Genomic DNA, 72089 nt, shown 5'->3' with positions numbered 1-72089 from the left:
GGACAGTTGGAAATGTAGAACCTGTTTAAATAAGAGACAAAAAGGAGTTAGCAAATCATCGGTTCAAGCAAATATCATGTCAGATGAAACAAATAATAAAACATGTCGGAATAAAGAATTAAAAAATACTGATAAAAGAAGTCCATCTGAAAGTACTATTACAGAAGAAGCGATGCAAGACATAAAACTATTCCGCGAAGAGCTAAAAAACGTTCGTAGTAAAATGTCCGAACTCCTTGAAGCGATTTCTTCCCTTTCGGGGATTATTGAAGCTCAAAATTCTAGAATTAATCACTTAGAAAATAATATAGAGGTTATCGAAAAGAAAATAGAGTCTAATACGAGTGAAACAGAGAAACTTAAAGCTATAATAGCTGAACTTAAGGCAGACATTCGAAATCGTGATCAGGATATGCTTTGCAATGATATCGAAATTACACACTTACCCGAAACCCAAAATGAGAACACCGTCCATGTCGTTCTTGCGATAGCGAAGAAAATTAATGTTCGTCTTGACGAAAGAGATGTAGTTTTTGCAGAACGGGTGGGCTATTATCGCCCGACAGCAGACAAACTAGCGCCAGAGAAGCCTCGTCCGCTGATGTTACGACTTTCAAGACGTGCTACCAGAGATGACATTATAAAAGCCGCCAGAGTCTGTCGCAGCATAACCACAGAAGGCATGTCCCTTCCTGGACCTGCTGTTTACTTCTACATCAACGAACGACTTACAAATTACAAACGCCGACTATTTCACACAACGAGGAAAATAGCAAAGGAAGAAAAATGGAAGTATGTGTGGACACGTAACGGAAAAATCTTCATTAGAAGAGAGCAAGGCAAGGCCCGACACGAGGTTCATGCAGAGAATTGTCTGACAAAAATTTTTGGATATGACCCGTTGGCATCTACTTATGATAAATCTAATGTTATTAACGCTTAAATTGTGTGTATTAGCTCTAATATTACACAAACAATTACTCCGCATACACTCGAACACAACTACATGTCTACAGATACACAGATACACCGTTCATTTAAACATAACAGAAAGAACAATTAACGTAATGTACTACATAACATACACAAAAATATACTATAAATACCTTTTAAATATACTTATTTACAATACTTATTTACAATATCTACGATACATTACTTACCCTTATTCCTTATATAGTATACCTTATATCTTATCTTTATTTTATTTATTACAACATGGCTAGGCTAAACAAAAAATGTTTGAGGTTAGGACTGTTGAATGTAAGATCACTGAACACAGGAGAAGATGAATTAATAATGTCTGTTTTAAAATATGACCTTGATATTCTGGCTCTCAATGAAACATGGCTTCGAGAAGGCCAACAATCACTTGCACTCGTCATACCAAATTATAAATTCTTCCATAAAGCCCGTAAAACAAGCAGAGGCGGTGGCGTAGGCTTTTATGTAAAGATAGGTATTAAGGCACGGAAAAAACAGCACAGTATCTCGAACATAGAACAATTATGGATTGAAGTCCAGCTGCCAGGAGCTACAATGGCCTTGGGCACCGCCTATCGGCCAGAAGATATTGCGCCCCATATAGCTCTTGAAGCAATTAGTGAGTCAATATGTTGCTTTTCAGGTTGTGACTATATGTGTATACTGGGTGACATTAATATTGATATGAACAAATTAGACTCGTCACGTGCGCAAGAACTCGTGAACTTCTGTCGTCAGCATAATCTGGAGCAGGTGGTTCAGGAGCCAACTAGAATAACTAGCGATACTGCGACACTAATCGATGTTATTATGACAAACGCTGCTAATCTGTGTAAAAAAAATTACTTGTGTAATTAATTAAAAGTCCACAATAGTTGTATTAGTGACCATGGAATGGTATTAGCTGAATTCAATATCAAAAAGCCAAAACCCGTAAAAACAATAAAACTAACGCGCTCTTTAAAATATATAAATCAAAAGCTGTTTAAACAACATTTAGTGGACTCTAATTTCAATGAAATTTTAGAATCAGAAGATGTCAATGAGATGGTTGAATGCCTAAATAATAAAATTCAAACCTTATTTGATCATCACGCTCCGTTAAAAAAGAGAATTCTAAAAGAAAAACCCAAACCATGGATCACAGATAATATTATGTTTATGATGAGCTTGCGAGACAAAGCTTTAAAAAGGGCTCAAAAAACAAAGACAGAATCCGCTATTAAATACTACCGCTCCTTTAAAAATCTGGTAACAGCATCCGTGGCACGAGAAAAGAGAGCATACTTTAATAACTTCATAAATAATAATCTAAGAGATCCTCAAAAATTGTGGACAAACATAAAAATGACAACCTTAAATAATAAGCGACCAAATGCAATTCCTGATCATTTAAATGACCCTAACGCATTAAATAACCCTTTCTTGGACTCACCTGTTAACGTAAATATAGATGTAAATGTAATTAAGTTCTACGAAAACGCAATCAGACCCATTGACGTACAGTTCAGCTTACAAAGAACAAATGAAACTGAAGTTCAAAAAATTTTAGACGGAATCAAGACTCGAGCCTCTGGTCACGAAGACATAAATATAGACATGCTTACTCTGACACTAGACGCAACAATACCGGTCATCACGGAAATTATTAATAGATCGATTGAAACAAACACATTCCCAACAAGTTGGAAGAGAGCACTTGTTAAGCCACTACCTAAAAGTATTACGATCAATAGTCTGAGCGAGCTACGACCCATTTCATTGCTACCAATCTTATCTAAAGTAGTAGAAAAGGTTGTTTTACAGCAGATAGAAAGTTATCTTCAAACAAAAAATATAATTCCTAAATTTCAATCTGGTTTTCGTAAGGGTCACAGCACAGAAACTGCTTTGCTATATGTGACAAATGAAATCACCGAGGCATCAGATCGAGGTCAAAGCACTATCTTGATCCTCCTCGATTACTCCCGGGCTTTTGATTGCTTAGATTCAGATTTACTGATAGCAAAATTAAAATATCACGGCTATGGGAGATAACACTTGCAAGTGGTTTCAGTCGTACTTTCCAGACAGAGAGCAAGTTGTGGTGACGGAGAATGTTAATGGCCAGAAAAACTACTCTAAAGCAGAAAAACTTAAACGAGGGACACCGCAAGGTTCAACACTTAGTCCCGTTATTTTCTCTCTCTTTACCGCCGACCTTCCGGAACAGATAAAGACCTGCAAATATCATCTCTATGCAGATGACACTCAAATATACCATAGTTTTGACAGCAACATGACATCAGAAGCAGTAAAAAATATTAATCATGATTTACAAAATATATACGACTGGTCACAACGAAACGGCTTAGTTATAAACCCAGGTAAATCAAAAATGTTAATTTTAGGTACCAAAAAACAAATTCGAGACGTACTAGACTCCGGCGAAACAGTCCATATGAATAATATTCCTTTACCTGTGGTAACCGAGGCAAGTAATCTAGGTCTTGTAATGGATGGTGAACAAAAGTATAACGAACACATTAACAGGAAAATCTATGAGCGTCGGTGGCTCAGGGGTTAAGCACTTGACTTGCAAATTGCAGGTCCTGGGTTCGAATCCCGCCATGTACCAATGTGTTTTTCGATTTTCGATTTACATATGTACATTTATCCGACGTTCTTACGGTGAAGGAAAACATCGTGATGCAACCTGCACATATCTGAGAAGAAATTCAATGATATGTGTGAAGTCCACCAACCCGCACTGGCCAGCGTGGTTGACTATGGCCTAGTCACCCCTAACTTGGGGTAGGCTCCGAGCCCCTCGGTGGGGACGTATAGTGAGCTGATGATGATGATGATTAACAGGAAAATCAGAGGTGCATTTTTTAAGCTTAAGTCTCTGTACAAGCTAAGGCCGTATCTAAGATCAGAACTGCGTGTTCAACTAACAGACTTATTGGTTCTCTCTCCCTTCAACTACTGTAGCACGGTGTACGGCCCAAGACTAACAACGAGTGCCGAGAAAGCAATACAACGAGTGCAAAATGCGTGTATTAGATACTGCTTTGCAGTACCAAAACGAGAGCACGTAACGCCTTTTATGAACAAAAACAACATCCTTAACATGAGGGCTCGAAGAGAACTTGAATACGCTTGTCTAACTCAGAAAGTGATTTGGAAACAGAACCCGACATACTTATTTGAGTTATTAACCTTTAGAAGAAACGCTGTTAATAGAAATCTAAGATCGGCTTGTGAGAACTTACTGGCTGTAGCGTATTCAAGATCGGCTAGATTTAATGGTTGTTTTAAATTTAATGCATCTAAGATTTGGAATGACCTGCCACCTCCAATGCGGCACAATATGAGTATTGCAACATTTAAAAATAAATATAAAACTGTTTTACTAAGGAGACAATGTTTGACTCAAAACCTACGTTACTTTAACATTAAAAAAACTAAATTACCCTTATAACCGGTCTGTATTGTTGTTTGTTTGTTGTTATTAAACCTTCAGTCCTGAATAAATATTTTATTGAATAAATACTTTATCGATTTTTAAACACACTGTACATATGTGTATGTATTTTATGTATGTATTATATATATCTGTATATATTTTATATGTGTATATATATATATATATGGACATGTGTATATATGTATGTATTTCTATAAATTTATCTCTATCGCACAAACAAACGCACACACATACACACGCGCACACACATGAATGAATGAATGGCTGAACTCTCAACTGCCCCTGTACTAAATTATCTGCACCTTATTAGAGTAATATACTAGTATATAAATTACAGGGAGGCTGAAAACCAGCGCGGCCTTCAGTGACAAGCTGGAGGCAGCATCAGCTGAGCCTCTTCCCATTAGCCAAGAACTATTTTTTTTTTGTTTTTCTCATTAATCGATATCCTTATAAGTGTAATTTGTTTTGTTTTTGGCTAATAAACTGGATTTTATTTTATTTATTTTATTTAATTAGTTCTTTCAATAATCCTACCTTTCTTAGTAGGCCGGAGTCTTCAAATGCCCGGGATAAGCTGTCCCACACATGTTTAGCAGTTGTGGCGTCTTGCACGTGGACGTACAATTGAGGATCGATAGAAAGAATTATCTTGGACTTAGCTTTGACATCTTTGTCTCTGCTGACGGAGCCCTCGGAGATAACACATGTCCAGAGATCTTCAAGTTGCAACAATGCCTGCATAGCAAACTTCCAAGTCGCAAAATTTTCTCGTCCAGTTAATTTTTCTATTGAAAATGTATTTGCAGCCATTGTAATAAGTTTAAACTTAATTTCACACAATAAGCTGAAAATAAAATTACCGACGCCACCGGCGCCACGCGGTTGTCGACTTTGAACTTTTATTTTTATTTAACCAAGTTTTCCTTAAGTGATTTACAGGTACGCTGGGCCCATAACCTGTTGTTGGTTAAATAAAATACTTTTAGTTATGAATTAAAGTATATTTAAAGTAATTACAAAATTAGTACAAGGAGATGCGCGTGATACGTTAGACGGCCATTACGGAAGAGAGAGTGACATTCCGTTAGTGTTGCCACTATATGGTTACGCTTATATTCCAACACTTCCCCTTTCAATTCCAAATCCATACATATACTTTTTATCAATGTAAAAAAATAAAAGTTCAATACGTGAACACTCAACAATTTTGGGACTTTTTAAATTTTTTTAAATTTTCATTACATGAACTCCCCATTATCCTTACTATATCCTTACTTAATATTAGGTCCTTACATATGAAATTGGCGTTTTGTATGGGAGGAACAAAAAGTCGAATATTTTTTAATATAATATTGTTAGGACTGTTGAGGGTAGCCACACAAAAAAAAGGTTTTATAAGGAAGCGTGCGCTGCTGCTCGAGACAGTCTCTTTCCATCCGTCATTGCGGAACGTCTGACATTTTTGTTTACTTACGTTCGGTTAAAGTTTATACTACAGCGAGGATTATTATGAAGTAGAGTTAAATTCACTGTTTCGCTGTTAGTTTAATTCTTTTAAAATACTTTTGCATCAAATATCTTACATCAGAAGTGGGATAGGATCCACGTGATTCTATCCACTTTGCTCACTCTGTGTTTGTGTTTGCATTTTCGTGAAAATAAATGCAAAGAGAAAAATGTCAGATCGTTACCGTGATAATTGTTGTAGTCGTAGCAAGTTGAGTCGAAATCAGAGTCGTACCAGTGTTCGCGAAACATGGGTAGCGTGGACCAAGCCGTGTATTCTGTATGGGAATATGTCGGTAGTGAGGCTCACGCGCTGTCTGTGTATTTCACAGCAGACAGGATTGTCGACGCGATCTATTCAATTTGTACTGCGGTAAGATCGAACCAATATTTTTATATTTCAAGTTTTGATGCCAAATAAGTCAACATTAGACTTTTCAATTAATTTAAAGATGTGTTCTTTACTAAAAACTGAAATTGAATACCTTGATCATTTTATTAGTGAGGGTCAGGTAAAGCCGAGTCGTGGCAAGATTTAACACGTTACATGCCAACATGATTTTTTCATTTTAAAGTAAACTTGTAAGGCTAGTCGGTTGCGCTGAGCGTGTTAAGCCATTACCTGAGTCAGACGTATGTCATTATGTCGTAATAGTCATTGATGCCCTTTATTAGTTCAGTTAGTTTTGTCCATGTATTGTCGAGATGCTCTGCGTTGCGTAGACTGCGGGATACCCAACTGCAGAAGTGAGATTGTGAACGGACTGCGGGACGTTCAGCATCTGGCATACTGCGGGCTGCCATTAATATCATGTAGAGGACGGACTGCGGGACGCTCCTATCGGCAACGGACTGCGGGACGCTTGCCCTACATGGTCTTTTGAAGTAAGGTATTAAACGGACTGCGGGACGTTAAGCATCTGGCATACTGCGGGCTGCCATTAATATCATGTAGAGGACGGACTGCGGGACGCTCCTATCGGCAACGGACTGCGGGACGCTTGCCCTACATGATCTTGTGAATTAAGGCATTGAACGGACTGCGGGACGTTCAGTATCTGGCATACTGCGGGCTGCCAGTGATGTCATGGCTCGCGTGGTCATGTGACGAATGTTTTGAAACCATAAAGAGTTATGATCAAATAACCGAGGACACCATTATTGATATAGATGCAGATTTGGTCCGGTCTTGTTTCCTACTATGTAGCTGTGTTGTGCACCGCGCCGCAGCTGCGCGTGTCTACAAGCAGAGCGCCTGTCTGCAATCAGCGCGCCACAGCCGCGCCTGTCTGCAATCAGCGCGCCACAGCCGCGCCTGTCTTCAATCAGCGCGCCTGAGCGGTGCCTGTCTACAATCAGCGCGCCACAGCCGCGCCTGTCTGCAATCAGCGCGCCTCAGCGGTGCATGTCTGCAATCAGCGCGCCTCAGCGGTGCATGTCTGCAATCAGCGCGCCTCAGCGGTGCATGTCTGCAATCAGCGCGCCTCAGCGGTGCATGTCTGCAATCAGCGCGCCACAGCAGCGCCTGTCGCGAGCAGCGCGCCACAGCAGCGCCTGTCGCGAGCAGCGCGCCACAGCAGCGCCTGTCGCGAGCAGCGCGCCACAGCAGCGCCTGTCGCGAGCAGCGCGCCACAGCAGCGCCTGTCGCGAGCAGCGCGCCAGTACAGCACCTGTCGCCGAGCAGCGCGCCAGTGCAGCACCTGTCGCGAGCAGCGCGCCAGTACAGCACCTGTCGCCGAGCAGCGCGCCAGTGCAGCACCTGTCGCGAGCAGCGCGCCAATGCAGCACCTGTTGCCGAGCAGCACGCCAATGCAGCACCTGTTGCCGAGCAGCGCGCCAGTGCAGCGCCTGACGACTAGCAGCGCGCCCGCATAGCGCCTGCCAACGAGCTGGTATCGAAAGACTCTATGCCATTGTTACAGACGAATTCCAGTGTTGAAGATGCTGGAAGAACGAGCCCGAGGACGGTCTCATGTCAGGAGAAGCCGTGTTAGGACTGTTGAGGGTAGCCACACAAAAAAAAGGTTTTATAAGGAAGCGTGCGCTGCTGCTCGAGACAGTCTCTTTCCATCCGTCATTGCGGAACGTCTGACATTTTTGTTTACTTACGTTCGGTTAAAGTTTATACTACAGCGAGGATTATTATGAAGTAGAGTTAAATTCACTGTTTCGCTGTTAGTTTAATTCTTTTAAAATACTTTTGCATCAAATATCTTACAATATATTTAATTAATCAAAGTATGAACCATTATTTTCTATGCACTTTTGCCATCTCATAGGTAGTTCATTGATCCCTTTACTAAAAAAACCAGTCGGACGGGAATCAATAAAATCTTTGAAGGCGATTTGGACTGCCCCATCGAAGTTGAATTTTTTCCCTTGCAAGAAGTTATCCAAATGTCGAAAAAAATGGTAATCTGTTGGAGCAAGGTCCGGGGAGTACGGAGGATGTCTTAGACTTTCCAATTGAAGCTCTTCTAATTTAGTAGCCGTCTGTTGCGCAGTGTGTGGTCTAGCGTTGTCGTGAAGCAGCAGTGGCGTGGAGCGATTGACCAGCCTAGGTTGTTTAGCCGCTAGCTTTTCCATCATGGTTTGCAATTGCTGACAATACACACCAGCCGTAATAGTCTGGCCAGATTTGAGAAAACTGTAATGAACAATACCGGCACTAGTCCACCAAACGCTTACAATTAACTTTTTTGGGGTTAATTTTCGCTTGGGGCAGGATTTCGCTGGCTGGCCAGGATCCAACCATTGCGCTGAGCGCTTCCGATTATCGTAAAGAACCCATTTTTCATCACAGGTAATGATTCGGTTTAAAATACCTTCATTATTGTGCCGGTTTAGTAATGTAACGCAACAGTCGACGCGCGTTTGCCGGTTTGCTTCAGTCAATTCGTGAGGTACCCACCTTTCAAGCTTTTTAATCTTCCCAATTTGCTTCAAGTGAATTAAAACAGTTTTATCACTAACATCGCAGCCTGCAGCTAACTCGGACGTGGTTTGCGATAGATCCGCTTCCATAATAGCCTTCAACTCTTCATTATCAACTTGAGTCTCAGGCCGTCCACGGGGCTTGTTCTGCAGATCGAAATTTCCAGAACGAAAATGTTGGAACCAAAAACGAACTGCGTTTTCTTTTGCAACACGATCGCCATACACATCATTCACCCTTCGAGTCGTTTCCGCAGCACTAGTGCCACGGCGGAACTCGTACTCGTAAATAATGCGATATTTTAAGTTTTCCATTTTGTAAAATGAGTGACGCAAACAGAAAAAAACAGAAGAAAAAAAACAAATGAATGACGGTCATCGAACCACAAATACATGAGTCTATAGCTGTACAAATTTGAATTTGGAATTCCTTACCAAAGAGGAGAAATTCGTGATTAAAGTGGCCAGAACAAAAAACGCCAATTTCATATGTAAGGACCTAATATTATAAATGCGAAAGTAACTCTGTCTGTCTGTCTGTCTGTCTCGCTTTCACGCCAAAACTACTGAACCGTTTTAAATGAAATTTGGTCCACAGATAGTCTAGAGCCTGAGGATGGATATAGGCTATATTTTAACGCGAAAAAGGGGTTGTAAGGGGTTGAAAGTGGGGGTGAAAGTTTGTATGGAAGTGTCGCCTACTATTGTTTAGTGAACCGATTTAAATGAAATTTGGTACACAGATATTCTAGAGCCTCAGAAAGAACATAGGCTACTTTTGAACACGAAAACAGGGTTGTAAGGGGTTGAAAGTGGGGGTGGTAATTTGTATGGAAGTATCGTCATTTTTACAGTTAGAAGCATGAAACTTCTGTCTAAGGCTGCTAATTTGATATAAATAAATATGAAATTCAATTTCTGTAAAAATTTTACCCTGAAGGGTGCTAAATAACAATAGGGGATGAAAATTTGTTTGGGAATATGTGAGGTTTAGGTGAATGTTTTATTTAATACTAGCTGTGCCCGCGACTTCGTCCGCGTGAAATACTATTTTGGGTAGCATTTTTTTTTTGAGCTAATTATTTTATTTAACCAATGTGCTATGCTTTGATGTATGTAGAAGAACATAGAAAGAGGTGTGCCCGGACCGCGCCAAATGTAGGTCCTGGGTCTCTGCCTACCCCTCTGGGTTACGGGTCGAGAATTATGTTGTTGTTGTTTTTTTTCTTTTTTTTTACTTAAACTTATAAAAAATGCCAAAAAATATTAAACTTACAAAATATTCACATAAACATCTTCCCATCCAAATTTTCATCCCCTATTCCGTTTTGTTACATTGCAACCTTGAGGGTAAAACTTTTACAAATTTCAAATGTCATATTTATTTATATCAAATCAGCAGCCTAAAAAATAAGTTTAAAGCTTCTAACTGTAAAAATGACGATACTTCCATACAAATTTCCACCCTCACTTTCAGCCTCTTATAACCCTTTTTTCGCGTTAAAAAAGTAGGCTTTGTCCTTCCTCAGGATCTAGACTAAATATTGGTAAGGGTAACATCAAAACATATTAAACAAAACATTCACCAAAACCTTACATATTGCCTAACAAAATTTCATCCCCTATTGTTATTTAGCACTCTTGGGGGCAAAATTTTTACAAAAATTTAATTTCCTATTTATTTATATAGAACTAGCTGTGCCCGCGACTTCGTCCGCGTGAAATACTGTTTTCGTTAAGCATTTTTTTTAAGGATTATTATTTTACTTGACCGACGTGCTATGCGTTGATGTATGGATGTAGACATAGAGATAGGTGTGCCACGACCACACCAAATGTAGGTGTTTGGTCTCTACCTATCCCTCTGGGTTATGGGCGTGAATTTAGTTGTTGTTGTTGAGGTATTTTATTTAAACTTATAAAAAATTACAACAAAACAAATGGAACTTACAAAATATTCATTTACTCTTATGCAAATTTTCATCCCCTATTCCCTTATTATATTGCAACATTAAGGGTAAAACTTTTACAAACTTTAAATGACCTATTTATTAATATCAAATTAGTAGCCTAAAAAAAGTTATAAGCTTCTAACTGTAAAAATGACGATACGTCCATACAAATTTCCACCCCTACTTTTACCCCCTTATACACCCTCTTTCACGATAAAAATTAATCTTTGTCCTTTCTCAGGCTCTAAGCTAAATATCAGTAAGTATAATAGTAAACATATTAAACAAAACATTCATTAAAACCTCACATATTGCGAAACAAATTTTCATCCCCTATTGTTATTTAGCACCCTTTCGGGTAAAATTTTTACAAAAATCGAAATTCTTACTTATTTATATCAAATTAGCAGCATTAGAAAGAAGTTTCAAGCTTCTTACTGTAAAAATGACGATACTTCCATACAAATTACCACCCCCACATTAAACCCCTTACAACCCTTTTTTCGCGTTAAAAAGTAGTCTTTGTTCTTTCTCGAGCTCTAGACTAAATATCAGTAAGGGTAACAGCAAAACATATTAAATAAAACATTCACCTAAACCTCACATATTCCCAAACAAATTTTCATCCCCTATTGTTATTTAGCACCCTTCAGAGTAAAATTTTTACAGAAATTGAATTTCATATTATATTTATTTATATCAAATTAGCAGCCTTAGACAGAAGTTTCATGCTTCTAACTGTAAAAATGACGAAACTTCCATACAAATCACCACCCCTACTTTCAACCCCTTACAACCCTTTTTTCGCGTTTAAAAACAGACTATGTTCTTTCTGAGGCCCTAGACTAAATATTGGTAAGTGTAACAGCAAAACATACTAAACAAAACATTCACCGAAGTCTAAAATATTCCCAAACAAAATTTCATCCCCTATAGTTATTTAGCACCCTTGAGGGTAACATTGATACAAAAATTTAATTTCATATTTATTTCTATCAAATTAGCAGCCTTAGAAAGAAATTTCAAGCTTCTAACTGTTAAAATGACAATACTTCCATACAAATTACCACCCCCACTTTCAACCCCTTACAACCCTGTTTTCGCGTTAAAAAGTAGCCTATGTTCTTTCTGAGGCTCTAGAATATCTGTGTACCAAATTTCATTTAAATCGGTTCAGTAAACAATAGTAGGCGACACTTCCATACAAATTTTCACCCCCATTTTCAACCCCTTACATTCCCTTTTTCGCGTTAAAATATAGCCTATGTCCATCCTCAGGCTCTAGACTATCTGTATACCAAATTTCATTTAAATCGGTTCAGTAGTTTTGGCGTGAAAGCGAGACAGACAGACAGACAGACAGACAGAGTTACTTTCGCATTTATAATATTAGTAAGGATTAGCAACCTCAAAAATAAGTTTCAAGCTTCTAACTGTAAAAATGACGATACTTTCATACAAATTTCCACCCTAACTTTCAACACCTTACAAACCCTTTTTCGCGTTGTAAAGTAGTCTTTATCCTTTCTCGGGCTCTAAACTAAATATTTGTAACGGTAACAGCAAAACATATTGAACAAAACATTCAACAAAATCTAAAATATTCCCAAACAAAATTTCATCCCTAATTGTTATTTAGCACCCTTAAGAGTAAACTTTTTTCAAATATTGAATATTAATTTCTTTATATCAAATTAGCAGCCTCAAAAATAAGTTTCAAGCTTCTAACTGTAAAAGAAGACGATACTTCCATACAATTTTCCACCCCCTCTTTCAACCCCTTTTCGCGTTAAAATGTAGCCTACGTGTACATCCTAAATCGGCCCCGGGTAGGGGACTGACTGCGGATATACAGAACAACTCGCACGGGAGGTGCACCGGCAATAATCAACGGTGCACCCCCAATGCGGAGCACGGGGAAATAAAACCACCTAATGCTGGTAACGGAAGAGGTTTATTTGATGTTTATTTCGCCTTATATATGTTCTTAGATGCCTGACCAAGCATGAGCATTTACACGATCTTCATAGGTGTGTGTGTGTGTTACGTGCGCCCCAATCTTTTAGACTTCCTGCTACATATCACGTATGCTCTACATATTTTTATCGTTGCTGTGGAATCTTCCGTTACTATGGGCAGGCTCTGCTCTAGCCATGGTCGTTGATACGAACATTCTGGGGAGTCTCCGGATTGCGAGGATGCGGGCTTCTTACACGTAGACGTTGGCACATGACAGCTCTGCTGGGTGGGTCGGGGCCCTGGTAGATTCGGTATTTGATACGAACATTTTGGGAAGTCTCCGGATTGCGAGGATGCGGCTTCTTACAAGTAGACGTTGGCACAGGACAGCTCTGCTGGGTGGGCGCGGCGCGGGTAAATTCAATATTTGGTAGGAGCATTCTGGATAGCCAGCAGGCGGGCGACGATGCAGACAGCTTGCAGGTAGGCTGAGGCTCAGGACAGCTCTGGTGGGCGGGCGCGGCGCGGGTAGATTCAATATTTGGTAGGAGCATTCTGGATAGCCAGCAGGCGGGCGACGATGCAGACAGCTTGCAGGTAGGCTGAGGCTCAGGACAGCTCTGGCGGGAGGGCGCGGCGCGGGTAGATTCAATATTTGGTAGGAGCATTCTGGATAGCCAGCAGGCGGGCGACGATGCAGACAGCTTGCAGGTAGGCTGAGGCTCAGGACAGCTCTGGCGGGAGGGCGCGGCGCGGGTAGATTCAATATTTGGTAGGAGCATTCTGGATAGCCAGCAGACGGGCGACGATGCAGACAGCTTGCAGGTAGGCTGAGGCTCAGGACAGCTCTGGCGGGAGGGCGCGGCGCGGGTAGATTCAATATTTGGTAGGAGCATTCTGGATAGCCAGCAGACGGGCGACGATGCAGACAGCTTGCAGGTAGGCTGAGGCTCAGGACAGCTCTGGCGGCGTGCGGGGTGCGGGAATATAGCCTCAAGACGTGCGACGATAGAGCCAACTTGCAGGTAGACGTCGGCTCACGACAGTTCTGGTGGGCGGAGCGGGGCGCGGGCAATTATATAGAAACTGTCTTACGACAGTCCTGCCGGCGGAGCGAAGCGCGAGGAGAAGGCGCGCGACGCAAGGCGAAAGGCGATGCTGCATATGATTCGTATATTCTCCGAAGTAGGCGTGTCGCGGCATTAATTTCTTTTTTCACGGGACTTCTTGTCGTGTGTTGACTTCGTGTTTGTAAAGCTTCCTTCTTCTATATGATGCTATCCTTTCTTTACTCATAACCCATATTAAATATTGTTAATTGTGAAATCCGTGTGCCCGCTATATACAAGTATCTACATACTGTTTTGTGTTCCAACTAATAAAATCGATCTGACATTCATCAAGTTTGATTGTTATTTTATTCTTGGTTTACTTTTTACTGGCGATACATTCTTTAACACTTATGTATTTTATTGCTCTCTACCGTTTAATTTCATACATCAATTCTGACATGTTTCAAGGCTTTGTTTTAGCTTTACTACTCCCAATTTCAAGTTTTCCAGTCTCGTTGATACTATTGTTTTATATCATAATACCCGCAATGCTAACAACATCAGTTGTTTTGTTAAAAAAGTGATCTTGACTTGTTTTGGTTGTCTCATAATGTGCTCATTTCTCAACTGACTAAAGATGTCGTGTGATTTCCAAATCCGCCTCTCTTCTTTCGTTACTTCGTACAATTAACACATTCCTTATTGCTTTCCCAACTACATCTTCTCATCTTCAACTATGTATTTGTATAACACACTGTGTTTCTGCTGTGGTCACCTTGTTTGAAAACCTTACTTTTTTTTTTTAATTACTTCCCATGTTGAATTAATTTATATCCTCTAACTTGACACTTAATCGGATCTATATACTCCTCGTTTCCCTTTTACGTATTACTTTTCTTGTACATAAATCTGTTGTATAATTTCTTCAATGTATAGTGTTTGTACATGTTTTTTTTTTTTTTTTTTTTTTTTTTTTTGCCTCTACCTCTAACATGTTGGTCAGAGTCTATATTCACTATTCTCATTCATTCCAGTTCTCTCTTTTATTCTGCTCGCACTTTTATTCTGCATACTATATTCTTTCTTTCATTCATCCACTTTTATTCCTGTTCGGGTGGGGTTCCCGATCTAATCTATTCTATCTATGTGTCTACTTATTTCTTTATTTATTCTGTTTGCGGGTAATAAAACACAGCTTCTTAAATCTTTATTCATCAACAGGTTAAATACTTAGTTTCTAACTTAATTTGCTAACAACTTATTTATAGGATCTTTTAAAGTCTTATTTTTCTACTTCATTCATTGGATACCCAGTCTATATAATCTTATTTTGCTAATCATGTTTATTTTATTTACAGGTGCAGTGTGTGTAACACTCCGGATTTCCTAAAAGGTAAGGCACTTATTTTTTAACTTTGTTTTATCTTATACTACTAACAACATTTTACTCTTTTTTACAGGATTCTATTAAACAGGTAAGTATACTTATTATTAAAGGTCTTATTCTACTTTATCTTATCTTACTGCTATTTCTTTTCTCTATACTTCTATGCTTATAAATAATATATATAATAATATTATTGCAAGCATCATTAATACGCTTATATTTTATTTCTTATTTACTACTTTTCCACTTAGTCGCTTTGCAGTACTCAAAAATCTCCTTTTTATATTTTCAGCTGTTATTGCCCCGCTAATATAATCATTATATTGGTTTGCAATACTGCCTCCATTTCCCATTTTCTCGCTATTGAATTTTGTCTGTGGGCAGTAATTTGTGCTGTTTACTGTTGCCTTATATTTAACTATATTTAAATATTTGGCAAAACTACCGCTACCCTGCCCACTTTTTATTTGTATTCTGTTTGTTATTATTTTTGCTGTTGTTTTTGTCCTGTTCTCAGCCGGTAAATTTGCCTTAGTTTTTCCATTTTTCAGGTTGTTCCGGGAGATTTTGACGGTGTTTTGGGTGCCCTGGTCGTCTTTAACAGTAGGCGACGGTTGAACGCGCAATCGTGTCCCACTTTTTTCGGATTGGACAGTTGTGGTCGAAACTATTATGATTGGTTTCCGTAAGTTTTGCCCTATGGCAGTTTTGACACTTGGGTGGTATACCTGCTATTATGTCCGCGCAGTCTGATCGCAGGTGTGGACCTCCGCAGTGACTGCACAGGTCTGTCGTGTCCGTGCAGAAGCGCCTGCTATGTCCGAAGCCCAGACACCGAGTGCACTGAATTAATGGTGTTTGGTCCTCCACTTTAACTCGCTGAAGGTCAATGTGGGCATATCCTTTCTCCACCGCTTTTTGCCAAGTCAGTGGCGACACCGCTACCACGATATGGCTTGTGTGTGGATTCCTAGTTTTCCTTCTATATTTAATTTCGATCCTGTTTTCCTCTTCATCGAGGGAGCCAAAAATACCCCGATTTTGATTTCTCAGTGCTTTCTGTATGTCTTCGTCCGTGTTGATGTTTAGGACGTCTCTGAGGAGCAGCATCGGGTCTTTGTTTTTGACCTCCTCGACGCTGAGATCCTTGGCTGTGGTTTTGAGTCTCTCCTTCATCTTCTCCCTTTCCTCTTTAGATCGGAATCCCATTATAATTTTCCTATCTTTTGCCTTTCTAATCCTTTCCACTCTCACCCAACCTTCCTTTGCGTCTGCTGTCTTCCGAACCTTTTCTAGCACCTCTTCCCCCGTGTCCATTTCGTTATTAGAAGTGACAACTATGGAATGTAGCGTCACTTTCTTTGGTGTTTCCTGTGTATTTTTCTTCCCATTTTTTGTGATATTGGCGTATGTATCTGTTTGTGTAGCCAATTCCTGGCTGAGTTCCGTAATTTTCTTATTATTTTCCAATAGTAGCCTTGAATTCTCCTCTAGTTTACTTAGAAGTTCTTCGTCAATTTTGCGGGGGGCTATTTGGTTTATTGTGCTTTGGTCGGTTTGTAATGTGTTTGGGGTTTCACATTGAGTGGAGCCCTTTTTGAGTTCCATGTCAAGCTCTTTGACTATATTGTAGAGACGTTTTAGTGACTCTTTGAATACATTTTTAATTTCAGTTTTTAAGTTTCTGGAGTTGTTCAAGTGGAGAAGGGCTTTATTATGGCAGGCCCTTGCTTCGGCAACACGACTTTGGTTGCCCTCCTTTGGTGGGGTGTCCAGCACTATTTGTGTGATTTTTTCCGAATCCGGTTTCTCACCCTGTGGAGATGCTGATGTCGGTTTTTCATCTTGCGTTTGTCTTTGCACAGTGCTGGCCGCCTCCCATTCACCGATGCTACGTCTCACACTTGTTGCTGTGGCTGGTCTTGACATGTTCGCAGTGGGTTTGGTTGGGGTTCTTATTCCAAACATGTGGAGGCAGAGTTGTCAATCAATAATACGTAATCCAAAAGGTTTGTAAAAGTTGTATATATAGAGTATTTAAAGTATGATTACTCGTCAAGGGCTAACTAATTTCAGTATACAATAAAATTTCACTAAAATTAATTTTATTTGTGTCTTACAGTAACTCTACTATTTGTAGAGCTTGTCTCTACATTCACTTTTCTGATAGAGCTAGCCAAGCTCTTTGTACTTGTTTTTATGTTACTAAGGTTTAAAGTTTTTGTTTTCTAAAAACAACTCAAGTCCGATACTACTTAATGTCTATTTGATAGTCTCAATGTAAAGCTCTCCAGGAGCCCTTTACAATGATACCAAACACCGATTACTTACGATGAATGTAGCCGGAGTTATAATTATCTTAACTTATAGTTTGAAAGTAGTTAAACCCAAGACTTTACAATTTTACTTAAACTAATTCTAAAACTAAATAAATATCTTACAATTGTTTAGTATTGTTGTTCAAATCTCAAACAATAGAACAATAATAAACGAGCGCGGCGAAACAATAGAACAATGGTCGGTCGAGTTAACGTTCATGCCATTGAATACTAAACAAATAAGCCGATTTATGAAAGTAAGTTGTTTTAAAACAAACAAGTCGATTTATAACAAATAAGTGGTTTTAAGACAAACAAGCCAATTTATGACAAATAAGTCGTTTTAAGACAAATAAGTCGATTTATAACAAATAAGTGGTTTTAATACAAATAAGTCAGTTTATGACAAATAAGTCGTTTTAAAACAAATAAGTCGGTTATTACAAATAAGTATTTTTACAAACAAACAAGTCTATTTATGACAAATAAGTCGTTTTAGAACACTTTTTACACTTGTTAATAACCGCTTATAATGGTTTCTTACTATTTTACAATTTTTGTTTACATCAATGTTTAAGTTTTATGAATTTTCAAAATTCGAAATAAAATAGAAGTAAAATTAAAATGGGTCAAAAAACCCCGTCAACCTTATTTTTTACAGGTGCTTGTTTAGCCTATTTACAATTTTTGTCAAAATACTTAAAAATAAAAAAGTTATTTTTGGAATTTAATTACGTAACTTTTTGGTCCACTTTTTGTAAACTTGTCTGTATCTTGATAAATACTAATCAGAAAAATCTGAGTAAGGTGTCTATTTAAAGGTCTTTAAATGCCGAATCCGATGATATAATAAAAACAGTACCTTATAGATTTACTTTTCGAGATACGAATTTTTGAAGTTGTCACTAATTTTTCACTTTTTTCCTCACTCAATAACTTTTGATCCTTATGTCTGATTTCAGATCCTGAAACGGCGTTTTGTTCACCTCGTCCTATCCGATGGTGTGCTTTGTCACGCTCCAGCTGCCCCGGATCATTGACCTCATGGCCACGTGCTAGTTGTTTTTCTGCGTTTTTCACCCGGTTTTCCGGGTCAGAAAAATCTGGAAATTGTCCAGGCTCATAGATCTCGACGAGCTCTTCAATTTGACACCAAAAAACCGGTATGTTGTCGATCGTTCTTGGCCAGCGTTAATTTTTGAAGTTTGAAAACTTTGTAATTTTTCACTTTTTTAACTATAATTTCTAAACGGATTATCCAAAATTCACAATTTATACACCGTTATGTTCCTTGCACTGTTCTGCGTACTTTGATATATAGCACTCCCACTTTTTCAAAACTTTTCCCTCTCTCGCGATTTTTAACACTTTTTTCAGGTGCGGAGCGACGCGGAACGGCGCGGAAGCGGTGTCGTCGGCACGGCGGCTGGCGCGCAACTCTGTTTGTACATGTTACCTTTTGAAAACGGCCACATGTGGTCTGCTTACCACTTTCATTTTTTTTTTTTTTCAAAATAATTCCTTTGTCATGGATTCACCACAAATATGTCTCTTATTTATTTAAGTAGTATAAGTATAGCTGTTTTTTTTTTTTTTTTTTTATATATAAATTTTCATGACTTAATTACAAATTTTATTAATGCTACTGTTTTTCTTCTTCTTCATTTTCAATAACCTTCCGTTTAGTTTTTTTTTGTAAGTATTTCAATCTCAGCTTAGTTTGTCCAGGTGCCATTTTAAGGTTTCGTTTTATTGATCATATCACTCATACTCTTCAGTCGTACCGCAGGAGTACGCTAGATCTGGTAATATAAAACACAGCATTACAGGGTTCGTCATTTCATCCTGGAAGACGGTGATATTTCAAAAACTTAGTTTGTTATTCCTTGTGATTATTCGTGATTCATTGATTTATGGCCACATATTCAATAACATTATTCATATAGTGACACTGTCTTTTCCATAAAGTTAATCCTCTAATTGTTAGTGAAATATATGTTGTCCTATTATTTCTTTTCTTAATGTAGATCGCCATTGTAGAACTTGTGTCCTCTTCTTCTTTCTAATCTTTAACTGTGAGTATTTCAACATTCAAGCCCCATGGCTGTCTTTACATACTCCCGATGGGTAACATACATCAGTTCTCCTAGCGGCTGACCCGTCACTTTAATGTTAACTATACGCTTGGACCTTAATTTACGCTGTTATTCAATACTGTTTTACTTCTTATCTTAACTTGAAGTATTCAATACTTTCTACTATTGACTTTGTTTCTGCTTGTGTGATAGTTTGTAAAAACTTTACTACTCTTCAGATACAAATATCTTCTCTTTTCTTCTATCCATGGTTCCACGCTGACCTTAAGCTTTTCTTATTTTTGATGATTGCATAGTCTCGTAACAAGAATTTTTGGTTCATTGTTAAGATTACTCCCCGATAATAGTTAATTTTCTTAACGTGTCTTGTAATGTAAGACTTTCCCGTTATATTTTAATTCATGACATTTCTGTTGTATGACTATTTGTTTGTATTCATCATAGCATATTTCACAGTTATGATGATGATGATGATGATGATGATGTAATCCCGGCCGATATCGGCCACGGCGACTGTCTTCAGCTCCGGTTTTGACGTTGGTGTGCTCGCATGTGGCTTATGTAGCCAATTTTGTTTGCGAAAATCCTCGCACATTGCGGACATGAGAGCACAGTTATACGCTCCGAACAGCACGTCACACCATAGTTTGTTTTCTTGTCGCTTTGACAACTTCCTCAGACGGCGTCATGCCGCGTAATTTTGATTCTTTATTTTCTTTATACCCTATCTATTTATGGGTATGTTTAGGTTTAGATATTTACTTCAAAACTTTGCTGGCTTCTTTCTTCTTTCTCACATGGACTATTCTATGTAATGAGCTTATACGTAAATGTTGAATAGTTTCTTATTTAGCCATCTCTCAAACGTTTGGTCATTGCAGTGCAAGACCTAGCAATCCCTTTTTTTTATTTGGTTTAGTATTTCTGTATCCGACTATGGCATTCGCAATTTAAAGTTCCCACATTGTTACATTTTGACTTTATATTTAGCTATATTTTCCGCCCGATTGAGTTACAAAACTTCTACCCATTTTCTTATATCGCGCTGATTTCCAGACTTCCATTCTTCATCTCTAGCTTCTCGGTATCGCGTTCCCACGTTCAGGATAACGCAACTGATTCTGCATAATTGTTTTTTATTGACTCGATTTATCTCTTGCTCTTCTTAGATTACGAATTTCACTATAACATTATGTTGTTATGCTTGGTCGCACCTTTTGTACCTTTTTTACACTATGTACATTTACCTATGCAACCTTTAAATTTTGTAATATTTCTCGCCGTTAACATATCTGACCCTTTGCTGCAATCTCGCCATAAGTTCTTCCTTGTAACGTCGTTATTTCCTGTACTTTGTTGACCCTGCCTTATTCTCTAGGCAGCGACCATTCCTTGTTTGTACGACTATTTTCTTATTAATCTGTAGGACATTATAGTGTTTCTTAATATCCATTTAATGTCATATTTGTATTTCTACCTTTCTTGAATCTTTTTTACAATTATAACACGCATCCCATAGTCTATATTGTTTTTCTTTTCTTTTTATTTTTACGTTTTCACATTGTCTTTGGTTTTGATTGGTGCGATCATCGAAGAACTGTGGAGGCCGCTATAACTTGCAGGGTGAGGAAGATCTCTTCCCTGGCCTAAATTTACTGCTATTCTTTGTAATTTTCTTTGAGGAACCCGCTTCTTCGCGTTAGAATCTTGCGTTTATTTCAATTCCTGGTTCCTGCATCCTTGACTGACATATATTTATAAATATACATATATTTTTTGAATATCTTCTTGAATGTCCTCCCTTTTTATTTATTAACTTTTTATCCAACGTCTAGCTTTTTTATCTTTAACTGATTTGAACTCTAGGCTCTTGTTATATTTTCCTCTGTAAGTCCGTAGCAATGCAGTTGCTACTTTTGTTCTTTTACGAGTCCGAAGTACGCTGCTTTTATTTTTCACATTTTTTTTACGAGTTCGTACCACTGCCATATTCACTTTTACTCCTCTGCTAGTTCTTTGCTCTTCCACAATGTTGATTTTATAATCTTATCCTTTTGCGCAGTATTGAAGCTGTATAATCTTCAATCTTATGAAGTCAGCAGTATCGCCGCTGTATAATCTTTAATCTTATGAAGTCTGTAGTATCGCCGCTGTATTATCTTCAATCTTCTGAAGTCTGCAGTATCGCCGCTGTATTATCTTCAATCTTCTGAAGTCTGCAGTATCGCCGCTGTATTATCTTCAATCTTCTGAAGTCAGCAGTATCGCCGCTGTATTATCTTTAATCTTCTGAAGTCTGCAATATCGCCGCTGTATTATCTTCAATCTTCTGAAGTCAGCAGTATCGCCGCTGTATTATCTTCAATCTTCTGAAGTCTGCAGTATCGCCGCTGTATTATCTTCAATCTTCTGAAGCCTGCAGTATCGCCGCTGTATTATCTTCAATCTTCTGAAGCCTGCAGTATCGCCGCTGTATTATCTTCAATATTCTGAAGTCTGCAGTATCGCCGCTGTATAATCTTTAATATTATGAAGTCCATAGTATCGCCGCTGTATAATCTTTAATATTATGTCTGTGAGAGCCTTTATAATTTCTATGGTTCAATCTTCAAATGATCTTACGCGAGTATCTAGAATCGCCGTAAGTTTAATAGTTATCAACGCTATTAGTGTGATCGCCGTTATTCAATGTTTGCTCCTGGCTCTGTCTAATAGCAATTTGTATTATATGTTTATTTGCGTGCGGGCACTCAGCTCCGCCGCTGTGAATTCACAGATCATCATTATGATTTTATTTGTGCGTACAAGCGCTAAGCTTTGTCGCTATGAGTACTAAGCTCATTATAATAATTTATTTATAACTTTCTTTGTGCGTGCAAGCGCTAAGCTTTGCCGCTATGAGCACTAAGCTCGTTAACATTTTTATATATATTTTTCTTTGTGCATGCAAGCGCTAATTTTTTGCCCCTATGGGCTATGAGCACTAAGCTCGTAATAACAATTACTTCATAAATTTGTGCGTGCAAGCGCTAAGCTTTGCCGCTATGAGCACTAAGCTCGTAGTATCAATTTATTTAAAACTTTCAGATTTCCCGCTATTTGCCCTCAGCCACTAGACCTCTTATTTTTGCAATGTTTGTTTAATGTTCGAGCCGTAACTTCGCCGCTTTGAGCTCCAGGCCGTTTTTTATTTATTTATATTTTTCTTTGTGCATGCAAGCGCTAATTTTTTGCCTCTATGGGCTATGAGCACTAAGCTCGTAATAACAATTTCTTCATAAATTTGAGCGTGCAAGCGCTAAGCTTTGCCGCAATGAGCACTAAGCTCGTAGTATCAATTTATTTAAAACTTTCAGATTTCCCGCTATTTGCCCTCAGCCATTAGACCTCTTATTTTTGCAATGTTTGTTTAATGTTCGAGCCGTAACTTCGCCGCTTTGAGCTCCAGGCCGTTTTTTTTTTATTTATATTTTTCTTTGTGCATGCAAGCGCTAATTTTTTGCCTCTATGGGCTATGAGCACTAAGCTCGTAATAACAATTTCTTCATAAATTTGAGCGTGCAAGCGCTAAGCTTTGCCGCAATGAGCACTAAGCTCGTAGTATCAATTTATTTAAAACTTTCAGATTTCCCGCTATTTGCCCTCAGCCATTAGACCTCTTATTTTTGCAATGTTTGTTTAATGTTCGAGCCGTAACTTCGCCGCTTTGAGCTCCAGGCCGTTTTTTTTTTTATTTATATTTTTCTTTGTGCATGCAAGCGCTAATTTTTTGCCTCTATGGGCTATGAGCACTAAGCTCGTAATAACAATTTCTTCATAAATTTGAGCGTGCAAGCGCTAAGCTTTGCCGCAATGAGCACTAAGCTCGTAGTATCAATTTATTTAAAACTTTCAGATTTCCCGCTATTTGCCCTCAGCCATTAGACCTCTTATTTTTGTAATGTTTGTTTAATGTTCGAGCCGTAACTTCGCCGCTTTGACCTCCAGGCCGTTTTTTTTTTTTTTTTTTTTTTTTTTTTTGACTCGTCTACAGCTCGGAATAGGTGCGCCAATTTGGCTTTGTCCGCGTCCGGACCATTTTTACTTATCAGTTGTATTTTTAAGACCACAACGCCTGCGTAGCTACGCCTGCCTACTTCGTCTTATTAGGTTTTCGTCTGTATTATTGCGCCTCGATCTGTTATCTGCGCCTTTTTTTTTTCATATTTACGTAATTATACACAAAAGATTATTTAACGTACCGGAATGACTATTATCGAGCGCGACACCTATCTCTTAACGACATTTTTTTACTATTATAACCACATATTGTATATTGTTAATCGACCGTACTGTTTAATATGACCATGTCATGTAACGCATTTTTACGCGATGTTTTGACTGTATCGAATTTAAATCTACTATTTATACGAAAATGCGCTTTATAACTAATTAGTATGTAATATGTGCTCTGTTAACTTATTACGTTGCCTAAACTATGTTTGTATTGCTATGTAAGCAATCGTAGTACGTTGACGTTTATCGTTGACTCCTACTTGGAGTGCACACTTGTTAAATAGGCTGCCGGTCTTCATTAAACCGATTGTTTATTTACTTTTTATCGTTTGCATTGTTATATCAGTCAGTCAGTCAGTCAGTCACTTTTTTCAGTAAGCATTACAAAAATTTTATTTTATAGCGTCCTCAACGCATACATAATTTTATAAACGTGTTTATACCCTTACGTGCTAAGAGCGTACTTACCAAAAGTACTTAGTAGCTAAGTGATTTTAAGTTACAAATCGCCCACTTATCTCTATATAGAAAATATACTTACATGTGCTCAGGCTGTCTTCTACTTGAGGATGGATGTCTATAATTGAGGATAGGTGAATTCTTATACAGGCTAGTAACGTCATACACATTATAAGTGTGATTTTCCTAAAATACCTTGAGAAAAAAGGAAAAAAAAATTACGTTTAGTTGTACATCTGCTACAATTTATAACTGTAAATCTATTCACACGAAACAGCATCAATTACTAACGATATAAACCCTACACCAATATTGAATTAGACTCATCATTATTACAAATGATTTTAACACTACAACATGTCCTTATGTCTCTGGTGGGCTCTCTTCTCTCGCTTTCTCTCTGCCTACGTCGTTACTGATGGGCTTACATATATTCAATAAACCAAAACGCCTGCAGAGCGATCCTCAATGAGAATAACGACTGCCAAAAACCTTACATCTCATACTTACAATGCATATTTTAACCCCTGGAAACACTTACTTAGCAACCAACGTTTGTTCACATTCCTGCAGTTATACAAATATTTATTAATAATATTATGAATATAACACATACAGTGACATGCATCTTACGAAGCACGTTTTAATACAGGTTAACCGAGCTAAGGAGCTAAGACAATGTTGATGCCGTAATCATTTTAAGTAAACAAAACCACTCTGTATTATTATTACTATTTTCATACTACACATCAACTGTTGAACATTTTTAACACAATAAGCCCTTTTTCATGTTCTCCTTTGCATTATCATTTCCTCTTTTTTTTTTTTTTTATTATTACCAAATACATATATACCAAACGAGGAGCCCTCTTTAATGAACTACATATTATATCGTTAAATCTAATACTCGTAGATACAATAGACCTATGTCACAAGACAAGCCAACTCAAGATAATTTGGAAATTATATTTGTAAAGGTAGACTGATATGTACTGTAACACTTCATATTAACATGTAAGCTGCGTGAGTATAAAATCCTTTATACCATACTAGTTATCGCCCGCGACAGTGTCCGCGCGAACACCTTAGTAGGAGTATGAAAGAATGGATAGCAGCCGATTATAAGACCTACTGAATATGCATATGTTATATAATGACCACTATTTTATCATGTAAGATTACTAATACTAGTATATAAGAACCTCTGTTATATAACGACTACTATTTTATCATGTAAGATTACTAATACTAGTATATAAGAACCTCCCTTTGTCTTAAATTATTTTGTTATTCCATTCCCACATAAACTAACTAATTTATATTTGTTTAAGTATTGATAAGTACCATTTCCAACAACTTGTTTAAATCTGTCAATACGATATTTAAGAGTCCTGTTCACACTATACCCTTAATTTATATTTGTTTAAGTATTGATAAGCACAATTTCCTAACAACTTGTTTAAATCTGTCAATACGACATTATAGATTTCTGTTCACACGATACCCTTAATGTATATTTGATAAAGTACCATTTTAAACCTGTGAACGCGTCATTTAAAAGTGTTGTTCACACGCTACCCTTAGTATATATATTCAATGTCTAAATGGGATCGACACACTCACTGTTTCGACGTACTACAGTTAACATGTTTTCAGTAAGGAATTGTATCCTAATAAAATAAATTATTTAATTTAAAAGTTTTGTCACTTTGCCATATAACAAATTTGGCGCAGTCGGTAGGATAAGTGCATAAGAAAGTCGAAGTAATAACGTGTAGGCTCCGGAAAAGGAAACAAATCGCCAAAAGACGAAGCAGACACGGAAACTGAAGGTTTTAAATAAATACTTCGCCGGACCTTATAATGAAGCACGCAGTTTATATTGCATTATTGTGGTAAGTGGCTAAAACTTTGCTCTGTTTCACCGTATCCAAATCCATCCAGTATATCCAAATCCTATATTTCTACCATTCCTCGTGTATTTAACTATTGCCATTTATAGTATATTTTACTATTACCATTTCTCGTGTGTTTAACTATTGTTATTTATAGTATATTTTACTATTACCATTTCTCGTGTGTTTAACTATTGTTATTTATAGTATATTTTACTATTACCATTTCTCGTGTGTTTTACTATTGCCATTTCTCGTATATTTTACTATTGCCATTTCTCGTATATTTTACTATTACCATTTCTCGTGTATTTAACTATTGCTATTTATAGTATATTTTACTATTGCCATTTCTCGTGTATTTAACTATTGCTATTTATAGTATATTTTACTATTGCCATTTCTCGTGTATTTAACTATTGCCATTTCTCGTGTATTTAACTATTGCTATTTATAGTATATTTTACTATTGCCATTTCTCGTATATTTTACTATTGCCATTTCTCGTATATTTTACTATTGCCATTTCTCGTATATTTTAGCCTAGTTATTCTTGTACTATTTTTGTATTCAACATGTCAAAAACCAATGACGTTTGTATAGATCATAAAGGGATAGAAATGCCGATAGGGACCCTTCTACAACTTATCCCAGATTTCGATACAAAAAATAACAACGATATATACAGATACATACGGTCGTGTGACGCCGCATTTAACCTAGCGACTATCACCCAACAACCGACAGTACTAGTTTTTGCCCTAAATAAAATAACTGGCCCCTATTCTGCAGACGTACATGCCAAACAATTTCTTAACTGGGCGGAATTAAAAACATTTCTAATCCAAAAATTTTCGCAAACGAAAACTCTCGCGCACTTAAACATGGAATTACAATCAATGTTCCAAAAACATAACGAGTCGATTACAGAATACTATCATAGAGTAGAACTCTGTCGAAGTAAAATAATAGAAAAACTGAACGCGGAAATCTTAGATAATACTTTACTGGGTCGCCTAGCAACCACTGAGGAGACCGCACTAAATGTCTTTATAAACGGGATTAGTTCAGATATCGGAATGATGTTAAGGACTAAAGGGTTTAATAATCTGTCTGAGACAGGGCGTTTCGCCCTACAGGAAGATAAAATCAGAGCCATGAATAACGCCCGTCAAGCGCTATTTAAAACAAACTCCCCACGTCCCTCAATTGTACCACATAAGCCCCCGTTCTGTACAAACCTTCCCACTCAACGTCCCATGACCTCTCCTCCGCATAGACCAATAAGCAATCATTTTAACCCAACATACAAAAACATTAAGATATGCAATTATTGTAAACACCCAGGACACGTCATAAGCGAATGTCGCAAACGAGCTTACAACAATAACCTTAGAAACAAAAACCAACTCGCTCAACCGACACCATCCACTAATGTCAACAATTTAAACTGGTCAGCGACCAACGAGATGGGCAACTCGTCGGGAATCGCTGTCTGCCCAGAGACTTCCGAATTGATCGAAAACTTAAACAACCTCCAACTCTAGAATACCACCGAAATAATATGTTAAAACAAAGTGCATCTCTAGATAATAAAACAGTCAATCGGAGACAATTTAGAGATGTATGCGTTCAAACCGAAGAACATACCCAAACAATTAGCTTTAACGAAACCTACGAACAGGGTAGCCAGCCCCAAACTCTCGGTTTCCCCACAAGATCTACTATATCCACTGAATCCTCTAACTCTACTAATTCTAATAAATCAAGCGAACATTCTAAACAAATTCAATCATCCAAGCCCATTACAAAGTCCTTTACAAACTCTTTAAAAGAAACCTACGAACAGGGTAACCAGCCCCAAACTCTCGGTTTCTCCACAGAATCTACTACTTTCACCGAATCTCCTAACTCCAGTAAATCTACTAAATCAAGCGAAAATTCTGAACCTATTCAATCATCCAAGCTCCTTACAAAATTCTCTACAAACTCTACTACCTCTACAAAGTTCACTAAATCCAACTCACGTGCCAAAACAAAACTTAAACCAAAACGAAAATTCAAAAATCCTAAATCCGAACTCAAATCTGTTACCAAATCATATAGTATCAAGTCCTTAAACATACCTCCCGAAAACCTACTACATTGCAAGTTCCATGTCGACGGCCAACCACTCATATTATTAATAGACACAGGAGCAGCCATCTCTGTTATACAAAAAAACAAAATTGGTAATAACTTAATCGACTCCTCAAATAAAGTATCCATAATAGGTGTCTCGAATACCGAATCTACAATTCAAACTTGCGGCACATCCGATATATCTCTTGACCGATTCCCTAAACACAAATTCCATATTGCCAACCTAAATATTTCCGCTGACGGAATACTAGGTAACGATTTCATGTCAAAATTTAATGTTAATATATACGTCCAATCAAAAACTATGCGAATTCGGGACATTTCATACAAACTCTTTTTCTTGGGCGAAGAACTCAATAATCAATTTACAGATAAGCAACTTATACCAAAACGGTCTGAAACCGTAATTATCTGCCACAATGACGCGATCGTTAACGGTATGGCCATTCTCGACAAACAAATGATAGGCGAACATCTAACTATTCCTAATGCACTCATTAACGTTAACAATAATAACTTTCTGATAACATGCGTAAACTCCAGTGACAAAGATAAATATATTTCCACTCCAAATATTCCTAATTTAACACCGTACACCGAGTCTATAGATAGTTTCCAAATCAATTCCGTAAATGCAAACAATTCAACCAACCAGAATACAAATAATTATGAAAATATAGACAAATTAATAAGACGCGATCATCTAAATCCCGAAGAATGCGAATCCCTCGATAAAATAATCTACAACTACGCAGACATCTTTTATACCGAAGGCGATAAACTAACATTCACAAATCACACAAAACACACCATCCCTACCACGTCAGAAATACCTATTAATACAAAAACATATCGATTCCCCTACGTACATCAACAAGAAGTAAAGTCCCAAGTAGACAAAATGTTAAACGAAAATATTATACGTCCTAGTACCTCACCGTGGAGCAGTCCAATCTGGGTAGTTCCCAAGAAGCAAGATGCTTCGGGTAAACAAAAATGGAGAGTCGTGATAGATTATCGTAAACTAAACGATATAACAGTTGGCGACAGCTATCCTTTACCTAATATCACGGACATACTCGATAAACTAGGACACTCTATCTATTTCACCACACTAGACCTTGCCTCCGGATTTCACCAAATTGAACTTAACTCTAAAGATATTCCAAAAACCGCTTTCAATACCCCTTATGGACATTATGAATTTCTGCGAATGCCATTCGGATTAAAAAATGCACCTGCCACCTTCCAACGTGCTATGGATAGTGTACTCTATGGACTACAAGGCGAACGCTGCTTTGTTTACCTAGATGACATCGTTGTATTTGCTTCAAGTCTCCAGGAACACGAACAAAAACTAAAAGAGGTCTTCGATCGACTCAGGGAACACAGATTAAAAGTTCAACCCGACAAATGCGAGTTCCTCAGGAAAGAAGTAGCATACTTAGGACATATAATATCTAGCGAAGGTGTCAAGCCCAATCCGGACAAAGTACAAGCTGTGATAGACTTTCCTATTCCCAAATCGTGTAAAGACATTAAATCTTTTCTAGGTCTCGCAGGTTACTATCGTCGCTTTATAGCAAATTTCAGCCAAATTACCAAACCTATGACAAGCCTTCTAAAAAAGGATATTCCATTCACATGGGGTGAATCTCAACAAAGAGCGTTTGACACATGTAAAACTATTCTTACTACAACTCCTATCTTGCAATATCCTGACTTTAGTAAAGAATTTGTCCTAACTACAGATGCGTCAATTCATGCCATCGGCGCTATACTATCTCAGGGAGAAGTTGGCAAAGATTTGCCAATAGCGTACGCTTCCCGCACCTTAAACAAAGCCGAATCGAACTATTCCACAATCGAACGAGAACTCCTAGCGATTGTATGGGCCGTAAAACACTTTCGACCCTATCTCTTCGGAAGAAAATTCAAAATCGTCACTGATCATAAACCTTTAACATGGTTATTCTCTATAAAAGATCCAGGTAGTCGACTCGTACGATGGAGATTAAAAATAGAAGAATACGATTACGAAATCATATATAAAGCAGGAAAAATAAACACAAATGCTGACGCACTATCACGACCACCAATATTTAATTCCAACATCATTGATTCAACTTCAGATGACTCAAATCAAACTAACTCTATTGATTATTTACAAATGAATTACGAACATTATATTTCTAGAGACCAATCCTTCGATACTCCAAGACTAAAAATATCTCCCGACAATATTTTAGACACAAAGCATAAAAATATATTTATTCCAACTTCATGTCTAGATTCCGATCAAAATAATATATTCAACGAAGCTATACGTTCCTGTTCTCAGGTAGAACCTTTCTTACAAAAAAATAAATCACTATACGACGTCGACCTTGTAATCTCAAATGAAAACCAAAACCTTTTCTTTTGCCCCACCAGACCGAATTATTTTGACCCATGGGACTCCGAAAGTTATTTCAAAGCCTTAATGTCATGTCTTCAACAGAATAAAATCCAAAATCTCTATGTCCCCGATCTAAAAAATGACCCTACCTGTAAACTAGTGGGTAATGAACAACTACGTATAACTGCATACCTTGCGGAAACATATAATTGTGAAATTACAATTTGTCAAAACAAAATCATATATCCCAAACCTGAAGAAATTCCTAATATACTGAAAATGTACCATGACGAACCCCTCTCAGGTCATCGTGGTATTGTTGAAACTACCAGAAAAATTCGCGACGAATACTTCTGGAAAGGTATGACCAACGACATAAAAATTTATGTGGAATCATGCGTCATTTGCCAACGAAACAAAATCCAAAGGAAAAATTTCCAAGCACCTATGGTCATTACGTCACAATCCACTGAACCTTTCGAACGAGTTTCCATAGATCTTGTCTCTTACTCCGACATCAGTGACAACAACAATAAATATATCTTAACTCTCCAAGATGACTTGACTCGATTTGTGCAAGCATACCCTATTCCCGATAAAGAATCCGTCACAGTAGCCAAAGGACTACTTCACTTTTGCCAACATTTTGGGGTACCTAAAAGATTTCATTCGGATCAAGGTACCGAATTCACGAATAACGTTTTAAAACAATTAACCAAATTTTTAGGTTCCGATCACACGTTTAACACGGCATATCATCCTCAAACAAATGGTTCCCTTGAACGGTTTCACGCCACTTTACGTGACCACATTCGAATGTATCACAGTCGCCGTCTAAAAAAATGGGATAAAATAATCCCTTTTGCAATTATATGCCACAATACATCAGTAAACAGTTCCACTAATTATACACCTCACGAATTGCTATTCGGGTACAAACCACGTCCATTTTACTCTATGAAAATTATACCTGATTATACGGCCTGTGACTATCTAAAAGATTTAAACGAACGACTTAGGGTTGCCAGAGATTCTGCTTTAAGAAACATTCAATCTATGAAAGAAAAAGCTAAAGATAGATACGACAGCCAAATAAAAAACATAATACAATACAAAGTAGGAGATAAGGTGATGCTACGAGTTCCGAACCCAAATAATCTAGACCAAAAGTGGGATGGACCTTTTCAAATTATAAGAGCTGGTTTTAACCATAATTATATAATACAAAAATCAAATAGAAACCAACTTGTTCATGCAAATCGTCTTCGACCATACCACATGCACGAAACTTTAGTTTAATAAAACATACATCTTACATTCACAGGGTCAGCTGCTCTACAGCAATCGATATACCTGAACCCACCGATACCTTATACACTTTACTAAAATTAGATAACCCTTATATTAGTTTTATAATAATGTCTATTTTCAAAACATTTATATATACAATTATTTACAAATTATATTTATACCTAAGGAATTATTGTAAAGGAATATATAGACAAGGGAATCCTAACATTGGTATTCTCCTTGTTTCAGGACAACGGCGGGAGTCGTTGCCAGTATAGGACAGTTCAATGAGAAACTTCCACCCTTTACTAGCCTCTTCTATAAAGAAGAAGGCACTATTTTTATTTCGGAAGAATCTTGGAAATTAATTATTTACCGAAATTTACAACCTCTATTCCTTGGACAAGAATCTCTAATGCAGTTAACTACAAATTTCCAGCAACTCGCAAGTAAACACATATCGTTTCCAAACGTAATCTCTACACGGTCGTATTTAAACACAAACTTAGAAAAGATTAGTAATAGACTATCCGAGTTAAACATGTATATTGGTAAAAATTCTAGGTCAAAAAGAGAACTATTTGATGGTATAGGTTCAGTACTAAAATACCTCATAGGTACTCCAGACGCAAAAGATGCGAAACACTACGACGAATGTATCGATTTATTAGAAAGACGTGAATTAGATCTTACATCATTAATGCAAAAACAAGTACAAATAACTTCATCAACTATAAAAAATTTTAACGAAACAATCCACAAAATCAGAATCGATGAACAAATTATTAACGAAAACATTAATAGATTAAATACTTACCTAAATGAATCAAGCAAAATTATGTTCGACAACAAAGCGAACAAAGACATTTCTACTATTTCTATCCAAGTTCTCGAGATAATAACAAGTCTAGAATACGAAATCAATGAAATTCTTTCCAGCATTCTATTTGCGAAAGCCAACATTATACACCCCTCTATTATATCTCTTAATAAACTGTATAAAGAACTTCTTTTATCCAACCACGTTAGATCAAATAAACAATTAGTCCTCCCTATTACTATCCATAATATTAATAGTATATTAGACTCAGCCCAACTATCCGCCTATGTGTACTCAGATAGATTAGTTTACATTCTAGATTTCCCACTTATAAAATCCGAACCCTTAAAACTTTACCATATATATTCAACTCCTATCCAACATCCTAATTCCTCCCTTTACACGACCATCCTACCCGAGCATAAGTTTTTAGCTACAAACCCTAGCGGCGAATTATACATTTCAACAAGTTCACTGGACCACTGCAAAACGTTCGCCGAAAAGAAAAGCGTTTGTAACGACCTTGTCACCTATGATGCAGACTCACGTCCAATATGCGAACTGCAAGTCCTCTTTGGCGCCTCCAAGAAAATACCAAGCACCTGCACAAGCTCTACATTTGCTGCACAAATTAATACCTTTCAATCACTAGACGACAACAGATGGCTCTATATCCTGACTAACCTAACACCGTGTGTTCTTCATTGTGACAACGAAATATCCCATTATCAAATACAGGGATCAGGAATAATTAACTTAAAAGAAAATTGCAAACTCCACACAGGATACAGTACTTTAACAGCATATAGATCCAAGAAAGAAAATTCAACTTCCCCGATTATCATCCCTCAACTAGATATCCAGGACTGCATCGAAAAGAATAAAAACATTGAAATCCCTTATTTATTTCCTATTTCCATTAATGAAGTCCCTCTAGACTCTTTGAACAATATCAGAAATCAATTAAATAATCAAGACGAAGAAATTCAAAAGTTTAAAAGAAAACCGTTTATCGAAAGAAATCAAAATGGATTTTCCTGGTTCACCATCATAACCGGAAGCCTTGTAATTGTAATAATTTTATACGTACTGCTAAGGAAATATATGAAACTTCATCGTCAACATATTCATGGTAAAAATCACTGTATTCAAATTTTCAACAATTGCCTCGGTTCATCACGACGACGAACTACACGAGTCCATACCATCCCAATGAGAACAATAAGAACTCCAACTCCAGCTACATCATGCATCTCCGAAGACGAAGACGACTCTTTAAGCACCACCCAAAGATCGGACGCCAACACCCAATCTTTATTCTAAGGGGGGAGGTGTTATATAATGACCACTATTTTATCATGTAAGATTACTAATACTAGTATATAAGAACCTCTGTTATATAACGACTACTATTTTATCATGTAAGATTACTAATACTAGTATATAAGAACCTCCCTTTGTCTTAAATTATTTTGTTATTCCATTCCCACATAAACTAATTTATATTTGTTTAAGTATTGATAAGTACCATTTCCAACAACTTGTTTAAATCTGTCAATACGATATTTAAGAGTCCTGTTCACACTATACCCTTAATTTATATTTGTTTAAGTATTGATAAGCACAATTTCCTAACAACTTGTTTAAATCTGTCAATACGACATTATAGATTTCTGTTCACACGATACCCTTAATGTATATTTGATAAAGTACCATTTTAAACCTGTGAACGCGTCATTTAAAAGTGTTGTTCACACGCTACCCTTAGTATATATATTCAATGTCTAAATGGGATCGACACACTCACTGTTTCGACGTACTACAGTTAACATGTTTTCAGTAAGGAATTGTATCCTAATAAAATAAATTATTTAATTTAAAAGTTTTGTCACTTTGCCATATAACACATATAACATTTACTAAATAAATCGGTCAAGCCGCTTTTGAGAAATATTGTAACTAACATTATGATTCTAGAATTTTATATATAAGATGATAAAATGATGATCATCACCGACTTTAAGGACGGCTGGTAACTAGTTTCTTTATGCATCAATTATTAATTCATACTCGGTGCATATTTAACTCAATTAACCGAGTATATTCTGAATAAACATTTCTCATTGGTTTTGAGTCATAAAATTATCTTACTTTTTTTTTTTTTTTTTTTTTTACCTTATATTCCTAATAAGCACTTTGATGGTACTTGAACGTAGTTTAGTATAACCACGCGTCAACCTTACAAACCGTGACTATCCCCGCGCTCGGAATATGGCAACACATGGTTATTGTAAATTTATTATGTGTAGGCTTGCAAAATGCAACCTTGACCTATATATAGTAGTGTAAGTACTTTATACCAAGGGCAATGTGGCGATACATACTTATTGGTGAACCATAACAAGTACATTGATGACTATGATATCAATTAGTCCCAGAATAATTGTTTAAACACATGTTTGCTTAAATAGTGTCTCGTTGTCTTTTTTTTTTTATCAGAAAAGGTATTTTACGTTTGAATATATTTATTTGATTAAAAACACTGAGGTTGCAGTCGATCGACGTTTTATCTGACATAAGCAAATTTTTAACACAATTAGCTATATTATTTGCGCCTCAGCAAATTACCGCGCAAAGTACTTATATAATCTTAACCAATTACTCCATAAAGCAACTTATTTATTTATTTTCATTTCTACATTATACTTCCAATACAGCTATAATGAAATAACAAATTTATAAGGTTTCTGCGATACTAAATTCTTTCAACTAATTAGTCATTTGTTGGGTCTTTAACAAAACGCCCATAATAACTACCCCCGAATATATTTCATGAGCAGTTATTACACGATTACAATATTATAAAGCAATTATTGCTGTGCACATGTATTATTAATATTACGACGCTAAACTTGGTCTAACATTATTTTTAATTGACCGAGGTGTTAGGTAATGTGTAAGGTACTTACCTCGACAATTCCGGTTGGCGTCGTCTTGCTTGCCTTATGGAATCTGCGACTGTACCTTGGACGTCGTTCGTTTTACTCGAAGGACCAACATGTACATCCTAAATCGGCCCCGGGTAGGGGACTGACTGCGGATATACAGAACAACTCGCACGGGAGGTGCACCGGCAATAATCAACGGTGCACCCCCAATGCGGAGCACGGGGAAATAAAACCACCTAATGCTGGTAACGGAAGAGGTTTATTTGATGTTTATTTCGCCTTATATATGTTCTTAGATGCCTGACCAAGCATGAGCATTTACACGATCTTCATAGGTGTGTGTGTGTGTTACGTGCGCCCCAATCTTTTAGACTTCCTGCTACATATCACGTATGCTCTACATATTTTTATCGTTGCTGTGGAATCTTCCGTTACTATGGGCAGGCTCTGCTCTAGCCATGGTCGTTGATACGAACACTACGTCTTTCCTCAGGCTCTAGACTAAATATTGGCAAGGATAACAGCAAAACATATTAAACAAAACATTCACCAAAACCGAGCATATTGCCAATCAAAATTTCATCCCCTATTGTTATTTAGCACCCTTGGGGGTAAATTTTTTACAAAAATTTAATTTCATATTTATTTATATAGAATTAGCAACCTCAAAAATAAGTTTCAAGCTTCCAACTGTAAAAATGACGATAATTCCATACAAACTTTCACCCCCACGTTCAACCCCTTTCAACCCTTTTTCGCGTTAAAATGTGCCCTATGTCCTTCCTTAGGCTCTAGACTAAATATTGGTAAGGGTAATAGCAAAACATATTAAAGAAAACATTCAACAAAACCTCACATATTGCCAAACAAAATTTCATCCCCTATAGTTATTTAGCACCCTTGGGGGTAAAATTTTACAAAAATTTAATTTCATATTTATCTTTATCAAATTAGCAGCCTTGAAAATAAGTTTCAACCTTCTACCTGTAAAAATGACGATAATTCCATACAAACTTTCACCCCCACTTTCAAACCCTTAAAACCCCTTTTTCGCGTTCTTTCTCGGGCTCTAAACTAAATATCAGTAAGGGTAACAGCAAAACATCCTTACTAATATTATATTATTATATATTATTATAATATTATAAATGCGAAAGTAACTCTGTCTCTCTGTCTGTCTGTCTGTCTGTCTGTCTGTCTCGCTTTCACGCCAAAACTACTGAACCGATTTAAATGAAATTTGGTACACAGATAGACTAGAGCCTGAGGATGGACATAGGCTACTTTTTAACGCGAAAACAGGGTTGTAAGGGGTTGAAAGTGGGGGTGGTAATTTGTATGGAAGTATTGTCATTTTAACAGTTAGAAGCTTGAAATTTCTTTCTAAGGCTGCTAATTTGATAGAAATAAATATGAAATAAAATTTTTGTAAAAATGTTACCCTCAAGGGTGCTAAATAACTATAGGGGATGAAATTTTGTTTGGGAATATTTTAGACTTTGGTGAATGTTTTGTTTAGTATGTTTTGCTGTTACCCTTACCAATATTTAGTCTAGGGCCTCAGAAAGAACATAGTCTATTTTTAAACGCGAAAAAAGGGTTGTAAGGGGTTGAAAGTAGGGGTGGTGATTTGTATGGAAGTATCGTCATTTTTACAGTTAGAAGCATGAAACTTCTGTCTAAGCCTGCTAATTTGATATAAATAAATATGAAATTCAATTTCTGTAAAAATTTTACCCTGAAGGGTGCTAAATAACAATAGGGGATGAAAATTTGTTTGGGAATATGTGAGGTTTAGGTGAATGTTTTATTTAATATGTTTTGCTGTTACCCTTACTGATATTTAGTCTAGAGCCCGAGAAAGAACAAAGACTACTTTTTAACGCGAAAAAAGGGTTGTAAGGGGTTGAATGTGGGGGTGGTAATTTTTCCACGGACCTGCTCGGTTGTCCGAGTGGGCGGAGAGGTGAACTCCGACGTGGCGCGTCCCCGGGTGGTGGATAGGGGAACGCCCCGGCCTTCTGCCGGGGTAGGGCGAAAGCCCCGTGAACCAAACACTAGACGGGTGGAGCGCAGCGATGCGCTATCCCGATGGGTTGTTGCTCGGACTGTTCTGGTTCTGGGACAGTTCGGGTGGCGACCACCCGTGCGGCGGGCCTGCCGGTCTTTGGCCGGTGGGCGATGGCTTCGGCCACCGTCGGACAACCCGTAATCCGCACTGAGCGGAACCGGGGGCCCTGCGCACTGAGCGTGGGGCTGCGAGGAAGAAAACCTCTCTAAAAAATTACCCGGTGGCAACACCACACTTGGCCGTCCGCTGGTCTTTATGATCGGTGGACGCCAAGCAAACCGTAATCCGCACTGAGCGGACCGGGGGCCTTGCGCACTGAGCGTTGGGCCGCGAGGAAGGGAACCTCTATAAAAAATCCCCGGAGGAGGAGGAGCCCCTCCACCTCCTGTGATCATCACAGGATGAAGGATGGGGCTCAAGCACGCTCATTGGGCGGTGCTGGGTACGGCGAGCACCGAGGTGCTGCCGTGCGGCGTGTTGGGGTGTTTTTCCGCGGGGCTATGCCGGACAGGGCCTCCCATACCGGACAGGCCCGCGGAAAACACCAGTGGATCCTTAGGGGTCGTAGGATGGGGGGCCTTCAAGGTCCTCGGCGCGGCTGGTATGGTCAACTCGGCCACCCTGTCGGGCAAATACGTCGGTGTGCGGCAGCACATTTAACTGCAGAGGACTTCGGTCGTGGGATGGTGGCCTTCTAGGCCGCGCATCGTGGTCAGGGACCTCACCCTGTATCTAAAGGCGGTTTCCGGTGTCCGATAACACTGGAGAACTATGTAATGGCATCTCGAAAAAAGAAACTACCCCAGGAGGGTACCCTCAGTTCGGCTGAGGGAGAATCCCTCCCTGTGGCTACGGCTGCAGGCTGCCCCTCGTATTCTGGGGGGGGCAAGGGCTGCCTTACTGTCACCCAAAAAACGACCTTGGCGAGAAATTTGGATTCTGAAGCATGCGATTTGGTTTTAAGGAAGGAAAAAGAGGTTGGTGTTGGGAACGGGAGACCTGCAGAGTGCCGTGAGGCGGCCCCAGGTCATACCAATGATGACACCATGGAGTGCGATGGTAGGGCAGCGTCGGATTCCGACTGCAGCCACATCGTCATTTCCGAGAGGTCCCAGATTTCGGAGGCGGCCGCAGCGATGTTCGGCGCGAAGCGGCCCCGTCTCAGCGAGGGATCCGAGGACGAAGACCGGGCGGTGTCCCTAGCGATGGCAAGGTGGCGCCAGCAAGAAAAGAGGGCTGCGGCCAGAGCTCGGGCCAAGAATAAGGAGGAAGACCTCGAGAAGGAAGCTAAGATCGCTCGTTTCCGGCGCGAGACAAGGTCTGCGCTGTTTTCTCGACCTGCGGAAGTAACGGGAGAGAGATGCGCCGCTCAGCTTCATGAGCAGGTGCAGGAGGACCTGGAGATTATAATGAAGGTGGCGACCAAGTCGTCCAACCTAAAGGGTACCTTTGTGCGGGCCTTGAAGGACGCTGCGGCATCCATCAAGGAAGCTGTGGAAGTCCTCGGGGCTCGCACACAAACGGAAGAAACACAGCAGCTGCAGGCAGACAATGCCCGCCTGCGCGCCGAGATGGACGCACTCCGTAAGGAGCTTGCTACCATCAAGGAGGACCTGCGGACACGGGGTTCCGCTGGCCATTCCGACCCTGATGTGACAATGGAGGCCGCCCCCGCATCACGGCCCCCACAAACACAAACACCGAGCGAGACGCCCTCCGTGGAGGAGATCTGTCGTGCAGTGATGGTTCAGGTCGGGGGGATGATGAACGCCCGCCTGGCCTCGCTGGAGGACAGACTTCTCCCGGAGAAGAACCTGCGGCCGCCTCTCGCGGCCGATACGAGGAAGGACGGGATCACATACGCCGACAAACTTGCGCGGCAACAGACGGCACCCAAAGTGGCGGCTCAACCCGGCCCCAGCGGCACTCAAAGGAAAGCCCCATCGGCGCTACACCAGCGCCCGTCGGGTCCTGCCCAGACCTCCTTACCCGCTAGCGGGGAAAAAGAGAAGAGAAAGAGGAGGAGAAAAAGGAAGAAGAAGAAGAAGAAAGACCCACCACCCGGGCAGCAGCCGTCGCAGCCCGCGGTTGGCGAGTGGACAAAGGTGGGCCCTAAAAGGCGGCCTCAGGTGAAGAGTGGTGCAGCAAAGCTGCATGTGCCTCGGTCGTCGGCAGTTGTTATTACGCTGCAGCCGGGCGCTGCGGAGCAGGGTGCCACCTACGCCAGCGTCATTGCCTCGGCGAAGGAGAAAATAAACCCAGCCGAGTTCGGAGCCCAGGGCGTTCGCCTTCGGAAGGCTGCCAATGGGGGACGTGTCTTCGAGTTCCCGGGCGCCTCTAGCGGCAAGAAGGCGGACTCCCTGGCCCAAAGGCTCCGGGAGGTCCTGGATGGTGGTGTCGTCCGCGTCTCCAGGCCTATTAAGTCCGTGGCCCTACGGGTGGCAGGCTTGGACGACGCCACCACCAGTGCCGAGGTGGTTGCCGCCATTGCTGCAGCGGGAGGGTGCCCCGCCGAGCAGCTACGGGCCGGCGCAATGTCGACCGGCCGCGACGGACTGGGATCAGTCGTGGTCCAGTGTCCCGTCGCGGCTGCAAAGAAGATTGCGACCGTCGGCCGCCTACTGGTGGGTTGGGTGTCCGCCCAGGCCAGGTTGCTAGATGCCCGCCCCATCAGGTGCTTCAGGTGCCTGGCTCCAGGGCACATATCTTGCCAGTGCCAAGAGGGAGTAGACCGCTCCGGGCTCTGTTTCCGGTGCGGTCAACCAGGTCACAAGGCCCGCGGATGCACGGCCGCGCTTCACTGCGTCGTCTGCGCCGCGGCTGGCGCCCCTGCGGAGCACCATGTCGGGAGCAAGGCGTGCATCCCCCCATCCAATGGGAGGAGGAAAAAGAAGGGAGGAGAGGAAGGTCCGAGCCCGACGGCCGGTCAGTCCTCGGACTCATCCCAACAGGCAGCGGCGCCGGGGGCTGAGGAGGCAGCTATGGTCGTCGAATAATGGCCCTCAACCTCCTCCAGGCCAATATCAATCACTCCGCCAGAGCTCAGGACCTTCTGTTCCAGAGCATGGCGGAGTGGAGAATACATGTGGCGGTGGTGGCCGAGCCCTACCGGGTCCCGTCTGGGGACGATTGGGTGGGGGACACAGACGGGCTGGTGGCCTTAACGTCCCGGTCCGTCACAGGCTCTCCGGCCTTCGCGGACGTAGTCCGAGGTCAGGGATACGTGGCGGCCCTCGTCGGCGACATCTTGGTGGTCGGGGTGTACTTCTCGCCGAATCGGAGTCTCGCCGACTTCGAGGCATTTATCTCTGAGATCGGCGTCCTGATAGGCAGAAGTCGATCCACCCGAGTGCTCGTCGCGGGGGACCTCAACGCCAAATCCTCGGCTTGGGGATGCCCGACGACGGATCCGCGGGGCCGGGAGTTGGAAGATTGGGCGACGGAGACCGGACTCATGGTCCTCAACCGGGGGTCGGTCAACACGTGCGTGCGGCGTCAAGGCGGCTCCATTGTTGATGTCGCCTTCGCCGATGCCGTCCTGGCACGCCGTGTTTATGGCTGGCACGTGGTCGAGGACGTGGAGACGCTTTCGGACCACCGTTACGTGAGGTTCGGCATATCCGCGTCCCCGTCCAACCTGAGTGGCCCAGATCGGCCCCTGAGCGGGGAGGGTCCACGGTGGTCTTTGTCACGGATGGACCGGGACTTTTTGGTCGAGGCCGCTCTCGTCGAGGCGTGGTTTTCTGCTCCCCGGGAGCGTGTCGACGAGGTCGGTGAAGAGGCGGCGCGATTGGGTGCGGCCATGGCGCGGGTTTGTGACGGGGCTATGCCCAGGGTCCGATCCGTCCCCTCCAGACGGCCGGTGTACTGGTGGACAGCCGAGCTCACGCTGCTGCGCAGTACTTGCGTGGCGGCGAGACGCCGGTATACCCGCTGCCGTCGGCGGAGGCGCCGGGACGCTACGGAGGAAGAGCGGCTCTACTCCCTCTACAGGAGTGCGGTCAAGGCCCTTCGGGTGGCTATCGGCGCGGCGAAGGACCAGGCGGACGATGAGATGCTGAGGGCTCTGGATAGTGATCCATTCGGGAGGCCCTACAAGGTCGTACGACGAAAGCTCCGATCTAGGGGCCCTCCCATCACCCAGAGTCTTCAGCCACATGACGTCGACGCGGTGGTCGCCGGCCTGTTCCCGCCGGCAGCTGCCGGTTTCAAGGCGCCTGATATGGCTGAATCCACTGGGGAGGGAGGAGATCCAGGAGCACCGCCGGTAACGGAGGATGAGCTGAGGGCGGCGGTGTTGCGCATGCGCGCCAAAAACACTGCTCCCGGCCCCGACGGTGTGCCCGGCCGCGCCTGGGTCCTAGCGCTGGAGCCGCTCGGACCGTGGATACGGGCATTATTCCAGGCCTGTTTGGAGCGGGGCCAGTTCCCGAGTGAGTGGAAGAGAGGGAAACTGGTCCTTCTCAAAAAGGACGGCCGTCCGGCCCTCGAGCCGTCGGCGTACCGACCGATAGTTCTGCTGGACGAGATCAGCAAGCTCTTTGAGCGGGTGATTGCCGCTCGTCTCGTCCAGCACCTGGAGAGTGTGGGGCCGAATCTCAGCGCCAACCAGTTCGGCTTCCGCACTGGCAGGTCCACCCGGGACGCCATAGCGCGGGTTAGGGACCTTGCGGAAGATGCGGAGTCCCGGGGCGAAGTGCTGTTGGTGGTGTCTTTGGACATCTCCAACGCCTTCAACACCTTGCCCTGGGAAACCATCAGGGAGGCGCTGGGAAACCACGGTTTCCCGCCGTACCTTCGGAGGATTGTCGCGGCCTACCTCTCCGAACGCTCGGTCGCGTACCCAACCAGCGTCGGCTGGTCGCAGCGGGCAACGTCGTGTGGTGTTCCGCAGGGGTCGGTTCTCGGGCCGCTCCTATGGAACATCGGGTACGACTGGGTGCTGCGCCTGCCCCTCCCGGGTGGCGTTGAAGTCGTGTGTTACGCTGACGACACCTTGGTGACGGCGCGGGGCAGCACTCACAGGGAGGCCCGATGCAGGGCTACGGCTGGCTTGGCCATTATGGTGGCCAGAATCCGCCGTCTGGGTTTGGAGGTTGCATTGCACAAGTCTGAGGCCATGTATTTTTACGGGCCTCGACGAGCACCTCCGACCCAGTCTGCGATTATGGTGGGCGGGACTTTCATCGGCGTCGGAGGTACGATGAAGTACAATGGCGGAAATTCCCGGTGTTCCACTTAACGAAAATATGCCTTGCACCGTGCAACGAAACAAACTCCGCCCCCTTTTTACGGATAGCCAATGAGTTAGCAATGAGTTGCGCAAGCGACTGGATAATAGTAAAAACAATCAGTTGCGTACTGCTCTGCATCCCTGCGTGTTGTTACTGCCGCTGTCTTTGTTATGCGTTTTAAGTTTTACGACCTCTGTTTGTTTTTTGGACTTTTGTGATTTGTGCCTATTAGTGACCTCTGCTTGTTTTCCGGACTGATAGATCGCCTTACGTTTACCTGTGCTAGAACCCTGGACTTAATCTGTAATCATTTAACATAATGCCGCGTAATCTTCTTGCTGAAGAAAGAGAACAAATCATCGTTTTGCATCGGGAAGGTTTCAACATCTCTCAAATAGCGGATGAACTTAATGTTGCAGTAAGTAACATGTTTTTATATACAATGAAACGTAATTGATTAGTTATAAATATGTAACTCAAAACTTTTGAATAAATAAGAACTGTATTTATTACTTTGATTCATTGTAGGTTTTTTTTTTTTGATTAGCGTTATTACTTTGAACACGTTTATATCTGCTTGCCACTTAGTGTTCTCTGATTGTTACAAGTTATCGTTCAAAAACTAAAAACTACATGTTTTTGAATATGCCATATTAGACTATATACTATATGTTTTTGGAAATAATGTAATAATAGATTGATAATATCGATTTTTAATTAAAAGCCATAATATCAGCAATTCCGTAAGTTCGTAATGTAAAGATTACACAGCGTAAATATTTCAAATTTATAAGTGTATACAAATATATTTATAACCTTAGGTTTAGCTTAACCCAATGTAAATTATAACCGGCAACGCAAGGTAAATTAAAAAATCTTAAAAGAAAAAAATATCACAAACCACATTGACTTTTTTATATACTTAAACACTTCTTATCTAAAACTATTTTTTAGCCTAGACTTAATAACAAGACCTTTCTCTATTGTCTTATAATGGTTAAATATACAAATATCTGTTTATTTAGTTAACTTATTAAATCAATTTATAAACATATTATCTAAAATAAAAATCAGATGCAACAGTTGGAATTACAGATATATTACGTTACATATGTTTTAATTTTAATTTTTCTGTCTTTCGTTTAATATAAAAGTTATTTTACAGAGAGCTACAGTACGCCGGTGGGTGGAGCGCTACGAGAACGAAGGCTCGCTGTTAGATCGAGTACGAATCATGCCGTTGCGTGTTGCGCAGCAGCCCCAAATAAATCAGATGTTGCAACACTACTCCGAGCAGCCCTTCACTGCTACAAAAGTTTTTGCTCAAAAATTTGAGTGCTCGGTAAAAACCATTCGCAATTATCTACACAGAAACGGTGTCCATAATAGGACACCAGCTAAAAAAATTGGATTAACAGAAGAGCATCGCACCGCAAGACTACGTTTCGCTAGAGAGTTTAGAGATTTCGATTTTTCAAACGCCATATTTTCTGACGAAAAATGTTTTAAGTCCAATCAATGTGGACGTCAGAATTTATGGCGAGCAAATAATACAAGGTATGCTCCTCAAAATGTAATTTCAAATACCCAGTCGGGCAGAATAACAGTAAATATGTGGGGTTGGATGAGTTCCGCGGGACCCGGGGAGCTAGTTTTTATACCCGGGCGATCAAATGGCCACGTATACCGAGAGATTTTACAGGACGTAATGTTACCAACAGTGCGCACGGTGTATCCCGTCGAAGATTTTCCTGGAATTAACTTCATACAAGATAATTGTCCGATACACCGTGCGCGCGTGGTCAGGGACTGGTTTGAGTCTCATAGCGAAGTTCAAACGATTTCGTGGCCATCAAAGTCGCCGGATCTCAACCCGATTGAAAATTTGTGGGCGCTCATGGTCCAAAAGTGGGACAGTAGAAATGAGCGCTGCAAAGAAGAGCTAGTAGCCCACTGTGAAAAAATTTGGGAATCATTTAGAGGATCAGACTTATGTCAAAACATAGTCCTCTCTATGCGAGATAGGTGCGATGCCGTCATAGCTGCGAATGGTGGACCGACAAAATACTAGAAACATACGTATAACATAGGAATCGTATGTTTCTAATATTTATATAAAAAGTACTCGTATATTAGTATAAAATATATTTATTTCAATTTTATTTATATAGATTCATGTTATAATTTATTTAAATGTTAATGTTAAGAACCTAAACATTTTGTAAAAACGATGTCAACCCAATAATACACTTTATAATTATTAACCATATTTATTATATAATAAAATGAATGAAATACGAATAAGCTTTTTATTTAAATCTAAATAAAGAAAACCTTAAAGGCCTTACCATTACCATTACTAACAAAGTTAGTATGTAGTAACAGTTAAGCTTAATCATATGTCAACCTTTTATACTTTGACTCTTTGCTCGATCTTAAGTTCATCTTTAACTTTGGTCCGAAATTTTGTCCGCAGGGAATTGAGAAAAAAAGGTTGTTATTAAATTCTACATCTAGTCGGAATTTAATCGAGTTTCTTTAAGATATCTTTTGTAAATATCCATCCATCCATCCCAAAACTTTTTTAATTGAATGAATGAATTAGTGAGATTAAAGAATTAATTATTTTTGTTTTATTTTTATACTTAAAAATATGTATTTAATAAATTAAAGTATAAACGCGATGATGCGAATCACAGGATATCAATATTAATATTGTAATTTGCGCGCACATCTCTTAGCGTAAGTGTTCATTTTTTTACAACTAAACTAGTTGGAACATTTTTTGTGAATTCTAAAATCCCCCGGACAGATGGTAATTACAATTATTATTCTTATTGTTTAGGCTTAGCGCACCTGAGCGGCATTACGGGTGCTTCATTTTAAAATTGTTTATTGTTTTACGATAGCAGTTAGGACAAAACAACCGCACAAAAAATAAAAATCTCTTACAACTTCTTGTATACTTTTAATTTTATTCAGAATCATAACAAGTTGACAAACAACTACAGTTTATACTTTTTACAGATATTGACATGTTCTTAAATATTGTTTATCTTTTTTATATTTCCAGTTTTCGCAGCACATGTATGAAACACCTATTATGGCTATAGTTTGCACATTATCAAAGATTTTGATAATGTGCTGAAGACGCTGAATCTATGTTACTCACATTTTATGTATCATTCTTCAAAAACAACCTTTCTTTCCTCTTTAAAATGTTAATATTAAAGTAGAAATAAATGATTTGAAAAATAATTATATTTTTTACTTAACCAGGAGTCAATACCATAGTTTACTCACTGAAAATTTATAAACGCTTGCATTTATAGTTACAGTAAAATCTCACTATAATGATTTTTTTAATACTGAAATATATTTATATTAACTATTCAATGTTTACTTGGCATGCAATATTCATACATTGGCAACCCGGCACGTCTATTTTATTTTATTCCTTGAATCGGTTGCACTTTGGTAAAAAGCCGCCTCAACAGGTGCAAGTAGTAAATGCTTCTACAGTAAACAATGATACAAGCATGCCGCAGCAATAACAAGATAGTAATCTTTTGTTATTGCTGCGGCATTCTTCGAAAATTTTGCAAATATTTTTCTAAATAGTAATTTAGACTGTCATAAACTGCAAATAGCAAAATATTTTTCTTCGAACACCTATAAAATTTTTTGTAGTCTATCCCGTAACAAAAACATCATAATCCGATCCGTATTCTAATGATCACACAGCCGTATAAAACATAATTTGTTGCATCTGATACCAAGGAGAAATGTTTCTTTGTAAAAGATTTTATTATCATTCAGCGGATTCGGCTGATCAGACACGATAGGCGGGTTTTAAGATAAAGGGTAACTGTCGTGATATCTAAATTGCAACATAAGTGCAATGTTAGAACAAAGTAAATGGGACTTTCTACGCGGAACGGAGAATCAAAAAAGATTCTCTTATATCATATCATATATTTTTCAATGTTATAGTATGGTATACATATCTTGGTTAAAGTAATCATTAAACATATTTTATTAATGACTTAAGACATTTTGAAAATATGTATCACCTTTTGATAGGCATGCGCTAATCATGGGCGATTATCAAGTCGTGAAATTATAAATTTAAATTATAAAGCTGCTGCGAGAGCGCTTATTATGATTTTGGTATTAATTGTTAGCGTGACAACATCAACAAGTGAGACGGCTCGATCAGTGAAATACCACAACCACACAGAAAAGAGTCTCTAAGTATGATTTTTTATTATATACTCGAATACTATCATTCCTTAACAAAATCAAACATATTCAAGTTTATTTTTTAGCGTCCATTTAATGTTTTAAGCTCGTCGTTTCATTCGACATGACACATGTTATGTCACTAAAAATAATATAATTTAATTGAACTCAAATAAATTTATTAAATCAGGTTAAATTTTAAATCATAATTATGTTTCCAAGAAAGATAACACAAGGTAAATTATACAATATTATGTTGCTAAAATTATAAATATTTATTGTTATTTATAATTCTAAAACATACTTTAATTTTTTTAATTTATAATTATCATATGACTAAGTAAATATTGGTAGAAAAAAAATTAAAACTTCCGATGATTTACGTTGTTTATTTTAAAACAGAATAATTTTAAAATGAATTAATGGAGTCCGAAGTAACGCTGCTTTCGTTTCGAACGACAACAAAGAAAATAATATTTTTATTGAGTCTATTGTTACAACGCTGACCATTCACAGACCGGTTTCGAACATTAGAGTTAAAGGCTGCACCCTATTGGTTATTGTTTCCGCGTCGTAGTCTCAATGCGTACGAAACGTTTAAACGACTATAGCCCTAGAGGTGGAACACCGGGAAGGTTCGCGATTGTACCTTGGACTCGTCCTTGACAGCCGATGGAAATTTGAAGAGCACTTCCGGCGACTGGTACCGAAGCTCCTGGGGGCGGCCGGGGGCCTTAGCCGGCTCCTGCCGAACCTTGGCGGCCCGGGCTCGCGGTGTCGTCGCCTGTACACAGGCGTCGTGCGATCCATGGCGCTGTACGGTGCGCCCATCTGGGCAGACACTCTGACCGCCCGGACTCGGGCCCTGCTGCGCAAGCCGCAAAGGGTCATGGCGGTTAGAGTGACCCGTGGATATCGCACAGTGTCGTGCGACGCGGCCTGTGTGCTGGCGGGGACGCCGCCATGGGACCTCGTCGCGGAGGTGCTCTCCGGCGCCTACTGGCGGAGGGCGGAAGCCCGATCCCGGGGGGAGCCTCCTCCCGCGGTCGAGGAGGGTGCGTGGCGGCGGGCGGCGGAGGCGCAGCTCATCGCTGTCTGGCGGGAGCGGCTGCTCACGGCGTCCGCAGGCCAACGCACGATTGAGGCGATCCGGCCCGTCCTCGAGCTCTGGATGGGTCGGAAGCACGGGGCTCTCACGTTCCGTCTGGTGCAGGTACTCTCGGGGCACGGTTGTTTCGGGGCGTATCTGTGCCGGATTGCGCGGCGAGAGCCCAGTGCGAGGTGCCACGAGTGTGGCCATGCTGAGGACACGGCCCAGCACACGCTGGAGTTCTGTGGGAAATGGTCGGACCAGCGCGCCGCACTCGCGGCAGAAATAGGGAGGGACCTCTCGCTGCCCGCTGTCGTCAACGCGATGGTGGGTAGCGAGAGTTCCTGGAACGCTGTGGCCTCCTTTTGCGAGGAGGTGATGGCGCTGAAGGAGGCGGCAGAACGACGGCGAGAGGAGGACGCAGCCGCGGACCCTCTTCGCCGACGTCGCGATGGACGCAGGCGGAAGGCGCACACCCGCCGTCTACCTCCTTAGCGGAGAGCTCCGGGCGATGGACGGCCCATTGCCCCATCGTCCGCCGCATACCTTTTTAGATGCTAGGCGCTCCCGGCGTTATGGGTGTGCCTTATGACGAGCGTTGTGGGGGGTACTCACTGCCCCCGTGAAGATGTGAGTCTGCGGTAGCGGACGGTCGCCGGCTGTGTCGCGGAAGATTGCGCGAGTGTTCCCGTGTCCCAGCCGCAAGGCGACGTGGAGGGCCCGAGGGGTTTTAGTGGGTATGGCCGAACGTCTTTAGGCGAGTCCCACACTCCCTGCGCCATTGCACTGCCCGGCGCAGGGGTGCGCAACTGCATTTCCCCTCATAAAAAAAAAAAAAAAAAAAAAAAAAAAAAAAAAAAAAAAAAAAAAAAAAGGGCTTCGGCCCCGCGAACCAAACACTGGTAGGTTAGGTAGGTTAGTTAGGTTAAGTAGGTTAGTTAGATTAGGTTGCGGGCCCCTTGCGGGCCCGCAAAAGAGAGGGCGGCGCTCGCCGATGGGCGAGCGTCTATTAGGTTAGTTAGTTATGTAAGTTAGGTTAGGCTGAGGGCCCACTTGTGGGCTCGCAAAAGAGAGGGAGGTGACCCCGAGCTGAGTACCACAGGGAAAGGTGAGGGCGAACCTATAGGTTAGTTTAGAGTAGGCTAGGTTAAGCTAGTTAAGGTAGGTTAGGGTGCGGGCCCACTTGTGGGTCCGTACATGAGAGGGCGGCGAACCCGAGCTGAGTAACTGCCCTTTTCAGGGCGGCGAAAGGTGCTTGCCTTAATCGGCCGGCCCGCGAGAAGGAAAACTCTATAAAACCCGACAGCGAAGTCGCTTAAAACCTGTAGACAACTGGCGACCTCTACAGTATGTAGCCCCACCATCCGGAATGGGCGTCACCCGGGGGTGGAGTCTAGTTCGTCCCATACTCGTGGGAATCAAAATGGAATCTTCTAAAAACAAAACACAAAGAGAAGGAGAGGAGGAGAGACAAGGAGAGAGAGTAGTGGAGAACGAGGGAGAAAGAGACGGAGAGGACAGAGCGATCGCCATAAGCGCGTCCTGCTCTAGTGGTAAAAGTGAGAACGGTGAAGAGGAGGAGACGCTTGCGCTGCGGCTGCGAAGCCGCGCCAAGAAGGCAGAGCCGGCGCCAAAAATGACCCTGAAGCTTACTGCAGGGGCGCGGAAGAAGAGGGCCATGAGGGAGTCGTCCGATGAGGAGGCTGGTAAAACCGCCGGGACCTCTAAAATGTCCACGGCGGCCAGAGGCCGCATCAGAGGCAGCGCAGGAAAGAGTTCCTTCCTGAAGGCGGCCAAGGAACACCTGGCGGAGGGGTTGGAGAGCGAATCGGGCGACTCCGACCCCACATACCGGTCTTCGTATCGGCCGACAAGCCCGACCAAAAAGAGGACGCTGCCAAGTAGGGAGACGAAAGGCGCTGGGGAGGAAATGCGCAAGCTTCGCGCGGACAACGCTCGACTAGCGAGGGAGCTGGAGCTGGTCCGCGCGGAACTAAGCGCATTTAAGGAGGCGTACGAGGCGCAGAAGCGAACCAACGCGACTGCGACTCCGGGGGAGGCACCCCAGGCCCAGCCAGGCCTAGAGGAGGTTCTCAAAAATGCCCTCGAGGATATGAGGCGCGAACTCCTACAGTCTGTGGGCGGGATGGTCAATGCCCGCCTTCAAGGCTTGGAGTCGCGCCTCCCACCAGAGCCAGTGGTAAGACCCCCACTGGCTGCGGATAAGCGGCAGCCGCCGCCGCCCCGGCCTGAAGTCCAATCTGGCCTGGCGGCTGGGGCCATGAGAGGAGACCCGGAGCCGGCTCAAGCCCCTAAGGCTAAAGCCAGACCGGCCAGACGGGGGCCCAAAACGGGCCCCAAAGAACGACCAACTGGCCCTCCCCCTCCCCCTCCCCCCTCTCAGGAATCGAGAGGACGGGCAGGGGGAGCCCAGCTACAGAAAGCTGTAGCGGGCCAGGAGGACAACGCTCCCCAGGCATCGGGGAGTGGAGTCCAATGGTCGAAGGTGGTCGGCCGCAAAGCCAAGGGGAAGGGCAATACCTCGGCCCCAGCCGGGGCTCCCCCACAGGTTAGTGCGGCCCAGCGGCGAGCTGCAGCTCCCCCCCCCACAAAAGCCGTCAAGATCGTAGCCCCCAAGACGGCTGCCATCAGCCTCACCCTTAAAAAGGGGGCTACGATCACAACAGCGGAAGGCCAAGTCACTGAGGCCAAGTACGCGGAGGTCTTAGCTAAGGCTAAGGCCTCCATCAAACTCAGTGACTTTGGCCTGGAGACGGTTAGGATCCGGACAAGTATGACCGGATCCAAACTAATGGAAGTGGGGGGGGAAACCCCGGAAGAGACTGCCGACCGCCTAGCCTCCGAGCTAATTAAAGTTATCGGAGACTGGGCGGACGTCGCCCGCCCGTGCAAACTAGCAGACCTCAGGGTCACCGGCCTGGATGAGACGGTGACCCGTGAGGAAGTGGCGGCCAAGGTGGCGACGGTTGGGGGCTGCTCCCCCAACGCGGTCAAAGTGGGCCTTATCAGGTCCAACTTCTGGGGTGGCGGCTCTACAATTGTAAAGTGCCCCGCGACGGCTGCTAAGGCAGCCGTCAAAATAGGGAAGGTGGCCATCGGTTGGACCATGGCCACCATCAACGCGGTGCAGGCCCGGCCATTAAGATACTTCAAATGCATGATGCTGGGCCACACGCGCGCCCTATGCCCAACGGAAGCGGAGCACGGTCTACTCTGCTTCCGTTGCGGCGAAGCGGGGCACAAAGCGGCCGCCTGTGAGGCGCCCTGTAAATGCACAGTGTGTGCCACCACAGGGCGCCCGCACACGCACGTGATGGGGGGCGACAAATGTGTACCCCCCACCGTGAAAGGAAAGATGCCCAAGCTGCGTCCTAGCCCGCCGCAGCCTAGCCCGCCGGCCGAGGAAGCTATGCAGGTGTCTTAATGCCCGGACACCTGCATAGCGAATTCCTGCAGACCAACGCCAACCACTGCGCCCGCGCACAGGACCTGCTCATGCAGGTTCTGGCGGAGTGGAGAATTGCCGTTGCGGTCGTGGCCGAACCCTACGTGATCCCCCCCCACTCCAACTGGGTTGGGGACACGGAGGGTCTGGTCGGCATAGTGGCGCCGCCGGCGGGCCGACAACGCCTCTCCCTCAGGGAGAGGGGTGCCGGCTACGTGGCGGCAAACTGGGGGGAAGTAGTTCTCATCGGAGTCTACTTCTCCCCAAACAGGAACCTCTCGCAGTTCGAGAGGTTCCTGGATGGCCTGGAACCGGTGGTGCAGAGGGCATCGCCGGCCCAGGTCATCGTGATGGGGGACCTCAACGCTAAGTGCGCGGAGTGGGGGTCCTCCATCACCGACGCAAAAGGGGCGCTTCTCCGGGACTGGGCTACAGTAATCGGCCTAGCCCCGGAGAACCAGGGCACCGCCTACACGTGCGTGCGCGGGCGGGGTGGCTCAGTGGTGGACGTAACGTTCGCCACCCCTGCCATCGGTGCACGCATAACGTGTTGGCGTGTCCTGGAGGAGGTGGAGACCCTGTCCGACCATTTGTATCAGGTTCAGGGTCAGGACCGGTTCAGGGTCTCCAACGCGCCCTGCGGGCGTCAAACCCGGGCGGTGGGCGGAAGAGGCGTGGGAGGCTTTCCGAGGTGGCAGCTCTCACGCCTCGACACGGACCTAGCGGAAGAGGAGGCCGTGGTCCGCGCATGGTCGGCGGACCCCCATCAAGGATTGGGGGTCGAAGAAAGGGCCGTCGGGTTCCGCCGGGACCTGACGGCCATCTGCGACGCTGGGATGCCCCGGGCGCGACGCTTCGCGCCCAGGGAAGGCGTATACTGGTGGACGCAGGACCTTGCGGTCCTGCGCGCTGCCAGTAACGCCGCACGGCGCGCCTTCACCCGGTGCCGAAGACGTCGGCATCGGGTTGATGGCGAACTGGAGCACCTTCAGGCTGAAGTGCGGGCAGCCAAGAAGGTGCTCACCGCCGCCATAGGGGCCGCCAAGGACGCTGCTTATGCGGAGTTCTTGGCGACCCTTGACGCGGACCCGTGGGGGCGCCCGTACCATATGGTACGAGCTAAACTGAAGAGGGCGCCCCCCACGGAGGATATGGAGCCGGCCGTCCTGAGCGCGGTGGTTGAGGGGCTGTTCCCTGACAGCCCCCCATTCGAACCACCGCGCATGGCACCGCCAGATGCGGAGGAGGAGGACACCGCCCTTGACGCTCCTCTGGTAACAGAGGAGGAAATGGATAGGGCGGTTGGCCGGCTCAGGGGCCGGAAGGCTCCGGGACCGGATGGGGTGCCCGGCATGGTGCTCCCCATCGCCCTCAAACACCTCGGGGCCCGCCTCCGCTGCCTGTTCAGTGATTGTCTGGCAGCGGGGCGCTTCCCTGGGGTGTGGAAGGAGGGACGGCTGGTGCTCATAAGGAAGGAGGGTCGACCCGCACACTCTCCTTCCGGGCACCGGCCACTCGTGATGCTGGATGAGGTCGGGAAGCTGCTTGAAAGAGTGGTGGCTTCCCGCATCATCCAGCATCTGGAGAGGATCGGGCCGCAAATCTCCGAGAACCAATTCGGGTTCCGGTCGGGGCGATCGACCTTAGACGCCCTGACCGCCCTGAAGAGGTTCACGGAGGACGCGGCCCAGAGGGGGCAGGGGGCTATGGCGATATCTCTGGATATTGCCAACGCCTTCGGCTCCCTCCCCTTCGCAGTGATAGAGGAGGCACTCCGATTCCATGGAGTGCCCCTCTATCTCCGGAGGGTTGTAGGACACTACCTGCAGGGGCGGGTAGTGTCCTACATAACAAGGCGAGGAAGGGAGGAAAGGCGGATGGCCTCCGGTGTTCCCCAGGGGTCTGTTCTAGGACCCCTGCTATGGAACATCGGTTTTGACTGGGCCATCCGCGGAGAGGTGCTGCCCCGGATGGCGGTTATCTGCTATGCAGACGATACGATGATCGCCGTCCGGGACACCACCTGGAGGAGATTGAGGCGGAGGGCTGAGGCCGGAGCCTCCCTGGTGACCCGGAGAATCGAAGCGCTGGGCCTCCGGGTGGCGCTCTCCAAGACTGAGGCCCTATGTTTTAAAGGGCCGAGGTGGAGGGTGCCGTCGGGGGCAACACTCCGGGTCAACGGGGACGAGGTCGGGGTCAAGGCCAGTATAAAGTATCTGGGCCTTGTCCTCGACGGGGGGTGGCGTTTTGGGGAGCATTTCCGGTCGCTAACCCCCCGGCTCGTAGGCGCGGCAGCAGCCCTCTCGAGGCTCCTTCCGAACCTGAGGGGTCCGGGTGTACAAGCAAGGCAGCTGTACACCATGGTCGTCCGCAGCATGGCCCTGTACGGCGCGCCGATATGGGCAGAGGCCCTAAACGCGTCGAACAGGGCCCTCCTCCGCAGGCCGCAGCGCGTCATTGCAGGACGTGCCTGCAGGGCCTACCGCACGGTAGGCCACGCGGCGGCCTGCGTCCTGGCCGGTACTCCCCCATGGGAGATAGAAGCGGGAGTGCTGGCTGAGGCATACCGGGCGCGGGTTGAGCGAAGAACCCGGGGAGAATCTCTCGCCCCGGAGGAGCTCGCCCACGCCCGGGAGAGGAGAAAGCGGAGGACCATGGAGCTCTGGGTGGAAGGCCTAGCGGACGTCGAATATGGCGTCCGCACAGTAGAGGCCATCCGCCCACAGCTCCCGGAGTGGTGCGGAAGGGGCCACGGGTCCCTCACCTTCCGACTCACGCAGGTGCTGTCCGGACACGGTTGTTTCGGACAGTATCTGCGTCGGATCGGAAGGGAGGAGACGGCGTCGTGCCATGGGTGCGGCGACGACGAGGATACGGCGCAGCACACACTGGAAGTGTGCTGCGCCTGGACAGAAGAGCGCCGCACCCTGGTGGCGGCGATAGGCGGCGACCTCTCACTTCCCGGCGTCGTGCGCGCCATGTTGGGAAGTGAGAGGTCCTGGGACGCCGTTGCCTCCTTCTGCGAAGAAGTGATTTCGCAGAAGGAGGCACAGGAGCGGGAGCGCGAGAGAGACCCTCTGGCGCCCCCGCTCCGACGCCGTAGAGTGGGGCGAAGGAGGCGGCAATTCGCCGCCGCCCTTCACCCCACAAATATGTGAGAGGAGCCCCCCCCCCGTGGGCGACAACGCAGGCGGGGTCACGGAAGTAAGCTCACGCGTTCCCGTGGCCCCGCCATAATGCGTCGGAGGGCAGTCAGGTTTTAGTGGGTATTCCGGTCGCCTTCTGCGAGTCCCACACTCCTTACGCCATTGCACAGCCCGGCGTAGGGGTGCTGTGCAAATGCATTTCCTGACGTTAAAAAAAAAAAAAAAAAAAAAAAAAAAGGGCGGCGAAAGGTGAGGGTAAGCCTTGAGCGTGGTGGGTGGCGCGGCCCACTAGGGTCGTGGCCGTCGGTCGGGACGTGGGAGCACGACCTCGGTAGCACTCTGCTTGCAGAGCTGTTATGCGATGGCGTGTGATCCTGCGTCCCATCGCGTAATCCCGGTGGCCATCACCGGGACCGCGGGCCCCTGTCTTGATCAAGACGGGGGCCAAGAGGCGGGGTCTCTATAAACCCTAGGCGGCACCAGCGGGGGAGGCGGGGATTCCGAACCTGCATTGCACGGTGTCGTCTTCAAGGAGCGCCTAAGGGTGCAGCGCCCCTTTGGGGGCGCAGAGAGGGCCCCTCCCGGGGCGGTCAGTGGGGCGTCGCGGTGGCAAGCTCACGCGATCCCGTGGCGCCCCACACTATGGCCATGAGGGAACAAGGAGGTTTAGTGGGTATGCTCCCATTCGGGGAGAGAATCTCACATAACTCGCGTGTCTTCCCCGAGGCACGGAGTATGCATTAAGCATTCCTCCTTGGAAAAAAAAAAAAAAAAAATGGGGGTGGTAATTTGTATGGAAGTATCGTCATTTTTACAGTAAGAAGCTTGAAACTTCTTTCTAATGCTGCTAATTTGATATAAATAAGTAAGAATTTCGATTTTTGTAAAAATTTTACCCGTAAGGGTGCTAAATAACAATAGGGGATGAAAATTTGTTTCGCAATATGTGAGGTTTTAATGAATATTTTGTTTAATATGTCTTACTATTATACTTACTGATATTTAGCTTAGAGCCTGAGAAAGGACAAAGATTAATTTTTATCGTGAAAGAGGGTTTATAAGAGGGTAAAAGTAGGGGTCGAAATTTGTATGGACGTATCGTCATTTTTACAGTTAGAAGCTTATAACTTTTTTTAGGCTGCTAATTTGATATTAATAAATAGGTCATTTAAAGTTTTACCCTTAATGTTGCAATATAATAAGGGAATAGGGGATGAAAATTTGCATAAGAGTAAATGAATATTTTGTAAGTTCCATTTGTTTTGTTGTAATTTTTTATAAGTTTAAATAAAATACCTCAACAACAACAACTAAATTCACGCCCGTAACCCAGAGGGATAGGTAGAGACCAAACACCTACATTTGGTGCGGTCGTGGCACACCTATCTCTATGTCTACATCCATACATCAACGCATAGCACGTCGGTCAAGTAAAATAATAATCCTTAAAAAAATGCTTAACGAAAACAGTATTTCACGCGGACGAAGTCGCGGGCACAGCTAGTATGGTATAATTATCAACAAAATTTGTATTTGTGCAGCGTTGGGATATTTTTCGTTTCATAAACCGTATGCATAATCTTTTTACAAAAATACAAATGTAATTAGAATCTAGTATTTATCGGTTTTTAGCCGACTTCAAAAAGAAGGAGGTTATCAATTCGACTGTTTTTTTTTTTTTTTTTTTTATGTGTGTTACCGCGAATCTCCGCCCCTGGTGGTCCGATTTTGATGAAAAATATTTTAATCGAAAGGAAGTGCTTGCAGGTGGGTCCCATTTTTTTGTTTTTTTTTTTAAATAACTAGAAGACTAGTAGATTTTGAATATAGCTTCAAAATTTGTTGCGAAAATTAGGGACATTTTTGCTTTCAGCGCTTACGTAGGCTAAACTATAGGACCTACATAAAAATGATGTATGGCGAATTGTAGCTCTTTAAATCTATCTTTTATAGTTTTCTCACAATAACCATTTTTTTTCTTCAGAAACATCAATTAAATTCATGCCCTATTTCCGACGCTATTATTCGAGTTCAGTATTAACCCTTATGTAAATAAACATGCTCATTATCAAGAGAATTTAATGTAGATTATATTTGCAATTGAAACTATATCATTCTGTCTAATAGTTTAGGAGATATCGTAAGAATAAAATTACGCGGAAACGAAAAATGCTACACGAAAAGCACAATTTTGCTTTCTGGGCTTACGTAGGTCAAACTATATGACTTAAATAAAAATGATGTATGGAGTAATTATAGATCCTTAAATTTGCTAAATAACAGTCTTCGGTGGCATATATCTATCATCTATGGATGTCTCACAAAAACCATGTTATTGTGAACAAACTTCGATTAAAATGCACACGAAAAACAGCGTCGTAAGCTTACGGCGCTATTATATTATATTCGATATGAATCCTTATCCAAATAAATATGTTTGATGGCTAGAGTATTAAATGCAGATTACATTAGCCTTTAAACTATGTAATTCTGATCAATAGTTTGGTAGATATTAAATAATTAAAAACTACGCGCATTCGAAAAATGCTAGTGCGGCGCGCGGCTGGACAAAATTAAAGGCACGCTACGATGTATTAGTTCGTTAATTTTCAATTTGTATACCGATTTTGATAATTATTTCATTGTTTAAAGGATAAGTGGTTATCTGCTGCATTCTAAATTAGTTTTTGAATTGAAGTACACACATATCAAATAGGAAAGTCCTTTTCTTTATTTGTCTTAATTATGTCTTTATATGTATTAAGGAAATTTGTAATTGAACTTCAAATTCACTAAAAATTGTGAAATAAAACAAAAATTTTAAGAAAAAAAAAATAGCCGACTTCAAAAAAAAAAAAATCTCAAACAAAATGCATTCAAAAGTAACCTAAAAAAAACAATTTCAAACAAAATGCACTCAAAAGTAACCTAAAAAAACCAATTTCAAACAAAATGCACTCAAAAGTAACATAAAAAACAGATGTTTATTTGAAGGTATCTGCGGAACGGCTCAACAAATCTTGATGAAATTTGGTATAGATGTAGAGCATAGTCTGGAAGAACACTGTAGCATCTGATAATAATAAGTGTCTCGTTACAGTGAGTATTTAATGAACAAATAGTGTGTAGATTAATATAACATGTTTAAAACATCTTTACCAATAAATCAGTCCACCCGTTGACCCCGCCTTTTATTGACGTTCCTTACAAACACTTAGGCTACTTATTACGTGTTTTTTTTATCCCCCGCGTGAGGATTGGCGGGCGACAGCTAGTTTTTAATATACATAAAATATAGAGACATTAATGTAGAATAACTTAAAAAGTAATATAGTAAATTTTCCTAACCTAATCCGCTTATTCCTTATTTCTTGGATGTAATACAGAAACTTGTGTTAATCTCTCAATAAAAGTAATTCATACATAGTTTAGTCTGAATTTAATGGGTTGTTTAGTTATTGATTTCCTTCATATAAATATTTTAAAATCATTCACCTATAGAAGGAATTATTTAAACCTATAATATGTTCTATTTAAAGAGAGACTTGACCTTGTATCTTAATTAGCTGATGTTAACTCGTTTAAATTAAATGTCGCCAGTGCTAGGTTACAATTTCGTATCCAAGAAACTTTAAAAATGGTTATAATTTTTAATATTATCTTAATATTTAAACGGCTTTTGATTTCAATAAAACATAGTTGATGTCAAACATAGATAAAGTAAAAACATTCACCACAAACTATATTTACATGTCATATCACATGTGTATTATGTTTTTTCAATTAAATCATCAAAATATTAACGGAAAATATGAATTAAGAGGTTTTAATTCTCAAACAAGTGTGTAAATGCTAAGGCCTAAGTAGGGACATAAACGTAAGTATGTCTCATACATCTCAAATATAAAATGTATAATATTATATTTACTTCGGCCGACACCGACTGCGAAATAACAATAATTATACAATATAGATATGTTACAAGAAAGAAGAGAACTTTCTTTAGAGTTTAGAGGGTTATTGAAAGAGAGAAGAAAGAAAGAAAGAAGTTTTCATGTCATTATTTTGTTTCTTTTTAGTGCATTTTGTTTGAGATTGTTTTTTATGTTACTTTTGAGTGCATTTTGTTTGAAATTGGTTTTTTTAGGTTACTTTTGAGTGCATTTTGTTTGAAATTGTTTTTTTTAGGTTACTTTTTAATGCATTTTGTTTGAGATTTTTTTTTTTTTTGAAGTCGGCTATTTTTTTGTAACTATGTATCGCAAGTAACACGCCTATCACTATACGCTTGAAAACCGAAAACTTACGATTGATTGATATGAAATCAATGAATTCTTGAATTTTTCACGTCGTATTAGTTGGTCGTCTCGAAAATTTTCTATTTCCGTATTTTAATAGCCGCTCTTTATTGTTTCGTTAGTACCCTTGTTTTTCGCAGATTAGATAAAGTGGGAATGTTTTACAAATAGTGTTATTTAGTGAAGTTATTCGTAATTTGAGGACGTCACATACCTATTGTTGGCGCAGGCGATGAAGCCGACAATTTCCAACGATTGTCCCAAACAATTGCAAGCAACGTGAAGAAAATTTCACAAAATGGTTAGTATATCCTGTACTATATACTTTGTCGATCATTGTTTTTTTTCTTGGTGTCATTTAAATCCGATTTTACGAAATTAAACAATTGGCTTAAAATAGTAAAATAATGGCTGTTATTTGTTCTTGTATTACGTTATTTCACTTTTTTCAATCATTCTTTATTGAAACTTATTATTTCATTGCCACAGAGCATATCCTCTTAAAACTGAAGTAAATATCTTAAAAATTATCTCATTATTCGTAGTATGTCAACTTTGTTACCCTTTGAGGAACCTTGAGTATTCTCTTAGTACTTGTGTTATTGTGAAATGTTTTTTTAAATTTATTTTAGTGTCTTCAATGTCGAAGATGGTCAACCAGCTGCAAACACCACAGGATTCGCAAGAGCTTAGGAATCAGCTGTAAGTATTATCATTCATATTGATTTATCAATCACTGTCTTTAATACTGAGTTGACCACATCTCATCACATTATTTTGTTGTTATATTTATTAATATTCTGATAATGGTTTCCTTTATTCTGTCAATGATTATATTGGCATATTTAAATCTTAAATCATCATTTATTATAACAATGGTGTAGCAACGCTCTGAGGTTTTCAGTTTATTTCCTAATATTTTCTTTAAATTTATTTAAAAAGTATAATTAGTTGTGCCCTTTATACAAGTACTTAGTTGTTAAACTTCCATTTACACACTTGTTTGAGAATTAAAACCTCTTAATTCATATTTTCCGTTAATATTTTGATGATTTAATTGAAAAAACATAATACACATGTGATATGACATGTAAATATAGTTTGTGGTGAATGTTTTTACTTTATCTATGTTTGACATCAACTATGTTTTATTGAAATCAAAAGCCGTTTAAATATTAAGATAATATTAAAAATTATAACCATTTTTAAAGTTTCTTGGATACGAAATTGTAACCTAGCACTGGCGACATTTAATTTAAACGAGTTAACATCAGCTAATTAAGATACAAGGTCAAGTCTCTCTTTAAATAGAACATATTATAGGTTTAAATAATTCCTTCTATAGGTGAATGATTTTAAAATATTTATATGAAGGAAATCAATAACTAAACAACCCATTAAATTCAGACTAAACTATGTATGAATTACTTTTATTGAGAGATTAACACAAGTTTCTGTATTACATCCAAGAAATAAGGAATAAGCGGATTAGGTTAGGAAAATTTACTATATTACTTTTTAAGTTATTCTACATTAATGTCTCTATATTTTTTGTATATTAAAAACTAGCTGTCGCCCACCAATCCTCACGCGGGGGATAAAAAAACACGTAATAAGTAGCCTAAGTGTTTGTAAGGAACGTCAATAAAAGGCGGGGTCAACGGGTGGACTGATTTATTGGTAAAGATGTTTTAAACATGTTATATTAATCTACCCACTATTTGTTCATTAAATACTCACTGTAACGAGACACTTATTATTATCAGATGCTACAGTGTTCTTCCAGACTATGCTCTACATCCAAAGGTGGGCATTAACTCGTTAATCCGTTAATCGTTAATTAACGAAGTTAACATTTTCCTTAACGGATTAACTTTTAAGTTAAATTCAAAAAGTGTTAACGCTCTTGTTAACTTCCGTTAAATTCTACTTCCGTTAATTTAGTCCGTTAATTGTTACAATATACACTTATTGACGTGTTGTCATTTTATTTAAATTATGCAACAGGCTACATTCGTAAGTTCGGCTATGTTCGGCGACCGTCGGCGAGTCGAATGCTGAACGAGAACGAGAGAGAACGAGTGAGTGTGATGCATGTTATACAATACACCGAGCGGCCGGGATAGACGTGATCAAAAGAGTACCACAAAATCCTTGTTAGAAAATAGTGACGATTTAAACAAACTTACCTCTATCAAATATTGTGAAGTTTAGGCGCTAGACACCTTCAAAGTTTATTAATTATTTCACATTTACACAAATATCTCGAAAAGTCTTTATTACATTTTATTCACATTAAAACTGGTTTTCATTTATTTAACATCACTTTTTTTAGAACAAGACTTTGTTATAAAAAAAAAAAAAATTCAGTCGAATTGATAACCTCCTTCTTTTTGAAGTCGGCTAAAAATCAACATAAGGTTCGAAAACACTTTACTCATAATACAATAATTTTTATACGTGAGACGCAAAATCGATTAAAAAAGATAAACTCTGCGTTGAATAGCAATCAAAATAATCGAGTGTGCATTACTCTTCAACGTCGTACCTAAAATACAACTAAACTTTGTTGCAGACAAAAATGTTTATTTTAATGTTGGAGTTTAAAGACAACAAAAAACATAAAAAAAATAGTTTATGGTTCATTTGAAAAAGCGTACAAATAGGATTTTTTTGTCATTGCGTAGATAAGAAACAAACAATGAAAAATAAATTTAAAAATTCGAAAGACGAAATGTGCACGCAATAAACGTTCCTCAAAAACAAAAGGGATTTAGGTGTTTATTACCGTCGTTTGTTTTTTTGGGGCTTCTTCATATTCTACGAAAAAAAATTTTAACAACAACAAAAATATGAACAAAGGATCAAATGGACAGCCGCACAGAGAATGCGATAACGAACTCGATGGATTTATGGCCCCAACCCTTCTAATGGTCGGGGATGCACGTGCGCTGCGCAAAGACAATAGCGAAGATAATTTGTTTGTTTACAAAAAAAAGTATACGACAAAACGAGAAAGAATGAGGAAAAAGATAAAATAATTATGTTAGTGAAATAATGTTAAACTGTGTTATACTAAATTTAATATATGAAATATCGCCACAAGTGACCTTTACAAAAAGACATCGATTTTTTTACGTATATCGAAAGTTTATTTTAAAATTAATCGAATGTCGTTGAAAATAATTCAAAACATATTCTTACTAATTAACTATAACGATTTTATAGGTGATAAGAAAGAGAGAAGACATCACCCGCGATCGGTTGTTTTCGTTATTATTATTTATTTATTTATTTACAATACAATAAAAACCTAAAATGGAACTATGTCCCACAAAATTATATAAAATAATTTGACTGTGGGATCAAAAAATTTAATTTAATTTTAAATTGATATAAAGTAAAATTAGATAAGTATGATAATTAAAATTAAAATAAATTTAATTTAAATTAATATAAAATAAAATTAGATAAGTATGGTAATTAAAATTAAAATAAATTTAATTTAAATTAATATAAAATAAAATTAGATAAGTATGGTAATTAAAATTAAAATAAATTTAAAGAAAGTATAATGATATCAGTAATGAGAAAAGACGTTATGGCAATGAATGTTATAAATATTTTTTGAGCTTTTTTTTTTAAATTTCCCTTTGATACTTTCATCCGTAATGACTGCAGGTAAACTATTAAATATATACAGTACACGTTTTTTAAGAGTTCGGTCTCCGTATATATTATGTACCCTTGGCACCATATATTTACCTGCAATCATTGCTCGGGTATTGTAGGTATTACGTATATTTAAAAAAAAAGAAGTATGCTCACGATTGTTACAAGTGCAATTAAATATTTATGTTTGACACTAACAGGAAGTATTTTACATATTTTAAAAACTTTAAATGAGACCTGATTATATTTTGATTTTGTTTTTTTATCCACAAGTAATTTAACAAACCTTAGTTGAATATTTTCCAGTTTAGAAATATGGGTTTTATGTCGTGTAACTTATGATCTATACACTGAGAGTAATTTAACTTGATTTAACATATAACAATAGATCGGACGATAGATCATTAGATGATAGAAGTTATCGAAGGCATCTCAGATGTATAGTTTGATGCGTTGAGATGTATCACAGGATTGGTTATATAGTTTATTTATCAATGTTATAATAAGTTTCCTCTGATGTTAGAAGTTTTATTAATAAATAAAAAGTACGTAAAAAATGATAAGTCTGTTCGTGGGCCCTTAGCTAAAATAAAATAAAAAAATATTACCAAATTATACATAAAATTAAATGTTCAGTTGTTGGAGTATGAGCAAATGATCCGGGTGCAAATAGTAACAGATAAATGTAAATACTGCACAAAAGTTTTGATTGTTTTCTTTTGAATATTATCACATGTCTTACTGTTTAATAGAAAATTTGTGTTGTCTAAATTTAATTAGCTTTCTAATTCCGTGACGTCGGATTGTCGATAAAAAAATTGACTGAAAAAGTAAATTGTCCATCATTGTTAGTGTAGTATATAAGTGTGTGTAACTAGTGCATGCTATGTCATTATTATGGTACAGGCATTAGTACATTGCTCCTATTGTCTAAATTATATTTTAGTATATTTTATAACTAAACTATAGATAGGATTAGCGATCGCCCGAGATTTCGTAAGCGCAGTAAAAAATAGCCTAAGTTCTATTGAAAGTCTCGAAAAAATAGGTCCATACGATTCGGAGATTATTCATATGGCCATTTCCCGCTTGCGCCTTATACTCGTAATATAAACAAAAATTAACTTTAACTGTTAACTTTAACTTGCGTTAAATTTTCGTAAATTAAACGCTTTAACGATTAACGAAGTTAAATTTTTATTTAACGAATTAACGATTAACGAAGTTAACTTTTTGATTAACTGTGCCCACCTATGTCTACATCTATACCAAATTTCATCAAGATTTGTTGAGCCGTTCCGGAGATACCTTCAAATAAACATCTATCAATATCCATCAATCTAAATATTGGTATTTAAAATTTTAGTAAGATTTATAATTTCTTTCATTACACAGGCCACTCAAAAGTTAGCGGCTCAAAAGACGAAGGAAGATATTCGTAAAGCGAAGGCGCAGACGATCAATATAGCTCCCCCTGCTGGCACTAATAGTAAGTTACGTAAACATATTACAAGATTATGTCTAGCGTATTAACGACAAATAAATTATTTCACCACATTTCTAGGTTTTCACCGAGAAGTCTATTTATAGCGATGTAATAATTTACAAGAGGTTTCTCTCTGTAAATTTACAAGAGGTTTCTCTGAGGAAAATCTGTTATAACGACATCTCATACAGACAAGGGACTACTCATATTGAGTCGTAAAAACCGATAGTTGTAACAACCGGTGACAGGTATTAATAGGAAAGATATGTAATAACATTCAGCCAGGACCTTTGATTTTGGTCAATTTAACCGGTACGTTGTTCTAAACGATGTCGCCATAAACGGTTTTGACTGTATATATTATATATGTAAAGATAATAATAAGAATATTAAATGTGCAAAGAAAAAACAATTCTTAATATAGTCTAAAAGTAATTTGATGATAATTTTTCATGGATTATCTAAGGTGGAAATTTGCCTTAGTCTTTTATTGTAGTGCCATACTTTAATTTTTTGTGCTTCAATTATTAGCTGTGAAATTAAATCGTATTCAGACGGAATATTTAGGGAAAGTTTAATATAATTTTTTTTTTTATCCATGGCAGTTATATGAGAATTATATTTAAGGAAACAATTGTAATTTTTCTTAATGTAAACATAGATATATAGCAGATACTCGGCATAAATTAATTCCAAATGGCATTGTGCATAGTACTTTCATTGTTAACTTCACAATGAACTATGATTATAGTTTAACCTTCAAATATTTACAAAATCAGTTTGTTTAGTATTTGATGCTAAATGCCCTGGCATACTTAAGCATAAGAAATGATGTATATATCAATTTTTGAAGAAATTTTTATTCCATAAATGATAAAACAAAATTCATTATAGAATCTAAGATGCCGGAATAATAATTCTAGTAGTACAAACTACATATTATTTTATGTTATTAAACGAAATAATCCTTTGATGGATGCCTGAATACAGGATTTTCTTTATTTTTTTACTAGCTGTGCCCGCGACTTCGTCCGCGTGAAATACTGTTTTCGTTAAGCATTTTTTTTAAGGATTATTATTTTACTTGACCGACGTGCTATGCGTTGATGTATGGATGTAGACATAGAGATAGGTGTGCCACGACCGCACCAAATGTAGGTGTTTGGTCTCTACCTATCCCTCTGGGTTACGGGCGTGAATTTAGTTGTTGTTGTTGAGGTATTTTATTTAAACTTATAAAAAATTACAACAAAACAAATGGAACTTACAAAATATTCATTTACTCTTATGCAAATTTTCATCCCCTATTCCCTTATTATATTGCAACATTAAGGGTAAAACTTTAAATGACCTATTTATTAATATCAAATTAGCAGCCTAAAAAAAGTTATAAGCTTCTAACTGTAAAAATGACGATACGTCCATACAAATTTCGACCCCTACTTTTACCCTCTTATAAACCCTCTTTCACGATAAAAATTAATCTTTGTCCTTTCTCAGGCTCTAAGCTAAATATCAGTAAGTATAATAGTAAAACATATTAAACAAAATATTCATTAAAACCTCACATATTGCGAAACAAATTTTCATCCCCTATTGTTATTTAGCACCCTTACGGGTAAAATTTTTACAAAAATCGAAATTCTTACTTATTTACATCAAATTAGCAGCCCCACTTTCAACCCCTTACAACCCTGTTTTCGCGTTCAAAAGTAGCCTATGTTCTTTCTGAGGCTCTAGAATATCTGTGTACCAAATTTAATTTAAATCGGTTCAGTAAACAATAGTAGGCGACACTTCCATACAAACTTTCACCCCCACTTTCAACCCCTTACAACCCTTTTTTCGCGTTAAAATATAGCCTATGTCCATCCTCAGGCTCTAGACTATCTGTGTACCAAATTTCATTTAAAACGGTTCAGTAGTTTTGGCGTGAAAGCGAGACAGACAGACAGAGTTACTTTCGCATTTATAATATTAGTAAGGAAGTAAGGAAGTAAGGATTGTCATTGTCACAATTATTCGTGCTTGGCCCAGGAATCTTTTCGGCGCCGATGAGGATACGGCGCAGCACACACTTGAAGTGTGCTGCGCCTGGACAGAAGAGCGCCGCACCCTGGTGGCGGCGATAGGCGGCGACCTCTCACTTCCCGGCGTCGTGCGCGCCATGTTGGGAAGTGAGAGGTCTTGGAACGCGGTCTCCTCCTTCTGTGAAACTGTCATATCGCAGAAGGAGGAGAGGGAGCGGGAGCGCGAAGGGGATCCCCTAGCGCCCCCGCTCCGGCGCAGAAGAGTGGGGAGAAGCAGGCGGCAATTTGCTGCTGCCCTTCTCTCCACGCCTCAAAATTGAGGGCCCCTTAGGGCCAAACGCAGGCGGGGTCACGGAAGTAAGCTAACGCGTTTCCCGTGGCCCCGCCGTAACGCGTCAGAGGGCAGTCTGGTTTTAGTGGGTATTCCGGTCGCCTTCTGCGGCCGGCGAGTCCCACACTCCCTACGCCATCGCACAGCCCGGCGTAGGGGTGCGTAAATGCATTTCCAGACTTTAAAAAAAAAAAAAAAAAAAAGGAATCTTTATAAATGGATAAGTCATTCCAAGCGGAAATAACAGCTTTTGAATGGTTCCGATTTGAACGCGCCTGTAGATGTTCCTGACAGTGAATTGCAGTCTGTTAGTTGTATAGTTGTACAGTTCGATTCCTCACCACTGCAACCACTCCAACCGTTAGCGACAAAATGGCAAAAATTAAATTGGCACAAAATCCCAAAGCTATCCCTATCCATTCATCAGAGTTCAGTCACTTTCCGACATTGTTTATAATGACAGGAGGGCGCTAGTTATCATAATTTGGTTTGTCTTACTCTTATCCCAGCTTCACAGCACGCGCCACTATTATCCCTCTGGGAAAAGGACAAATTGTCTCTAGACAATGTCTCTAGAGATTTACCTGCCTTTCGACACTAATTACTTACTCGCGTTATGAATGCGCAATACTGTTTGGATATTGAATCGTCTATAATAACCTGTTGTCTATGATTGCTGCTCAAACTCAATTGGTTGGTTATGGTTACATACACATACATATTTAACACGCACACAATTTTACTTACATAGTTGTATTATGTATTTGCTTCGTGTTCTTTATCCACCATCCAATGTTTTTTGCGTAGGAAAAATAGTGAATTATTGATTCATATTATGAATTGATTGTGAACAAATTAGTTGTTAATGTTCTATCAATACACTCTTAAAAACAATTCCCGTAAAACCGTAAAAGTATAGTAATTTGTGAAGGCTTGACAGAACGTCAAGGAATACAGTAGACAGAAAAGAAAGTAGGGATGTTAACATTGAGTTAAAAATCGATTTTTCGAAAATCGATTTTTACAGTGGATGATAAAAATCGATTTGTCGATTAATCGATTTTTAAATAAAAAATAATCGATTTTAGTCGATTTTTATAAAAAAATTTAAAATACAGGGAAAATATAGAAATACAATATATTATTTCCTTGGCACTTATTGCAATAAAACATTTTATAAAATAAAATAAAAATTAAGTAAATGTAGTAAAACAAAACAACAAACTTATGATTTTAAAAACGAAAATATGAAACAAATAATTTCTTAAACATTCATTTAAACACTAAAAAAAATATTAATAATCACAAATAAGATAAACTAGCTGTGCTAATGACTTCTTCCGCGTGAAATACTTTTTTCGGGTAGCATTTTAATTATTTAGGCTAATTATTTTACTTAACATTATAAAAATTACATCAAAACATATTAAACATACAAAACATTCTCGTAAACCTTATATTTTTCCATACAAACTTTCAAGTCCTATTCCCTATTGTTATTTTGCTCCCTAGAGGGTAACTTTTACAAATTTAAAATGTCATATTTATTTATATCAAATTAACAGACTAAAAATAAGTTTCAAGCTTCTAACTATAAAATTGATCATACTTCCATATCCCCCTCTTTCAATCACATGAAAATCCTTTTTTTATTATTTCATTGAATTCTATTCTATTTCTATTTAATAAGTAGCCCATGTCCTTTCTTCAGGCTCTAGATCTAGACTATCTTTGTACCAAATTTAATTTAAATCGGTTCAGTAGTTTTAGCATAAAAGCGAGACAGACAGAGTTGTTTTCTTATTTAATTTAATATTAGAAGGCATAAGTATTAGAATATAAAAATATATTAAACTGACTTGTTCATTTACAACAATTTGCAATGAACTTGTTTATCGTATCATATGTCGCAGGGCGTGAAATATCTCATCGATAGCGCTTTTAGAAAAATCGAATAAATTATATAATCGATTTTTAAAAAATCGATTTTTGTAAAAAAAATAATCGTTCCATAAAAATCGTAAAAAATCTTATAATAATCGATTTTTTCATAATCGATTATTATTTTAACATCCCTAAAAGAAAGCACTTTGTAAAAATGTCTAGACCTTTTGTTTTCAATGGTTATATATAAATTTGATAGGAACAGGAGCACCGAAGAAAAAATGAAATACTAGAAGTGTAAATTATCAGGTGAGTCTACATATTTTTGATATATACATCTTTCTACGTAATGTCAAAATTGTACCTACATATTCAAGGGATACCTCGAGAGAAAAAAACGACATATTTTACTACTATAAGTACAACATATTTTTTAGTCGCAGATATTGAAGATTTTAAATGACATATGGTAAGATAAAATATATAATATGTTTAACAAACATATTGTCATATTATTTGTAAATGCAATATTGAAAAGGTAATCGATAATTTGAGCAACATTGTTACGATTACTATTACTTTTCCCGTCATCCATCTTTTAAAAAAATAAATTAATATATATCTCATATTACACATCATAAACAATTTCTACAGTTTCAGATTTATCTACTAGTTAATTACAGTTAAAAGTAATCTATGCTCCATACATATTACGTTTTGAAATGGAAATAAATATTATAACAAAGAAACTCAAATTATTTTAGTAAAAATCATTACAAAATTAAAAATAAAAAAGGTTTTTCTTTCACCATGTTCAGTACATGAAGTGTTTTGAAAAAAGTTTAAAACAAATAGATTTGTAAATTTGCATAAACTTAAGACCAAATTCTATTATTTTTTTTGGTTCTTTCTGGATAGGATTGTTGAATTGGCAGAGGAGGAATGGATCATCCTCTTTTCTTTGTATTAAATGGAGGCAATTCTGCATCTAGATTGTTGTGCAGCAATAATTTGATTGTTTTAGTGATGAGGTGTAGCCATTTACTTTTTTTGTATTCACACACAAAAATGTATTGATTTGTGTAGTGTAAAAGAATTTCCTTATAACAAAAATATTTCTTTTCACAAAATAGAAGTTATATAGAATTATTAAAATCGATTTTTATTTTATTTAATACAAATTGTCATATGAATAGTTAATTATCTAACAAAAACACTAATAATGTTAATTGTCCTTATCTGTGGTTAGCTGGACTTAACCAAAATGGACCCCTCAATCTATATGCAATACTCACCTCCCAATGGACTACCTCAGGAATCCAAATTGGCCACATATATGGTATGAAATATATTTCTTTAACAATACTTTGAAGTACTTCACATAAAATCAAAACTGCTTTTATAAATAACTATAAACACAGATAAGATTTGGTGTCTAGTGAAAGGAAAGCAATCTTTGATGAAAACTCAAATGAACTTGTAGATTTTCTACCAATTCAGAGTATTTTGATTGAAAATATGCAGTTACAAAGAAATTTTCAAATGAAATTTTTGTACATCAATTATTTCTTAGATATATTTTCAACTTCCATGTGGGTAAATATACTAATAATTCCAGAATCATTCCGCCACCACTCCCACAAGATATTTGAACCAGTCTATGGGTCAGCTCAGTTTGGAGTCTTCTCCACCTGCCATGAGAAAGGTAAGTGTGTAGTTAACCTCATTTGTCGCTTTACTCAGGGAAATAAATAAACATAATATAATTTTATTTCATCTTTGATCTGTTTTGAAATTTAACAAATTTGTTCTGTGATATTCACTTTAAGATCAATAAAATGTGAAGAACTTACTATGAGATTATTTTTTTAAATAATTGAAGCACTTTTTCTAATGAATAATGTATTTAATTTAAATAACTTCACTATCTCATAGTTAAAGTTCACAAATCTTACTAATGTTATAAATGTGAATGTTTGGTTGGATGGATATTGGTTTGAAGGTATTTTCAGAACAGCTGCATGGATCTCTGTGAAATTTAGCATACATGTAGAACAATGTCAGGAAGAACACATAGGTTATTTATTTAGTTTTTTAAATCCCATGCAGATGGAGTCACATGCGCCAGCTAATTAACAATAGTTCATTAACATATAACACCCATTGTGATTTTATGTAATTTTAGCACTTTCCATGCCAATTTGACTTTTTTTGCATGAAAATTAATTTATCAAGTCAGTCGCTGGCATCAGATGTGTTAATATTTTCTAATTATATATCAATAGCTGGTTATTTTCTTTAGCGATATATTCATTACGGATACATTATAGTGCAACAGAAATAGGTATAGAGGCAACATTTAGCCAGTTGTTTGTAAGTTGCCTATTCCTTTGGGTTAGACAATGTTATATCTGCTGTAACTTCTTCTCCAACCATGTTGACTAACAATTTCTTTACTTACATTGTGACATTTATGTTTACACATATGGTCTTCAATAATAGATTATCTATTATAATATTTACATAATATCTTACAAGTTCTTGATGTTTTTTTCATAAATATCCTTTGAAATTCACAGAAAAGATTAAATAGGTTTAGTGGGAGATGTAATTTGAAACATCTAGTCAATTAATTGTGATGTTAAATATGTAGTCATGCAACCCCCAAGGTGCTGGCAGAGATAAAGATTGGTAATGCATCTGCAATAGGTCGAATCAACTAATATTAGCGGAACCGCTTCTCGGTTGACCCCTTCTCCTTAAAAAACTTTTATTTTCTTTTGGTACAGTCTTTACGCCAATAATTAATACTTTTCCGTTTGTACATTCTCAAAAGTTGATCAATAACGAGTTGTCATATTTATTATTAACTAACAGTCGCCCGCGACTCCGTCTGCGCGGAATAGAAAAAAAACTTAAAAAGTAGCCTATGTGTTCTTCCAGACTATGTTCTACAAATGTGCCAAATTTCATAAAGATCCGTTGGGCCGTCCGTTCATCTAAACAATGACATTTATAATATTTGTATGAAGTATTATATCAATTTTAGGTATTTATAAGTGAATATGTTCCCATGAATTACTTCACTTTACCACCACCTCCAACGAATGTTTTACCCGAGTCTCCAGAAAACTCGCCACCTTCTACCATGGTCCCTGTGCCCAATATGCAAGTACATCAGGTAAATGTGAATTATGTATGTCACATTTTTTAATGCAATTTGTATTGTACTTATCTCATATTTGTGTGTTT

At 40.1% G+C, this 72089-nt stretch overlaps 4 protein-coding genes across 4 annotated transcripts in view; 3 read left to right on the top strand and 1 right to left on the bottom strand.

Moving 5' to 3' along the window:
- Positions 1-223: 223 nt before the first annotated feature.
- On the top strand, positions 224-943 carry LOC123722939. Its single transcript, XM_045685493.1, has one exon. It carries the CDS (start codon positions 224-226, stop codon positions 941-943), a length of 720 nt encoding a protein of 239 aa, XP_045541449.1.
- A 12052-nt stretch (positions 944-12995) lies between these two features.
- On the bottom strand, positions 12996-13703 carry LOC123722938. Its single transcript, XM_045685492.1, has one exon. The coding sequence runs from the start codon at positions 13701-13703 to the stop codon at positions 12996-12998; it is 708 nt and encodes a 235-aa protein (XP_045541448.1).
- Positions 13704-38734: 25031 nt separating this feature from the next.
- On the top strand, positions 38735-40954 carry LOC123722936. Its single transcript, XM_045685491.1, has one exon. It carries the CDS (start codon positions 38735-38737, stop codon positions 40952-40954), a length of 2220 nt encoding a protein of 739 aa, XP_045541447.1.
- Positions 40955-70097: 29143 nt separating this feature from the next.
- The window catches only part of LOC123723176 (PAN2-PAN3 deadenylation complex subunit PAN3-like), a 10628-nt gene continuing 8636 nt past the window's right edge, over positions 70098-72089 (top strand). Inside the window, 3 exon segments of the mRNA XM_045685738.1 lie at positions 70098-70176; positions 70456-70542; positions 71887-72018. Coding sequence (XP_045541694.1) covers positions 70102-70176; positions 70456-70542; positions 71887-72018 — 294 coding nt within the window. The 5' untranslated portion in view covers positions 70098-70101.

Source organism: Papilio machaon, chromosome W (genome assembly GCF_912999745.1).
Source record: "Papilio machaon chromosome W, ilPapMach1.1, whole genome shotgun sequence".
NCBI lineage: Eukaryota > Metazoa > Arthropoda > Insecta > Lepidoptera > Papilionidae > Papilio > Papilio machaon.
This window is presented reverse-complemented; position numbering and strand designations above follow the sequence as displayed.

What these genes read in the sequence shown, in the direction of transcription:
- LOC123722936 (XM_045685491.1), top strand. Translation starts at nt 38,735, where the DNA reads ATGGCATCTCGAAAAAAGAAACTACCCCAGGAGGGTACCCTCAGTTCG.
- LOC123722938 (XM_045685492.1), bottom strand. Translation starts at nt 13,703, where the DNA reads ATGCTCCTACCAAATATTGAATCTACCCGCGCCGCGCCCTCCCGCCAG.
- LOC123722939 (XM_045685493.1), top strand. Translation starts at nt 224, where the DNA reads ATGTCCGAACTCCTTGAAGCGATTTCTTCCCTTTCGGGGATTATTGAA.